This window comes from Polyodon spathula, chromosome 1 (genome assembly GCF_017654505.1).
Source record: "Polyodon spathula isolate WHYD16114869_AA chromosome 1, ASM1765450v1, whole genome shotgun sequence".
NCBI classification, from domain to species: domain Eukaryota; kingdom Metazoa; phylum Chordata; class Actinopteri; order Acipenseriformes; family Polyodontidae; genus Polyodon; species Polyodon spathula.
In genome coordinates this window covers 24652876-24713823 of record NC_054534.1, presented here as the reverse complement: position 1 = coordinate 24713823, position 60948 = coordinate 24652876, and the positions used below count along the sequence as shown (strand labels likewise).

Below are 60948 nucleotides of genomic sequence, written 5' to 3'. Positions count from 1 at the left end.
CTTTCTTTTTCACAGCTGGCTGCATTGGAAGGGGGTCCTGGGGGGAGGTATTTGCTTTGTTGGTCTTCTCAGGAATGAGAGATGAGGATCAGCGGGCGGGAGGTAGACCTGGGACAGCATGCAGGCAACTCCACAGATAACCTGCTGTGATGGTGTTACCAGGTGCTGATGGAGATTTCAAACTCCCATTAGAGAATGGATTTGGACCACTGATGTCAGCCTAGAAGAATTTAAAAAAAAATAAAAATAAAGAAGAAAAAGAAAATAGTGTGACATACCCACACAGCAGCAAGTGACTTGGACCATACATATTCAAGACCGTGCCAATGTCTCTGAAAAGAGTAATAAACACCATCCCAGCTGGATGTAATGTGCGCTATTATTTTAATACTTATATATATATGCACTCTTTTATTATTTATAATAAATCACTTCCCCGTAAGACTGGATGGCCAAAAGTTTGAATTCAATAAATTTGCACCTGCACCACTTTAATGTGGACCAAACCAATTTAACAGAAAAAAGGGAAAAAAGGCCAGCTTTTGCGATTTTTTTTCTTTCTTTTTAGATGTAATAATGTTTTTATGGCCCCCTGACACTCATTATCATTAGGAGCACTTACAGTATCATGCCTATGTTAGTCACACAGATCTAGTAAATCTCTTACATGTATCTAGAGAATCGTTTATCCAGTTGTGCTGGAACTTGCTAAGGGCCTCCTTTTACACAGGTTATTCACCTGTAACAAATTCAACAAGTTATTGTAATCTGGAGGTGTATGGAGGCTGTCAGTCACAGTTACTGTCGATATACTGTAGGTTATGATGATCTCGTTTTTAATTTTACTGATGGACCAGGATTTGTGTTTACAGCCATGACAGGGATAAACATTAGCTTCAGGCTTGTTTTATTTTTCTTGAACAAGGGATTGGAGACAGTGGGTAAATACATCACTAAAGGAAGCACTCAAACACTGTCATATGTATATTTACTAATAAAGTATCTGGGCTCAGGACAAACCTGAACAACTGAGTGGTATTCTCACAGAGTTAGCATTTACTAAGCAATCTGCATGCATAAATCACAAATTTGCTCTCAGACGCAGACATATGTGACTCTTTAATATCCAAGCATCATTTGAAAATGTAAAGTATTTTCAAATTTGCAATCTTTAATTGCAGTCATTACTCACACCTTGCATTGCGGCTGTGCGCTGGTGGAAGAGGCAGAAGATAAATGGCCATATCTTACATTTCATTAAAAAATACTGTCCTACAGTTGAGTTCAGATGAATAGATATAAATTATGACTGTACCGTGAATAGCTGTGCATTAGCCTTTCACTGCAAAGGAGCTCTGTATTCACTGTTATTTTTAAAGGTGATTTCATTTCCTCTGGGAGAATTGTTTTATTGGCTTTTACTTTTTTCTTGACCAATGGAATTGCTGTGGATTGTTCTATATTTTTTCTCCAAAACATTTAAAAAGAAATGTCTTTGCATGCCAGTCCTTGGCAAGCATCTTGCATAACAAATTAAGACAGTATTTTTGAAAATATCATGTAATGGCTTCATCTGTCCTGTTTTTTTTTTATTGGCATAATAGGCTTGCTTCTGTTGCAAATACATTTGAGTGTTGCTTCCTGTCTGCAGAGGATACAAACATGGAGAGAGCCTATGTGTAGAAGATTATAAATCTTTAGGCCAACATCTGCCAACAAGTCGGTATAATCAATTCATTTAATGTAGAGCTCATGATGGCAAATTGCTTTTTGTTATGTTTTTTTTTGAAAGAGCAGCATATACACCAAAAGCAAATGCAATTTTATTAAACAATAAATAATACATAAAATAATTGCACACTTATAAAGATAAAGGGCATTGCTTTATACATCCACCACTGTTTAGATTATTAAATAGATTCCATTGACCCATGTACTTGCTTTCCAGATAATGGTTGTTTGAAAGGTCTTTGGAGCAACTTAGCATAACTGATGTTGGCTGAGGCTTTTCCAAACAACTGTTGAGCCATAAGGACTCATAAGTAAGGACTCATAACATTTCATAACCTCAGCCGTGAGGACTCTCAGCTCCTTCTAAGAAAACTTTTCTTTTCCATGTGCCAAAAGGACTTTGCTGCACTCGCTCTGACATATTGGTTTGTATTTTCGTGCTCCACAAATGTCAAACAGCGACTACTGCTCTCTGTACTCCTAACTGTGCAAGTGCGGATGCTAAATATCATAATTGCAGATCGTTATTTGTGTGTGTTGAGTAATTTGCATTGCTCTTAAGCTTACAAAGGATGCAGTGCAAAATAATTGTCTGGCCGCAATGTAATTTGAATTTTGCATCCACAATTATTAGTTGCGCATGCTATGGTATGTAAATTAGCCAAATAGTGCGCACGTAAATTATGTGTTCTGTTAGTAAATGTGGCAATAAATTTTGATTTATGGTGCATGTTAGGCTCACTACTTAATCTTCACAAGATAACCTGGCTAACTAAGCGAAAATACAGCAAACCGAAACTAAGGCTCAAGTCATGTGACATGAGTCAGCTGCTAAGTTACGTTTGTTGACTATTATTCGGTTCGCTTCAACAGATAGCGTTCTGTTTTCGAAGTAATTTAAAAAAGTGCAGGCTGTGTGCTTTCCATTGATGCCAAGCATGCCCATATGTGTACATTCTACCACCCCCTCATTCAGTGCTCCAGTGCTGTGAGGCGCAGCAAATCGGTAGATGTGTTCAAGTGCCTGTAACTCGAAAATGGAAAGAAGCAGGAACACAGTCAATATACCAAATGAGAGAGGAGGCTTGGGGATTTTGATATGTCATGTGCCTGTGACATATGCCTAGAATAAACTACATCATCCACAATAGTGGTGCTTTCACTAGATAGGAGACAACTGTGCGCATTGGTGTCTTATCCATTTTGCATAGATAAACAACACATTATACAAAACGATGGCTAGAAGTAAGGCAAAATAATGTGCTTTTCATTTCATTCATTCATTTACTCCATTTGTTAGTTATATGTTGTTTTATTGCTGGAGTACAGTTGGACCCCTGGTTACCAGGAAAGTCAGTTTTCTGACGTGTCCTTATGAGGGTTAATGTGCAAGTTACATCTACATTTAGTGCCCTTTCGTAAATGAGGCCCATGGAGGATATTTGTGTTGGTCCTGTATGTCACACTTATACTTTAAACAGTAATATGTATAACTGAGCACACCACCAAAAAGTAACTTAACTGCTTAGATTGTGAAGAAATGCAAGCATTTCTAATTCTGAAATACTGAAGACATTCCAAATATATGTAGCAATCTTGATTTTGACATTCCAAACTAAGGTATTGGCAAGGAATTTATAAAATCATGTGTTTTATTTATTTATTTATTTATTTATTTATTTTCAAGCAGGTATTTGTCAGAAATCTGGTAGAAATTGGTATTACTGGTATAAGCATTTGCCTGATTATCACTGAACTTTAAAAAAAAATGCTGAAGCAACCACTAAAACAGCAGAATAATTCTATATTGAGCAGCGAGATAAGAGCTCAAATAATACTTCTTTATAAAGAAAGCTATAGTCAAAGGAATATTGCAGTGCGATAGGCATTGCTGCATTATGAGGAACATAACTGTATAATTTCGTGCTCTGGTTTTTAGTCTGTGTTGAAACAAGCAAAAATTAATTTTGTTGCAGGGGAAGACAGTAATATTGCAGTATAGAGCACTCACGCGCCAATCTAGCTAAAAGGAGCATGACCAAAAACCATTATCGTCTGGAGCCCTGGTGATATCTTTCACAGTTTGGAACCAGTAAGGTCAAATAGACAGGCGACGTGAGAATTGAAATGGCATGTTAGGGTCCTGTCTATTTTAAAAGGTGTAGTCTGTATGGATTTAGAGTCTAATCCCTGACACTTTATTACCTTTAGTACCATTTTAACTTGCAATATTTAAACTTTTTTTTTTTTCACTTTGAAAAGTCTTTGAAGGTACAAAACCATGAAAACAACCCTCTAATCCAGGATATTCAGCTCCTATTAGATTCTCCTATGCTTTATTTCCTGGTAGTCTACCTGCTGAACTACAAGCTGGAGAGGGCTGCTCTGTATTGTTGTACCTTCCTACATTCTGGACTTATCATGTTTTTATATATGTGTATGTATATATATATATATATATATATATATATATAAAGTGTACCTCTGCGACTCTGACAGCATCTACAGCTCGGCCATCCTTCTCGTCATTCTGTTGTTTCTGAAGGGCCTTCCACGCTGCATTCCTGAGACACTCTCGGCCCGTGTCTCCATGCAAGTGATGGCAAATCTTCACCACAGCGTGGACCAGGCTTTCTCTTCAGCTACAGATAAACAAAAACACCCCTTTAAAAAAAACACATTTCTTTTAAATTTGTTATGCTCTAAAGCCCTGAACTGCTTTATTTGAAACCATTGTTCCTGATATGTTATGGATGATGACTGCAGTTTATAAGCCCTTAAAGAAATGCTAACCAAGGTTTTCACATCTCATCCCAGTACTTTAATGCATAGGCAAACTAGGCATGTGCCCAGGGCGCAAACTCAAAAGGGGGCCCCAGAACAGTTCAGGTTTCTCTACCACATAAAATTCTGTATCCCGACATGATTCCTTGCCTGTGCAGGTGCAGTTTTTCAAAGCTTGATGTACACTTGTGTAACTCAGTTTCACTGTTGTATTTGAAAAAAACAACGTATTGCTAATATTGTTGCTAGGGGTTAAAGCTTGGTTAGAACTACTTTAAGAGAAGATCAACTTCAATTCCCTTTAATTAGCTTTCTGTATTGCCACAGCATGAAGAGAAAAGCAAAAAGTATACTTTACAGATATGGAAATACCATTGTTATTGCTATTGTTTACTTTTGATTTGATAATGGAACACCATTAATCCCAGTTTTTTCTTAAAATGATTTTTTACACACACTAGAACAGTGGTTTAAACATTATGCATAGGTCATCTGAGCATTTATGATTAAATTGTCTGATAATGTATGATTAAATTAATACTGTTTAACACAGACACCAAAGCTCATAAATTATCAGAAAAAAATGAGTCTTACAAATGCCCAAGCAGTTCTAGCACGTAGAAACACTGAATACTTTATAGCTGTACCTTTTTTTTTTTTTTTTTTTAAGGTTCAACAATATAACCATATTAATCAATAAAAGTAAACAATCCGTTTTTTTTTTTTTTTTTTTTTTTTATACTTGCGACTAAGGATTCCTGTCTTTGGAATTAATAGTAATCAAAAACAATTCAACTGTTTTGTCCTGAAAATTGTTTTGGAAAAACCAGAAAGAGTCAAAAACATAAAGTCTTCTAGAGACGAACCATGTGGATAGATGTCTGCTAATACAATGGAATAGATGTGAGCCAACTGACAGGGACAGGAAGATAAAACCACTTACGATACCTTTTCCTGAAATTACAAAACAAAGCATCTGCGTACAGAAACATTAGGCAGTTGTCTGTACGCTGTAAGTCCTGAATTTGGAGTGTGTATGCATTGCTGCAGCTTTCAAATTCTAGGACAATGATGGAATTATTGGACAATTATTGGATGGTAAATGCTAGAAACCCCTGGTAGGCTGTCACACAAATGAAGTCAGCCAGTGGTCTGGCACTGAGGGTGGCTTCCGGATCTGTAATGAGGCCATATAGAAATGACCGCTAGGGTTCACTTGGAGTTTCCACCAGTAATTTCTTCTCCCTGAAACAGTGATTTTTTCAAGGATTTTCTATTGCAAACACTTTTATACTGGACTAGAGCGTCTGGAGAGAGGTGGTTTGAAAACGAGGGTTGTGCCGCAGTAATTTCTGAAGTTTTCCAATTATTAACTCACAGTTGCCAAAGAGAAAGCAGCTGTGACTAACTTGAGAAATTCAGCTCTTAATAACCTTTTGAGGAGCAGACCCATGGTGGAAAAATGTCATTAGCTTGGAAGTGCGTAATGATCTATCAGAAGCAACAGAATGGTATAATTGGATATTTAAGAGGTAAGCATTTAAATATTCAGAACATATAGGAGGTGTATCATTTTAACGGGGCGCAGTAATTTAGCAATTGATCAGTGAAAAAAACTCAAAGCAATAGAACTTGGCCTTAGTGTAATTGCACCAAATGCTTAATCATCTGGAAGAGGGATCACATCATTGAGAACATTAAAGATTAGCAGAATTCAGGATGTTTTATTTAGGGCAGCAGTGCAAAGTGGCGGAGTGACTTTATAACCCAACTCTCGTTGGACGAGATTAGAATGAAAGCATCAGCTGTGGTGCCAACCACTAGTACCTGTTTTTGAAGACAGTCTGGTCTCTGTGCTACAAGTTCCAAGGAAAGGTCCAATAAGGCATGAAGGCACTGAATGTTCGATTTGGCAGCTTCCTCCAACACCAGCAACCCCAACGACCCTAGCAAGCACTGTAAATACTTAATACAGCAATATATAACGTAATGATATTCTGAGAACACCTGCATTTTACCTTCTTAATGCCATTATGCTGCATGCTAAGATACACAGTGGATAGTAGGCAGAAATAGTAAATAGTATATTATAAAATGGATATTGACCAACTTAAGTGTTTTATTTATATCAGATAAAATGTACTGTGTGGAGTTACTGTGAGATAAATGAGCTTTTGCTTGTTGGCAAGAAACCCATAACTTAGCTTTCTGTTTGACTGCAGTAGCCTGCCTAAAAGTGATTAACATTAAAAAGGACTTTGCAGTAGGAAGAACCAGCCGTTACATACCAGTTTTTCTGTCAAAGCTCCTCTCGAAGGTGCAGTAGATGCTGTAGAAATTAGTTAAGCTGGTGAAAGTTGTTTTGCACACAGTACCAAGTGAGAAGACAATGCCAAAGCATTTGATTAATACAGTGGCCAGATTCATCGGTGTCTGAGGGGTGTGAACCTGTAGAGGACTAAAATGGAGCTCCACATTTCAATAGACACGTTACTCGGGTTTAGCTCTGTTACATCACATCACAGTTTTAATTGGCTCAATATTACCCTTGTTGTGTCCAGTGCTAGCTGCTTTGAGATAGATACAGTAGGTTCAACCTTCAAAAAAAATGTCCAGCAGTCATACCAAAGATGGATTTGGTCTTTAAAGGATTTATACCCTCTCATTTTACAAAATACAGTATCAATTATTTATTTAAGGGTGACCTTTTTTAAGAATAATGTTCATATTTGTATGTTCATTCTATTATTGTAGATTTAACCCATTGAGAACCATTGTGCTCATTTGAGGACAGGCTACTTCGTCATTTTTGGAGCATTTTTAACTGACATTTACCTGTTACTTAAATGCTCTCTTTAACTATATTGTTATGATAACTTACTCCAATATTCTTAACCACAAAAGTTAAGTTTAAATGTAATGTATCAAATTACATAAATAACATGTGTTTTGATTTTTTTCAAAGAAAAATTAATTTGGTACTGAATGGGTTAATGATAAATCAATCTAGCATACAAGCAGATTCATTTGAAGGTCTCATTAAAAATAATAAAAAAAAAAAAGTCCATTAATATGTCTGTAAAACATCACACAAAGACATTTTGCAAATCATGTATGGCCCCTTTTTTTAGGTATGCAGTAGACCAGAGAGAACAATGGGATGATATGAGATATGAAACAAGAAGCTCTCAGATTCTCACCCCTAGCAGCCCATTATAATACAAAACTCAGAGATCATTAAGTATTCCCCATTAAGTATTTCTCTTGTGTAGAAGATTTTTTAAAAGTTTAGGGATTAAGTGAAATGTTGGACACTTTCTAACCCGATTAAAAAAATCCATTAAGTATAGTCATTACAAATGGTCTGCACAGGTCAGATCTACCACCAAATGAAACAGTCTTGTATGTGGTTAATTTTAATTTCTCCTTGATCGCTGTGTGTAGTTTACTGGCCATTCATATTATTCTTCTGTGGACGTGACAACAGTCTATTCGATTGATAAGGTCATTTGCACCTACAGTATATTCTGTAAATGGTCCTATTGTAAGTGCAAAAAAACAGCATTATTTTTTAATGACATGGAAAAGCAATTATTCGTGAGACCAAATTACTTTCTTGTAATTAAAGTCTGAATAGAGTTTGAATAGTCTACATGTACTGTGACGTAACATTTAATGAATGCCTTTTTTGGTAAGATAAAATGTTATTCAGTTAATTGGACTGCATTCTTTACCTGACACATACGTTAAAAACTAATAACTTGTCAAAAAGCAGCACTTTGTAAGAGGACATCTTCTTTAAGCATCTAATTTAGTGAGCATTTAGTAACAATCAAAAGGAACACAACAGACTGCCTACCGGTAATGAAGTGCCCCAGTCATTAACAAATGTGCCACAGAACACAAGGCACAATTCAAGTTGAAACACGTTAAAGTTTAATGCTGTAGAGTACAATCTTTTTTTGTGTTTTAAAATAAGTCATTGTGTGCAGGGTATCTCTAATTACATAAGACACCATTTTACAGTTTGAGCAGCCAGAACTACTTCGCTTTGCACAACATCTCGAATATAATTAAAGACACACAACACGTATGCGCTTATCAATCACAGCTGAAAAATCAACCAATAACTTGGGTGTATCTTATTCTAAGAGACACCATTTGTACAGTTTGAGCTGTATTGTGACATATTATCATGTAACACCCTGTCAATAAGCCTTTGTTTTTGTTGCTAAAACAATGGCAGAGTAAAGCCTGAAACCACCAGAATCATGTAAGGATGACATACCATTCTTAATACAGTAGTAGAAATATACTTAATTTCATTTTTGTCTCTTTTCTCCTCCAGGATTAATGGGTTAATATCAGCAAATACTCAGATCAGCAGAAGAGTCTGCCTAAAGTTAAACTAGGGTATGCCTTTATTTTCTAGAGGGTTATATTCAGTTTACATGGATGGAAAACATTTTTGGGAAAATGTAGAAGAGATTACATTTTTGAAGGTTTGTAAGGATCTAGCAAGTTGATAAAACATTGTATGGTAACCCTGCTTTTTTCCCAAACTAGTCCAAACTAGACTATGCACATTATCATAATGAAATACATGGTGATAGCTGTAGAACTTGTAGGAACAGCGTACTGCATGTACAAACATGTCATTATCATATCTTGCAAGTATGTTTTAATGCTTGATTTATTCTTCTTATATTTTTCCAGGTGCCCAGAGAGATGAAATACAAAAAGTCTCAAAAAGACAAGAAATCCAAACTGTTGAAAAATTGGGAAATTATTGATTAAATAATACAGCGATGCAAAAACTACAGTAACAAATTCCGAAATGTACCTGTAATCATTAAAAAAATAGTTTGTGAACAGAAATCTGTCAGGAAAGGATTAATTTTTTCATGTACGACACCCATGATCGAATGTAACCTAGGGAAACACACACTATGGCCATCACATTAGGTCACAGGTCAAAGTGAAAGGTGCTGTTACATTTTGTCTGCAGAGTTTCCATAACACTGAAAATCTGACGTTGTCAGCTTAAATGGTTTGAAATACATGCTTAATAAAACAATCTAATAAAACATTATTATTGTACCTACTGTACATTTTTTTTAAAATAGTTAAAAAGATGTATACACATAATTCTGCCAGTTCAAATACATTATTTAGAAAACATACACACACACACATACATTTTCATTAGATCAAATAAACAATACAACAAATCAGTTTGTAGCAAGAAGTAAGTCTGTAACAAGTAGAAACCATACATCTGATCTCCTTTGTCTATATAACATAACAATGACATCTAGTGGGCACAAAAAATATGTAGCCTTATGTCTTGAAAAAAAACAAACAAAAAAAATAACTTTTTTATAGGCTTTACATCATTTTTGATTTGGTGACCTGCCAATATTCAACACCAAAATGTAACTCTGAATTACCTTTAGCATCTTGACTTCACAGGTGTACAGATAGGGTTTGTGCATGGTATCATTGCATACCCAGTAAAAAATGGACTCTGCAATGTAGAAAAGGACTGGCAGTTGCTCTGGGTCAAATGGAGCATGGTCCACAGAAACTAGAAGAATATCTAATGATTCTTAAACAGAAACAAACAACAAACCATTAACAAGTATTTGTAAAACAACAATTGTAATGATTTTCATGACACAATTGCTAGTTTTACAGTATTTGAATTGTATTTAAAGTTCCAACTTGTGTTAGCATGCTGGAGTTAGCAATCACTGCTTATATTAATAATACCTGCCTATTGAATCTAAAAAATGATATGTTCTTGTTTAAGGAACACTTTATATCATACACTATTTTTTTTCTAATACTTACAGTATTTTCTAACTGCTGCATAGTGCACTGTGCAACATTCAAATGCTTCCCCACAATCAGCTTTGGGGAGTTTTTTCAGGAGCAATGCTTGCTGGAATAATTAATATGCATGGCAAAAAAGCATTAGAAGCAGAAGCAACAATAGAAATGGATTAAAAACACTAATAGGATATTAAACAGATAAGAAATTAAATATTAGGACAATTCAGATTATATAATTCCATTTAAGATCACTTGTTTAACTAGATTTTTAAAACTGGTAAATTTGTCTTTAAGAAAGTTCTGATAATTGATTTGAAATGTAATACATAAAGTAAAACTATTCCCCTTCACAGCTCAAATTTTCAATGGCAAATCTGATCCAAAGGTAAAGTGAGTACCTGGAAGAGTAAATACATACCTTCTTGTATTTTACCTCTGCATAGTGCCAGTAACAATAGCTCTGACCAGGCTAGCGGTAGGTCAACATGATTTCCTGAATCGAGTGAACTCAACCTAGCTCTAAGTTATAAAAGAGCATTTAAAAAAGCATGAATGTACTGTAGTGTTTCATTTATCAAAGTGGACAAAATAATATAAAAAAGAGGTACAATTTTAAGCAATATTAAAATAATTACAAACAGCTAATGATGGCATGTATAATACTGTTGGTCATGCATCTGTGTTTTACATTTTACATCTACATTTTTAATATAGCTTGAAAAAAACCCTTTACAGTTGTGATAAAACTTGGTTCAGACATTCTTTACCACAATTTATTGACAGCATAATGGTCATCCCTTATAAAAATGTGCACAGTAATTTTGCAGTTTTCCTTTGCTTTTCCCAAGGCTACACTATGTATTAATCAGGATTTGCTATGTTTTAAATATGCTTTACCATACTGCTCTAGTCTTCACCGCGCTCATCTGTGCTTTACTGTGCTTTCAGCATGCTTTACTACCCTTTTATTATGGTAAACTTTTATAAGGTATATTCAGAGCCAGCGCTCAAAGGAAACATACGATATCACAAACATGTATTTTCATTTTAAAAAATGACATCTGGTACTACTGTACTGTGAAAAGCAAAATATCAGTTTGCTTGCCTTGCCTGCCAGGAAATTTGTTACACTTGCACTTCCGCAAGTCATTTCACCTCAGCAATTTGTTTTCGGGGTCAAGCATGTTACGGGCTGCAAATGTCAGACATTAGAAAAGCAGCTTGTTGGTTACTGACAGGAAAGAAGGGGCTGAAGGGGTCCGGACAATATTACATGAAATGGCCATGAAATTAACAATCTAAAAGCAAGATATTTACCTTAGTGTAGTACCAGACACAGCATCATGTTTTAAAATTAAAATTCCTATTTGATAAAACACCATTTCTTCCAACCTGCACATTTATGACTTATAAAGTGAATGGCATGGATTGCCTGGAAAATTCCTGGCATGATTTTGTTAGCTTTAACCACTTTAAGTAATCACTAACACAAGTGTTAGTTCTGAATATGGTAGTGTACCTGAAGATAAATGGAGACATCTGTCTGTACATCACACTTATTATTACAAGTACATAGTGTGTCTCTTATTGCCACATAGTTACCTTGGTGCGGTTGAGTATTTTTCTGGTCAGGTCCAGAAAGCATCCCTGCTCAGCAGGCTCAGGTGCATTGTTAAAACACACGATAAACTCTTCAGTAATTTCAAACGGGTTTCTAAATGAGAAGAAATATCTTAACTTAAAAAATTAAAAAAATTAAAAAAAAAAAAAAAAAACACTTGTCATTAAGGCAGTTGCTTTGTTCGAGGCATGTTCTAGGAATGGAAATCTTTTATCATATAGAAAATGGTGTGTTCCAGATATATAGGGTTAGCCTTGCATTTTCTTTCTAACCAAAGAGCACTGTGAATTTATTATTAGGTTATGCACAAAACCCAAGATATTTTAGTCCCAGGCAATCAACCTCAAAAACCAGAACAGAAGGTAACCCTATCGGACAGTGATGTTATTAATGACACTTTAATGGAGTAATGTTTTTAACCTCTGGAGCGCTATCACTGGCACCATAAAATGGCTGCTTTGATGACCAAACCCTCTATCTTTTTAGGTAACTGTTAATGGTAGTTCTGTAGTATTTTAAAAGGACTAGAAGCAAGTAGGATATTCCTTACGTAAAGAGCCATTTAAAGTCACACAGGTGATGCTACGAATACATAAGTTGTTTATGCAGAAAGTAGTTATAAACACTTTATACCTATGCACGGCATAATTTTCTTTGTTGACCTTCCATTTCTTGAGCCTTTTTAAAAATCCAATTTTTAAAAAGATAAAAACTAAGTTACACTCTGCACGTGAACGACAGAGACTGTGAAGTAACTGTGAAGGGCGATATAACAATCCAAGTAAGAAATAGCCTGTTCTTTGCAGTGTACGTTTTGCACAAGCATGGTTAAACCCTTAGGTTGGAAAAAAATAGAGATAAAAGAGAAATATATTATCTATTTATATCTAATATCGTCTATAATGATATATAATGATATTATATATATATATATAGATATAGATATATATATACACACACATATACTGCGACGAGAAACTATAGGATTGTTGTCATAAAATAGATTTATGTGTAGCTCATAACCATTTTTAACTATATATTTACGTAAAACGTATACAGATTTATATAGTAGTGTTATGCTTATTACAGCACTGTTTTAAGAAAACAACAAAGTCTGCCTTTGTCAAAATTCTTACTGTTAACGTCATCACATCATCACAATATATTCAATTTCACGGGGTTTGGGGGCAACTGTACTCACTTTATAAATATAGGAGTATCTGAGAAAAAGATAAAATAACTTATATCTAGAAATTGTTCTACCTTTGTATTTAAATGGGTTTTTTTTTTTGTTTTGTTTTTTTTGTTTTTTTTTTTTTGTTTGTTTTGGGGTTTTTTTTGTTTTTTTTTAATTATTATTAACTACTATTCCCATAATCCTTCTCATCCACAAAGCGGATGGGGCAGATATGTTTCCTGTCTATACAGAGAGTGTGCGAGGTTGACAGTTCTCTTTCATTGTTTTGCAGGAAGAGGTCTGATGTTGTTTTTATTGTCAACACTGTAACCATTTCTGATATAGTGAACACGTTACAAATTTCATCGTAACGTTTTTTTTTTTTTTTTTTTTTTTTTTTTTGCTGTCGTTATTTTGTGCATCTCTTGTCTACTCTATGATTTCTCAGCGACCCGAGAGTTTAACTTATAGGGGCAGAGAGGATCCTCCCTATGGAAGTGGATTCGCAGCAAGGTCATTTAATAATTCATCCAGCACGGATATTCCACATTGGGTGTCAACACCTCCTGACATCCCCGGGAGCAGGAACCTCCACTGGGGAGAAAGAACCCCCCAGTATGGCCCAGCTACACCTATTGCCCAGTGGCCCAGTGATGATTCGGTACAGGGTGGACCATCCGGTGGTAAGCGAGCAGTACTGTCAAGTGTAGCTGTTTGGTGAATCATTCAAAACAAAAGTATATGAACGTATATGAAAAAACGATGTATACACAATGAGTAATATTTTAAAGTCTCAATGCTACGTTTTACTTATTAAAAAAAATAAATAAATAAATAATATTACACAAACCAAGCGTCAGCTGCACAGCTGGATAGCCTGTGTCATACCGGTTCTAGAAATTGTTGTCAATGCGGTTCTCGGTGAGTAATTATTCCCACTTTACTTCAAATATATATTTGTATTTTAAACCCAAAATATTTACGGAGCCACTGACTGGCTTTTTGCATCAAAAAACAAACTGGATACTGAAATATTTGTATTGAACCTGATATGTTACAGTGTTGGCATGGCGCCGAATTTGCACTAGTTTCATACTATATCTTGAATAATTTTGCAGAGTTGATAACCCTTACCCCGGCCCACTGTGTTTAGCTCAGTTTAGTGGTATGCTGTTCAGTGAAAGCCAACCTAGTGTATGGTTCAACATATTTTATAATCTAAAGTCATACATCCCCTAATGATGTTAAACCAGTGCTGTAGACATGACAATTTTTAATTATTATTTTTTTAAACCCATTGAGTAATATCAATCAAGGTGCACCGAATGTCAACTGCTTGTGACAAGACCACTGGCCACTAACTGTACAACTGTTTGCTTCAAAAAACAATGTTTTCCTAGTTTCTGCGCAGGGTGAAAACCAACCAGATAGAGAGGTGGAAAAATGTTGATCTGAACATATTCTTGCCAAACTCTTCTTTCATCACACAGTGCTGAATAAACTAAAACACAACTCCCAAGGTGCAACCAACGTCAGTGATAGCCTTTGCTGTTCATTAAAGGGTTATAGTGGCTCTCAAAAGTATTCGCCCCCCTTGGACTTTTCCACATTTTATTGTGTTACAACATGGAATCAAAATGGATTTAATTAGGAGTTTTTGCCAGTGATTAACACAAAAAAAGTCCACAATGTCAAAGTGAACAATAAAATCTACAAATTGTTCTAAATTAATTACAAATATAAAACGGAACATAATTGATTGCATAAGTATTTACCCCCTTGAGTCAATATTTGGTAGAGGCACCTTTGGCAGCAATTATAGCCATGAGTCTATAAGTCTCTACCAGCTTTGCACATCTGGACACTGCAGTTTTTGCCCATTCTTCTTTGCAAAATTGCTCAAGCTCCGTCAAGTTGGATGGGGACCTTTGGTGAACAGCAATTTTCATCTCTTTCCACATATTCTCAATTGGACTGAGGTCCGAGCTTTGACTGGGCCACTCCAGGACATTGCCTTTTTTGTTTTCAAGACACTCCAGTGTGGCTTTGGCTGTATGTTTGGGGTCATTGTCCTCCTGGAAGATGAATCTTCTCCCAAGTCCCAGGTCTCTTGCAGACTTCAGCAGGTTTTCCTCCGGGATTTCTCTGTACTTTGCTGCATCCATTTTATCTTCCTTCTTTATCTCACAAGCTTTCCAGGCCGATGCAGAGAAGCATCCCCATAGCATGATGCTGCCACCACCATGCTTCACGCTAGGGATGGTGTTCTCAGGATGATGTGCGGTGTTATTCTTGCACTAAACACAGTGCTTAGCGTTGAGGCCAAAAAGCTCTATTTTGGTCCCATCAGACAGTACAATCTTCTTCCACTTGGTCTCCGAGTCTTCCACATGCCTTCTGGCAAACTGTAGCTGAGATTTGATGTGAGTTTTTTCAACAATGGCCAGTTTTGTGAAGCACCCGGGCTATTGTTGCTGTATGCAGTGTCCCAGTTCAGCCGTGGAATACTGTAACTCCTTTAGAGTTGCCATAGGCCTCTTGGTGGCCCCCCTGACTAGTGCCCTTCTCACCCAGATACTCAGTTTTTGAGGACGGCCTGTTCTAGACAGATTCACAGTTGTGCCATATTCTCTCCATTTCTCAATAATGGACTTTACTGTGCTCTGGGGAATAGTCAATGCCTTGGAAATGTTCTTATATCTTACCCCTGATTAGTGCTTTTGAAGAACCTTATTCCGGATTTGCTTTGAATGTTCCTTCATCTTCATGATGTAGTTTTTGTTAGGAAATGTACTAACCAACTGTGGGATCGCCCAGAGACAGGTGTATTTAACCTGAATTCATGTGAAACACCTTCATTGACACAGGTGGACTCCATTCAACTAATTATGTAACTTCTAAAGACAGTTGGTTGCACCAGAGCTTATTTAGGTGTGTTGTAGCAAAGCTGGTGAATACTTATGCAATCAATTATTTTCTGTTTTATATTTGTAATTAATTTAGAACAATTTGTAGATTTTATTTACATTTTTGTAAATTTTTTATATTACTTTTTTGTGTTGATCAGTGGCAAAAACTCCAAATTAAATCAATTTTGATTCCATGTTGTAACACAATAAAATGTGGAAAAGTCCAAGGGGGGGGGGGGGGGGGGGGGGGGGGGGGGGTGAATACTTTTGAGAGCCACTGTAAAAGTAGGACCCCCCACACAATTCATTGTCATTTTTTTTGGTTCCCTCCAAACCAAATTATGCCATTTTGCAGAAGGTTTGTGGTATTAATCACGCTGTGCAATAAGGGGTAGTCCATCTGTTCACATAAATTACTGGTTAAGCTTTGATTAGAACAAAATTTAAAATAAATAATCAATCAGGATCAGACAGCAGCCAAGTAAAATGTACTGTATTGTGCGAAAATAAAAACGACTTTCAGGCATACAGGCACATATTCAGGATCAGAAAACAACTGTCATGGTGTAAAGTTCAGACATTGAAGATCCAGTGGCACTACTTCCCAATTTACTGTATCTGAAAAGAAGAGGATGTTGTCTGATTATGCTTACAGAATAAGGAATCTGTCCTGCGCACTTAAAAAAATGTTTTTCTTTGTTTCAGATCAGTTAAACAGATTTGCAGGATTCGGTATTGGGTTGGCAAGGTAAAGTTTTCTTTTACTATTATACAATAGTGAAGTTTTTTGTTCTTGGGTAGCATTTACTGCTGCCATTTAATCAATAAAATGTGGCCATCCCTAATACTGTATATACTGTTTATAACTAGATAGAAGAGATGCATGTACAGTAGAAGTTGTTTGTGTTTTTAATTAAAAGGGTCATAGTGTTTTTAAATCAGTAAAATAAAATGATACTGTCTTTTTTTATCTGGGTAAATTTTTTGTGGTTAGAGCGGTCATATCAAAAGTTCTGTAAGGTTAAGTTGCAGTGATAATGTTCTTTGCTGTAATTCATGAGTCATAATATAAACAATGAACTAATCTTCTGAATTTATCTGCTGACAGTGTTAGTGTAAACAAATATTTAAGCTAACATTTCATTCACCACATGGTTCTGGGTTCTGAGTCTCCCTACCTGTCTTGGTGCTGGCCTGGAGATCCTAAGTAGATGCATGGGTTTATACTTGGGTACACGTTGTGTTCTGTTAAAATGCAATTCATCTTTTGGTTTTCGTATAACCTCCACGGTTGAAGATGAGTGTACAAGGTGTGGGGGTTGGGGTGGACGTGTTTTTTATATATATATATATATATATATATATATATATATATATATATATATATATATATATATATATATATACAGCTCTGGAAAAAATTAAGAGACCACTGCAAATTTTTCTTAAATCAGCATCTCTACATGTATGGCAGCCATTCCATTCCAGTGTCTGTTGAATTCCAACACAGGCACACCTCATTCTACTGAATGAGGTACTGATTAGGGGATCACCTGAACCAAATCTTATTTAATGAGGAAAAGTATAAAAACCACTCCTGTGGTCATCACTATCCTCTTGCAATAGGACCAGCTGGATGGCAAAACAGTGCTAGTAGTACCTCAAAAGTAATTGGAATCAAAAAATAACTATTGACCATGCCCAAAGAGTTGAAAAGGAAAGTTTTGAGTGAGGAAAAGAAGGGTTCAATTCTGGCTTTACTGGCAGAGGGATACAGTGAGCGTCGGGTTGCTTCCATCCTTAAAATTTCAAAGACGGCGGTTCATAAGAACAAGGTCAAGCAGCACACATTGGGGACAACAAAGCTACAGACCGGCAGCGGGCGAAAACGACTCTCCACTGACCGGGATGACCGCCAACTCATTCGAATGTCACTCAGCAACCGTAGGATGACATCAAGTGACCTACAAAAAGAATGGCAAACGGCAGCTGGGGTGAAGTGCACGGCGAGGACGGTTCGAAACAGGCTCCTAGGGGCAGGGCTGAAGTCATGCAAAGCTAGAAAAAAGCCCTTCATCAATGAGAAGCAAAGAAGAGCCAGGCTGAGGTTTGCAAAAGACCATAAGGATTGGACCGTAGAGGACTGGAGTAAGGTCATCTTCTCTGATGAGTCCAATTTTCAGCTTTGCCCAACACCTGGTCATCTAATGGTTAGACGGAGACCTGGAGAGTCCTACAAGCCACAGTGTCTCGCACCCACTGTGAAATGTGGTGGAGGATCGGTGATGATCTGGGGGTGCTTCAGCAAGGTTGGAATCGGGCAGATTTGTCTTTGTGAAGGACGCATGAATCAAGCCAAGTACAAGGTTTTTTTGGGGGGTTGTCCTGGAAGAAAACTTGCTTCCTTCTGCTCTGACAGTGTCCCCCAACTCTGAGGATTGGTTTTTCCAGCAGGACAATGCTCCATGCCACACAGCCAGGTCAATCAAGGTGTGGATGGAGGACCATCAGATCAAGACCCTGTCATGGCCAGCCCAATCTCCAGACCTGAACCCCATTGAAAACCTCTGGAATGTGATCAAGAGGAAGATGGATGGTCACAAGCCATCAAATAAAGCCGAGCTGCTTGAATTTTTGCGCCAGGAGTGGCATAAAGTCACCCAACATCAATGTGAAAGACTGGTGGAGAGCATGCCAAGACGCATGAAAGCTGTGCTTGAAAATCAGGGTTATTCCACCAAATATTGATTTCTGAACTCTTCCTAAGTTAAAACATTAGTATTGTGTTGTTTAAAAATGAATATGAACTTATTTTCTTTGCATTATTCGAGGTCAGACAACACTGCATCTTTTTTGTTATTTTGACCAGTTGTCATTTTCTGCAAATAAATGTTCTAAATGACAATATTTTTATTTGGAATTTGGGAGAAATGTTGTCAGTAGTTTATAGAATAAAACAAAAATGTTCATTTTACCCAAACACATACCTATAAATAGTAAAACCAGAGAAACTGATAATTTTGCAGTGGTCTCTTAATTTATTTATTTTTTTTCAAGAGAGAGATGGATTTCTAATTTCTTTGACTTTTTGGCTTCAACACTTACCTGTTTTCATTGCTCACTCCCATTTCTCATTACATAATCCCATGCCCCTGTTTGCGGCATGAAGATCTGAAGTATGTACTTTGAATCTCCAGTATAGTTCAAAGCAAAGGTAAAGGGAGATTTAGAGAAAAATATTGGAGCAACAGAATGCAGAACTGATCAGAATGATTGCAAACATCATAACACAGTTAGGAAAATGTTAAAAATGTATTTGAAATTTTTCTTTACTGAACCAATCTCTTATGGCAGACATTTATTTTAAGGCTGAACACCATTTCTGAACACCATTTTCTGGTGCAGCCAATATCGGGGATAGTCTATGCTGTTTTTTTAAGGATAATTTTCCCTGCTTATCTCCTTTTTAAAAAAAAAATGTATATTTGTCTTGTACAGCTCTCTGAAACCACTTGTGGTCTGTTGTGCTCCTGTAATTTAAAAAAAAATTAATACATTTTAAATAATATATTCTGCTGAAAAACAAGTTAGTGTATTCAAAGGTCATTGCCACCGACCTATAAAATTCAAATAAAACTGGTAAGAAAGTGAAACACTGTGTAAAATACACCATTTTCTTTATTTCTTACATATAAAAAGAGAATTCTGGCATTTTAGCCAGCTTCAAATACTCCAATTACAAGAAATCTTTTAATTATTTTATTTATCCATTTAAAAAAACAAAATAACACAGAAATACTTTCCTTGAAGCAGACTATTTATAACTAGGCCAGATGTTTTACATACAGGGGTATCTTAGATGTGCCCTAAAAATGTGAGCAAGGAATGAAAAAAAATTAAACACTGTTGTAGAAGCTGATTTACACAGTTACTTCAAGAAATGGCTCGATGAGGTTCTTGCTTGGATCAATAAACAGCCAAATGAGCAAGATGGGACAAATGAGCCTCTTGTTTGTAAGATTTCTTATGTTCTTAAAAAGTCACATACAGTATAACACCTCCACAAATCTATACTGTTCAAATCTTTTAGAAAGTAAAACAAGTAACAGAGTATAATGCTAAACAAGACTAGCCTGATTGATTTATGTAGATCGTAAATCATTTCTGTTTAAATAAACACAGCAGTGTTACATTAGGAAATACACACAAACGTATTCCTTCATTTTAAACACTATGGGCCCTATTTAGAAAGGTGTGCAAACCCCTAAGGCAATCACAAAATATCGGGCGCACGTGTGGGCAAACAATCTTTGCCCCCATATTTGAGTTAACAACCGTGTTTTAGCCCACTCTGTAAGTCAGCATTAGAGCTGGACATGGGTTGAACTTTAGGGGAGTGTCCACATTTACATACAAATGTATCTATTTAGCAGACCATCAACAGTGTTAGTGTTTGCGTTTCAGTTGGCATGTGAAAAACAGGTCTAAACTGTGCGCAAATGACATGGTCGACTGTAAATACAGGTGAAACAGCCAGGGAAGCAGGCAAAAAAAAGAGAGAGAAAAAAAGAGAGCCACTGGATTATCCTGATATTTTTTACTGTGATTTTGTAACAATTGCAAATTGCCCTGGATAAGGGGGTCTTCTGAGAAATAAATAATAATAATTTCTACATGGCCAATCAAAGAGAGGAGGAGGAGACGTTCCCTCAATATTTAAAAGTCATCTGTCTTTTCTGAGCCTGTCTGACACACAATGTATGCAGCAATTTCACCTCAAATGACATCTGCCATCTGCTTCAGACTGACCTGGAAGGAGACATGTGGAGAGCACACTATTTGCTTGTAGCGCTAAGGTACGCGCACCAACACAGAATAGGCACCTTTACATAAATCGTAAGGGGACCTATTCTGTCAACGTGCAAGAAGTGTGTGATGCTAACTGCATCACAAAAATGTGTATGCAAACTATCTTGGCTCATTTATCCTCACTAATTCGCAGGTGGCAGCTGCGTTTCAGCGGGATGACAGTCTGAGAGGCTGTGTTGATAGTGAACAACAGGTACCCACTGAAGCGGTGGCTAATGACACTGCTGCTCAACCCCACAACCCCAGATGTATAACCGTACCTTTAAATGTGCTTGTACTGTAATTGAGCGAAAATTTGGAATCCTCAAAATGTGATTCATGTGTTTGGATGTCTCTGGGAGAACACTATAGTACACTCCTGAGAAAGTTAGCAATATCATCCTAGCTTGTTGCTTTTTACACAACATAGCTCACCATAATGGATGTTGAACTTACAGAGGAAAGATTGCAGGGTTTGAAGCCTCTGTGTTGGACGTTACAGATGTTGCAAGTGTAAGGCAGGTCAGATAAAGCCTTGTAAACGGGTTCACATAACTGGTACGCAGGTACGCATGCGGACCAATAAAATAAAAAAAGCGGACTTAGGTATTGTTGTTGAAGACGCAAATGCGTACCGTCAGTATATATTTTTTATTAACAGGAAAGCATTTACAATAAAAGCAGTGACGGTGCTCATGGTTTGAAGGTGAGGTAAACATGCCTAACTTAAGGAAAACTGATTCTAAATTTATCAGAAACAAAAAAAATGTATGTAACTTACAATTGTTACAAAATATCACAGTACAAAGTATTGCATTGTAAAATATCACATTACAAGTTATCACATAATAAAATATCACATTACAGAATATAATACAGGTAAGAGCAGTTATGAAAAGTACAGTCAGATCAAATTTAAGAGCAAAATAAAGAATACAGTAAGGTATAAGTAAGAATAAGTTTGACTAAGCAGTTATAACTTATAGTAAATATTTGCTTATAGATCACCTTTACAATTTTGTATTCACTCTCCCTCTCCAGGCTGCTTTAAAAAATAAAATTGTAGCCTTTCTTGAGGGGCTTGGTCATCCTCTTCACTTGGGCTGCTGGACATTTTAAAAAAAGTTGCCCTTTTGTCTTCCTTTTTTTTATTTCAAAATATCCTCTGTTTGCTATCACAGTCGCACAGGTGCTCTTAAAGAGAATGTTGAATCTTTTTTTGGTTGTAACCTTACTCCCCCGCTGTGTTTTGATTGGCTGGGCGCATATTCGCTATTTGATCTGCGTTAGCCCATGCATGAAACCCAACTTCTAAATCAGGTGAGTGCAGTGCAGAGTGGATTAATCACACAGACAGTGATTCACAAGTGCAGGGGTGTTTATTAATTATTATAATGTCCAGAGCCTTATGGCAAAACCTGTAAATAAATGAAGGAAGTGGTACAGCAGCATGTATCACTTCTGTTTTGTAAATCCAACGGTTTTGACCCGCAACCAAAAGTCCAGTCTTTTCTCACCCACACAAAACACAAAAAACACAGACACAGTTCCTACAGTGCGTGAATTAAGTGCTTGTTCCTCAGTGAAAACGGGACAGTTCCTCAGTGAAAACGGGGCTGGTTAAGTTTGATTAGGTGCAGAGAGACACAAAAATACAGTATTGCCAGTTCAATTCCAAATTAAACTTTTTCCAAATGCAGTGCTGTTTAATTTATGTTTTAACATTACTAGCAAATTTCTATGCATGTTTATTGCAGGTGATTGATTTTTTTGGTAATTTCTGATAGTTATTTAGCCATTCATCTTACTAGAGGAGTCTCTTTGGGTAGGTATGGAATGGAACTATTGTATAGATGTAACATTTATTTATTTATTTGTTTGTTTGTTTTTTTCTCGAAGTCTATTTACAGAAAATGTTTTGGCTCATCCTTGCATTGTATTTCGTCGCCAGTGTCAGGTATGTTTCCTTTTTTAAATGTTCTTTTAAAAATGTGAAATATAACAGATAGGTACAATATATGAATTGGCGTGAATTAGGATTCAAAGCCAAGCCTAGTATTTTTGAGAGTTCGTCAGTTTGTATTTATTTTGTCTAAAGTGACCTGGACAATCAAATCACTGAAAAGGATTCCAACTTGTGTCTCATGCAGTACAGTTCAACTGTACAGCTCCAGACCTCATTAGTCTCATCACTGTTTTCTATTTTATAGTCAATTTTAGAAGCACGGCAACATTCTGGAAACTGCCGTACACTGAGACAAACATACAGTATACATAGAAATTCTATTTTATTCTCTTCATACCACAGGGTTCAAATGTCATGCATTTGTATTGTACAATAATATATATTTAAACTGAATGTTGCGTTTGTTATATTGCAGTTCTTATTTTTTGTAATTATTTATTGTTATGATATTTATGTGTAGTGTTCCATGTGACAGTTTGTAATTAAGTAAATAATAGCCAAAATGTGCATTACTGTCTATGAGTATTAGGAGAGTAATAAACAAAAAGTCTTTCAGACTTTACATCTCCTAAATGTCTTGCCTTTGTGTTCTTCTTGATCAACTATAGTTCTTATTTTACTAGTTATAACAGCTAAGTATTAGCTCAATTAAGAAAGAATCAATTAACAACAACATTATTTTAAGCCACTATTTATTTTGTTGCCATACAGAAATACTGGAATATTTACTAGAATATAGTTACTAGAGCCACTTTTACAGCAGGATGCTAGTCAGACACATGTGATTCATTTGTACATAGTAAAATGGAGCATAAACAGAGTTTCTTAAAGCATGTGTAGTGTGGTGCAGCACTTCGTCAAAGATTGGTCTGCACCCTTCAGATATTTGACCCAGACACAAGAGTTGCATGCACAGTAGGTCTCAAATGTGCAGTTAAGCAAATATACACTTTGTTATAGAAATATCTGTTTGCAAGTCATGCTTTTAGATGACTTGCACTTTGAGTCATTTCACCTGGAGAGCTACGTTGGCTGTAAAGGATGAACATGAGCACTCAGAAATTGTTTGAGATATCATCTTGATACTCGCTACACACACATAACTGTTAATGCAATCGAGTCAAATGGAGAAGAAAGAGAAGAACATCAGGACTCGATTCGCTGTTGAAACAATCTTTAAAAATGAAACAAACTTTTGCTGGAGTCATTTAAAATGGTCTTTCTTCGCTGCAAAAAAAAAACAAGCAGACAAAGTAGATTTTTTTTAAAAACAACCTTCAATGACATATATTCAGCCACATGTTAGAGTTTTGTAAACTATTAAAACATATGTTGACACATTAATTACAATGATCGTGTAATTCCCATAGACTATTTTGCTGTCTTTAATCCCAAAATATTAAACAAGGGAGAAACGTTAACTGCAAACCTGAAATGACAAAAACAAAGCTTTTGTGTTTTTCGTTATAAAAACAGAACTTATTTTTTATGAAGTTTTAAAATCACAGATACCGTCAAATTATTACTAAATGATATAACATCATAAATGCCACTGGAGCCTATCAACCTAAAATAAAAATAATAAAACAAAAAAACACTGTATAGACAGAAACAGCTAATGTTTCTCCCTCTGTTACACTGTATTATTACAAAGGCAGACACACAATTGAAATCAGTGCCATTCTCCACAAGCGTCTTCATGATATCCTGACCTACTACTGTTGTGTGGTTAGATGCAAGATGCAGTGTATCTACTATAAGCAGTAAGGTCCTCTGAATTAGCAACTGTAAAGCTCTGTTGCATGAAAATAATGTACAAAACGCAGTTGCCTTGATCATCAGTGTCCTTCCCATACAACGCAAACAGATTCAGAATCGTTCATTTTGCCATTTAAATATTCTTTGTGTGCTGCATACACTTTAGGGAGATACTGTGGTCTGAGTATGTCATTGTTAGGCACGGCTCCACAATTCAGTATTTTTTTCATTAAAAAATGCTGTAATATTTCATTGACGAGCTTTTGTATCGGTATGTTCGCTGCACATTTGAACAAGGCTTTCACTTGTTCAAACTTGTTGACATGTGTTTCTCCACTTTCTGTGCTCTCTTTAAACAATCCTGTGATTGTGACCTGCTTGTTTTGTAATTGTTTAGCGTGAACTTCGTTAGATTTTTTCAAGTTAGATTTCTTGTTTTTGTGTACTGCGCTGTCAAGATGCTTGTCAATAGTACCTTTTCTTGGATCCAAATACACATTACAAGTTGAGCAAAACAGAATCCAACCATCTACATGCAACATCCCCTTTTCATAGCTCTGAATGTGATTTTCTGTTGAAATGAATTGAGCTTTTTTGATTTGTCAGCTGTCTGCATTTTTAATGTAAATCATCCAGGGCAAGCTAATAAATCGGCAGTAGCTGAACAGCTATTTTAAGCCTCCCACCTCTGACTCACATGTTACGTCATTGTACAATATGAGGAATTCACTAATGGAGCTGGTATTTGTTTGACTCCGTTGCTGTAGAAACCAAACTGTGTACAGCTACTGTAGCGCTGCTTCTACTAGATAAAAGTATGAAATGAACCGGGGAGCTAAAGAGTAATGTAAATACTGTAAGGAAAATAAAATGTATATTCTTCACGGTAGGCAGTCAGATACACGATTTCTGTGACATTCGTGATATTGTGAATTTTCTGGGGCCCTGCATATAAGGCTAGTATGATCTGTGCTCAGTCTGTATCTAGTTATTACCTCCTCCTCACACAGGCCTAGTAACATCTGCCTGGTCTAAAATACTCTCCCCCTGACTCTTCTTCTCGCTCTCCTGTGCAGCTCTTCTGCTGGTTTTGTGACATCGCCTGATTTCAATAAACGGTACTTTTAACACACGCTGAGGAGCCTAGAAAAGTTAGCCCCTTTAAGTGAATATGATTTGCATATTAAATACCTCCCTCGTGGTATTTTGTTAAGTAATTTGCATACATTTCCACACGTTAACATTGTTCATTATATTTAAATGACTCAAACATGGTACTTTTTCCATACGTTTTTTTTTGTCTGCCACTGGTTTACAGCAGGTGTATAAAGCACTTAGTAAAGAGGCTTACTGCGTGCAAAACATGTTACCACTGTTTGGGGAATGAGGCCCTATGTATGCATTGTCTTTATTACAAGATACTTAGTAACCAGGTTTTGAGACTCCAGAGTGGATGTCAGTCCAAAAATCCTATCCTAGCAGATATACACCTGTGCAGTTAATGTGTCATACCTATGTTTTTATATAACGTGGATGGACACATTTTAAATTGAGAATACATTTTTTTAAAGTAATAGAATAATCATGTGCCAGCATCAAGCCCATGCTAAATATACTGTTATCTGGTTAAGATAAACTGCTTTCCCTTTACGGCTGCCTGAATCTCTTTCAACAGATAAATCAAGACCTATAATAACCCATAATAAGTCTGATCAGTTGTTGTTAACTTTGAGAAACTACAGAGAAGTCAATAACTACAGTATAGTTCAAGGGTTCTCACCAGTGCAATACAGTATGGCATTTTTATTTGCATCATTGGACTTTTACTCCAAGGACACATTATGAAACTAGAAGAGCACTTATGTGTTTGCAGCGGTATCAAGAAGATGTCTGGAATTCTCTGAAAAATCTGACCTCTCAAACAAGGCCCCTTTTCCTTGGCCGTTTTCATATGCCACAGGCACCCCTCAGTTATTGGCACATAAGTTAAAAAATAATGAGTTGAGAGCTAATACTTTTGGATTCTTCCTAAAACACTTCCAACAACTATATGAAATATTAAAAGAATGAGATGGTGAGGTGTTGAAGTTCCAAAAGTGTCACCCATTTGGTGTGAAATGACTAAAATGTTTGCTAGAGCATGTGCATCTAGTTACAATTACTTTAAGAAATGTCTTTATTGAATAAAGATGTGGTGCAATATAAATGTTGTTTGACTGACATTAGACTAAACAAACACTGTCATACTGATCTATTTGAATAAAAAAAAATAATAATAACTTTCATTTTTGGTCCAATATCAATGACTTCCCAGAGTAACAAACATGCTTTTTATTCAAGGAATGGCACCGGTATGTATGTGTTCCATACAATTAAGGCAGCGGTAAACATGAGCTTGTATTACAGTTTTTCCACTTCTGTTTAACTGAACTGTAATTTGCAGTACAGGATTGCATATTTAAAATGACTCTTTGTTGACAGGTCAATTACCATGCAAGGAACTACCATCTTGTACCTTTTACAGCCGTTAGTGTCATGTACAACTTAACTAAAACACAGGTAAGAAGAAGAGAAAAAAAAAAAAAAAAAACTATTAGCCTTTTGTACATAAACAGAATATGCCTGTTCTAAAAAGTAAAATAGCAAAGAACATACTTAAAAATTAATCTGTATGTTGCATATGAGAACATTTTCCCAAAACATAAACATTCCAGTTAGTTTACCGTAATGGGTATGCTTTATTGAGATTATTTTGTTATCTCTATGTACTTTAAGATTACATGCAGATTATCATGGATTACAAACCATCATTTAGCCAATCCATTTGTAGGTTTGCTGTCCATTGACATACACTTTAAACATCTTCCATTTCAAAGAATAATTACTACAACTGTGACAAGTCATGATTCTTCTATTCTTTCCGGTTTAACTATGGAAACATCCATATTTAATACGTCATGAACCATTTATTCACAACTGGTACGAGCAGCTAAATAAAGTTTCAAGAAACTTTGAAACTTTAGAAAAATCCAATCTAATTTTGCATTTAAAGCAAAGGGATATATATGTTACTGATATATTTGTTATACTAACCTTCTAAAACATGAGTTGCATCTTGCATTCAGTTGGTACTGATTTAAAGCACTTGTTAGAATGGATGAATATTAATCATAGGTCGATGATGTGATGTTTTGTAATTTTTTTAATACCCATGGGGAAATTGTTTGTGTTCAGATAATAATTCTACTCTTTCCTAATGGTATTTATAGGGGCCAAAGGTTCTATGGAAAGGAATGGGAAGTACATTTGTTGTCCAGGGTGTAACATTGGGCACTGAAGGAATCATCAGTGAATGTACTCCACTGCCCAGGTAACTATACAGTACAGTACAAGAAACACAATTTTGAACACAAATCATGCAGTCCCCAAGTGTCTCATCTGTGAGAAGCACAGACTGGGGTGCAGGGGCAGTCATGTCAGGGATGTTTTGGGATTCCAGAGCTTTTGTGTGGAATTGTTGCCGTGAGGGAACCGAATTGGACATTCCAAACTGAGAAGTAAATTATTAATGTATTGTAATCTCTTGGCTCTATTGTAATAACTTATTACCTCTGTAAATTGTCCTGTCTGTCAAGCAAAAATTAAATATCAGGCTAAGCTCCTGCTGCATTCAGACTAAAACTAAACATATTTTTTTAAACAGCCTTGAGTGATAAATTCAGCACCATTTTTCAAGTTTTGTAAACCTTTTAAAATTATGTTGACATGCTAATGAAAAGGAAAGTGCAATTTCCATATTTTGCCGCCTTTAAAATAAATCTTATACACGAGAGAAAAGTTAACGGCAAACCTTAAAGACAACCCAAATATCACTCAAACACCGATCATGAAGTCGGTATTTATTTGACCACGTTGTCATAGTAACCAAATGCACGGTGCTGATAAAATCATGAATTCACAGTGTGAAATACTTTAAGGAAAATAAAAGGCCTATTTTTGACGTTAAATTGCAAGAACCAGAAAGCAACTTTTTATGTCGATTCGCTAATACCCACCTTGTCTATACAGAACACTTCCAACCACTATATCTCCCATGTAAACCATTTAAAATGTTTTAATTAGACCGAACATAAATGTACTTATATATTCGCAGTGAATGCACTTTAAAAAGTCAAACAGGCAGCGCCATCAAACCAGCTGGAACACAGTATGACATTTTAAGCAATTATAAAATACAAAGAAAGTCGGTCAATTACTTACCATTGCCTAGTTAGCATCCTCTCGTCTCCACTCCACCTTACACAGGATAAAGCATTGGAGCTTGCAGTTATATAGTCATGTCACACATCTCTCTTCAAAGCACAGCAATTTTAAGCTATTTGTCAGCATTCGGCCAGCTGTCTTAATCCTGTTCACTCGAGCCCTTCTACTAAACTAAACTCTTAAAAGTGTGTGCATAATTGTTTTGCGATGTCGACCGCCGCACTACTGCGAACTTACTTTAAAAATCCACATTAAAATAAACGTCTTTGACTTTTGAAACAATTCCACGCCAACTGCCTCACAAGCTGTCAATCAAACGTGGCTTGCACATGATTATTTGTGTGAGAGGAAGATCCAACCCAAATATTGCATCACAATTCCTACTTTGATTTGATTGGCTAAAGCCTGTGTTATTTAAAAAAAAAAAAAAAAAAAAAAAAAACAGTCTACTTGACCTAAACTTAAACACCCGCCTTCGGCACAGTTGATGTTTACTTTATTTTTTTTTATAAATGTACTTAAACTTGGCATTCCCACAGGTGCAGATTTGGGTGGACCATTGCCCACCCAGGCACACCCGTGGCTACGCCACTGCATCATGTAGTATTTTTTTTTTTACCCCATCCCAAATTCTATGCATATGTAAAAAATTATGAACAAAGTTTGCCAGAAATTTTAAGTTGCATTTCTATCAGTGATATCTAGCACCCCCCCCACCCTCCAGCACTGAATGATGAAGTCTACTACAAAAACTCCCTACTAAATGAACTTGCAACTGCTTGTAACCACCAGAAGATGTCACTATAGTGCATTTCCTCACTAAATTTATAAAGCTATCCAAACGTTGTGTTATACAATACAACGGTAAAGAACCTGAAAGAGAAAAACAGTGAGTAATATCTAGGTGTGTTCTTTACTGTAATTAATTGTGTTTGACTCACCTATGCAGAATTACCCAATTTGTCTGGCTTATTAAAAGTAGTGTACAAGATTTTAATTTGGTGAATATATTCTTATCACTACGAGTCATACAAATGGTGTCTTTCCAGTTGATTGAAAAATAATTCTGATTTACCATAACATTTTAAAAACCTGTATCTGAGCCTGTTCTGTCAAAAGTACATATGAAACTATTTCAACACTGGTTTTATGAAAATCTTGAAGACATTTTCAAAGACAAGACAGCTAACAGAGCCCTTGCAGTGAGAGTGGTTAGACTCTGAGAGTGGTTAGAGTCCGACTTACAGTACATGGGACTGAAAATTACCACATACATCAACCTTCTCAAGTGCCACTGAAGCAGAGGTGAATTTTTCACCAGGTTTATTTTAGGTGGGACAAAATCAGTGGTGATTTTCTGAACAAGCAGAACTTTTTTGCAAGAAAGTGCATGAACTGTTAAAAATGAATCTGTATAATTGCACTGTATATTAGTAATTAATATACCTGGTTTGTTACATTTAGGTACATGGCAGTCATGGCAGTCCCTTAACTGTGAATTAACAGAATTTGTAAATTACCAAATTGTGAAATAACTAGGGAGAAATGTATTTGAGTAATTGAGCTCATAGATTTCTCAGTGAAGAAGGCTAAGGCTTTTAGTGTGGTGATTTTTAGCCCCCTAGTTTTTGTTTATCATCAGCCTTAGCAAAGTGTCTGAGGAAGATATTTTTTGTGAACTTTACTGTATTTTGATGATGGATTTGAAAGAAACGCTTATTTTAACTTTGGGCTTTTGTTATTTTCACTCGTTTAACAGTGTTGTCCCGACAGATTTTCTTTAAGTTCAAGCCCTAAATTTTATATATATAGGGAGTTTTGATATTCTGATTTGTCTACTGTGCCTTTTTTCATCAGTAGAATATAAAATGCCAAAGTTTAAAGCATTCCGTGAATGGAAGTGTGGTTTTTGTTTGTGTGTGGTGTTTTTTGTTTTGTTTTATTGTTTTTTTGGCTAAGTTAGTCATTTTAATAATTTATATGATGTACTGTATACCGTAATATTAATGTTACCATGATATTTTTTTGACAGTCATTATACGTGGAAATTTTATACCATCCATCCCTATTTCTGTCGTGCCTGGTTGAGGTTATCAGTACTTGGGGAAATTAATGCATGCAACTGTTTTTTTTAGCATCTGTTATTCTTGAGACAGCAAATTAGTTTAACTTTTGGGGGGGGCGTTAGGTAATAAAAACTATCAGTATTAGACAAAAAGGAAAATAACTTTACATCTGTCTGGAAAAGCTGGAAGAAGTTCAGAAATTCCCTTTGAGTTTCTTGGCTTCCTCAATTCGTGACACATGTTTTTGCATTGCTGTTCTTTTTGGTGGTTTAAGATAATGACAACATTCACTATCTGTATTTATAAGAAGGGGTCTTATTCATACACTGCCTGTAAAAGTACAAAAATTCTGACGTATGATGTGTACAGTAAATAATAATAATACTGACTCATTTGAATTCCTAGTGTATTCACAAAGGTGCATAGCCCCTGTTGCTTTTTATCTGAAATTTCTGTTAAAATGTAGGGGGAATACCGTTCACTCCAGTTTTACTGATGTCAGTAAATCTTCCTGTCACTTGGTACACATCTTTTTTTCTTCTCAACATAATTAAAGTAAAAAAACAAGAGGATGCCATTTGGCCCATCACTGCACATCCAATTCGTAATAGTTAACTGATCCTAGAACCACATCCAGAATGTTTTTGAAAGATCTGAATGAATCTGCGCAGACAGCATGATAGTATTCTGAGTATTCTACAACCTCATCAGGACCTGCCTTTATTTATATTCAACACAAAAAATAAATAAATAAAAATGCATTGTTAGTCTTTTTAATTGCCTTCCCAGATTGTCTGGATGTTCATATTAATGAGTCCAATACAAATGGCAAGATTTTTTTTTTGTAAGTGATTTTAAAAAACATGTACACACTGTAAGTGGACTAAAATGCAATTAGTACTAACTTAATCCTGATTGCAGCATACCAAATAGATGATCCTGGTAATTGGTTTAACTGATCGGAACAAGTTAGAATTAACACATTTTGCTTCACCCTGTAGAATTAACACATTTTGCTTCATAAAGTTGAATGAGACCTGCTGAATAATGTTACATTCATATATTAAGTTACATTACCACTTTGCAGTTTTCCACATACTTAACAAAAAACTGACAAATTGAAAAATGTGACATTTGGAAATCTAACATGAAATACTGTAGTACTATTATGGCTTCTGGTAGACTTTTGCAATATCATTTTGTAGTTTCTTTGATTACATGATGTTAAATAAAAGATCTAAATTATGTTCATGTAGCTTTTAATTTTTATTATGTCTCAGTCCTAAAATTCTAGGTGATGCTAAACTTTTGGCCTTAGCTGTATAAACCCTTTTTTTTTACTAATCCAATATGTGAATTTCAGTGTCAGGTAAATAAACATATAAAGGAATCCCTGTACAAAAAGAAAGGCACGTCTTTTTGTGTACATTTCATACTGGCAAATTATACTAGCATTTTAAGCTGTTGACATTACTGCATTGGCGAGGAAAAGTTGAATTGCATGATAATGAATCACTAGTTGTTTATAGTTAAAGCATATTAACTGAAACTGTATTGCGTTAAACTGAAAACTGGGTGATTAACATTGACGTAATTGTATATTTAAAAGACTGTATTTGTCATTGAGCACTAAAACATTATTGATGTAATGGCTTTATAGAATACAGTATGTATGCATGGCGATAAACAGCACTCTAGTTGTATCAGCAAGCCAAAGTCCCTGTTCTTTGTTATTTTATTTATTTAAATACACCCCTTAGCTATTGTTTCTTTCCTGTGACAGTCTTGCATCTCCATGGCTGAATGGAGCAAAGTAAAGTGAAGGAAACTGTTTTTTGTTTTTTCTGTAGAGTAGTGGTGTATGAGAGTTTTGTATTTACAACATACAAAGTATGGAAAAAATCATGAGGCAAGGTAAACAGTTAGTAGCGGGCAACCACTTTGTAAATGAAAGCTGCCTCATGTTATGGTTTAAAGACAGCTACCGGAGGAGAGAGAGAGACAGAGAGAGAGACAGAGAGAGGGGGGGGGGCAGCAGATGCTGACATGAAGAAAATCTTCAGGTCCTGACGAAATCCTTTAGTGCACATTGTGCACATGTGTGCAACTATTCTGCGCCCTGGGCCTGTTCTATGTCAGTACCACCAACTTGGCTTTTGCATTGTATGTTTGTTATTCCTGTTTGTGAAGGCGTTGATGCGCAGTTTAATAATTAAACAGACAGAAAATAAAAGGTTTGTAACAAAAACAGTACACGGCACATGCGGCCAAAAGAAATAGACAAAACGAGTAGACACTAACAAAACAGGGTGGACGAACGCTGCACAAAACAAGTACGGTGCTGGTGCTTCCAGCACTCGTTGCAATTGATATTTATAATTACGCTTCTCCTCTCTCTCTCCCCTGTTCTCCACTCCCGAACACACAACCCTGAGTGAGTGAAAACATGCTGCTTTTATGCAGCTGTACCAAGACTCAATTGCTAATCAATCATTCAGTTGGAGTCGCGGTACAATTGCACTTGAATTAATAAAGTGCAATTCCCGTGCTCACATATTATTACATTTTACTTGCACGTGAAGTGCTGTGAAATCCTCGTGCCTAAATACAAATTTACATTTTAAGCACTTGCGTTACTCAGACCCGTTTATATCCTGTGTACCAATGACTATACACCAACATTAACACACAACACAACACAAAATACACACAGGGGCGGGGCACTTTGCCACATGGTCATGACTTTGATTTCCAGAAGATACAGGTACAGATCTAGCGCTAACAGTACTTTGGTGTGCATATGTATTCTGTGATTCTCTAGATCAAGTTTGATCGTGGATGTCAAAAAAAATCACCATATATAGTTTAAATGTAGTGGTACGCTAACATTTGGCTGCTTCTGTTTGACAAGAGCAAGAGGGGCACATTATTTGCTAGCACAAGTCATAGGAAAATTGGCAAATATTGTTTATTGAAGGGGAAGAGGTAAGTGTATAAGAATTTGAGTTATTGGAAACAATACATCGCAGAAATTCACATTTCAGATTTTTTTATATATAAATGTAAAGCCAGTATTCTTAACGGTCTGAAGTTCTGTGCATTTTTTTTTTTTTCTTTTCTTTTCCAATTCCTTGCTTGTTGGCATGCGGTTTATGAATTTTCACTGTAAATTGTTACAATTATGCAAGATCCGCTTCTCCAGTGTACAGTACTGCTGAACAATAAAAGTAGTAAACTACCTATTCTTCAGCTTGATCCTGAATTGATTAGCATCTAGAGAAGATCAGGACGTCGCTGTCAATTTTCTATTGGTGGCTTATTAGGAGCCCACTAAACCCACATACAGTAGAGTTCGACTGGGGGTGTGATGTTCAGGTGGGGCCTTCACGGTATACCTGCTGCACAGGAACTTCATTTATGCATATAGGTGATGTCTATAGATGAACAGTAAGGAAGAAAATAACATGTTTTAAAGCCGCTGCCTTTTTAAATTATTTTTCATTCATGTAACTTTCATGTAACCACCTCAGTATTATACAGTCCAACATGGCTTTCCAACACTAACTAAACCTTGAATAAAACTACCCTGTCTACAATTTCATATATAGACAAAGAAGTGTGGTTTATTTTATAATTGTGGAGAAAACTAAATTACAAATCCCAGGCAACAAAAGTGGGATTGTTGTTAACCATTTGGTGGTTGTTCTTCTTGTAGAGAACTGTCCCATAAATGGAATCTAAAACGGATAGCTGGGCACCTGATACTGAAAGGGTAAGGTTGAGTAAATTGGTTACCATTGTGTTTTACCACATCAAATGTTTCCACATAGAGCACAATTACAAACTCTACTGGCTCGACTATTCTTACTGTACAATATTTTACTATATTACAAGTCACGTTCCATTGAAAACAGTAGATTCAAAATTATAACAAAAACATGTTACAATTAAGTATTAATATGTCTCTGTGTGGTAGGAACACATGATTCAACATTCAATATCCATGTGTGAAAAAGTATGTGAACCTTTAGATTCAGTAACTGGTGGCACCCCCTTGAGCAGCAATGACTTAGCGTTTCCTGTAACTGTTGGTCAGTCTCTCTCATCGATTTTAAGAAATTTTGGCCCATTCCTCCTTACAGAACTGCTTCAACTTGGTGACATTTGAGGGCTTTCTTGCATGGACAGCTAGCTTCAGGTCGTGCCAAAACATTTTTACGGGGTTTAGGTCTGGACTTTGACTAGGCCATTCTAAAACGCTGAATTTCTTCTTCTGCAGCCATTCTTTTGTAGATCTGCTTGTATGTTTAGGATCATTGTTTTGCTGCATGACCCTCTTTCGGTTTAGCTTTAGCTCACAGAGGGTTGGCCTGACATTTTCCTCTAGAATCTTCTGATACAATGCAGAATTCATGTTTGTGTCAGTGATGGCAAGCTGTCCAGGTCCCAAGGCAGCAAAGCAGCCCCAAACCATGCTTGACGGTTGGGATGAGGTTCTTCTGTTTGAACACAGTGTATGGTTTTCACCAACCATAACATTTCTCATTTGTAACCCGTTCTAGACTGATGAGCATCAATAACTGTTTTTCTGAGGTCCTTAGAAATTTATTTTGATCATGGCATGACGTGTTTCCACACACCTGTATGGTGAAGACCAAACTTACAAAGTTTCTGATCTTTATATAGGGTGAGGCATCCCAAACTCACCCCTGAAGATCTACATAATTATTTAAACACCTGATTCTAATTATACCCTTAATTGAGCTGATAAAAGCAAGGGTACACTTACTTTTTCATATACCTTGAATCTTAATTACTCATTGTATGTCTAATTCATACTTCCTTTTGTTTCAAAAGACATGGAATTGATTAATATAAACCCTATTGGATATTTAAGAAAAGGTTTTGATTCAAGAAGGCTATCATGGTAAATCTATGGAATTTCCATAATTATCATTGGGGTTCACAAACTTTCTCAGCACTGTAATTGTTTTTTTTTCCATCCCCTAATGCTCTTTTTAAGACAGTAAGTAGTACATACTTGAATTATATTGCTGTTATGGGATTATGAGTGACAATTAAACAAAGTAATGAACTTTTATCTTTTTCACAGTTTAACGTGCGTTGTTGCAATGCCTTTTTACTCTGCCAGCTTGATTGAGACTGTTCAAGTAAGTACCAACATTCCATGGTTAGTCAGTTCCTTGTAATGTCCATAATAAATGTGATGGTTCCTTGGGCAATCCAGTGATTTTTTTATTTTTCTTTTTTTTCAATGTTGTAAATCTTTGCTGTGGCATATGCAGGGCATGAAGTTAAGGGCATGAAGGGCTTCATTGAGCATGAAAATTCAGGGGCACCAAGGCAGTTCCAGGGGGCAAAAAGGCAAAACATAACTCCAACTCAAGGGCACCAAGGAGATTTTCATATTCATTCATAAAACAAACAAAAAAAAATACAGATGGCCTTTTATGTTGATGAAATTTGAATTCAAAGAAACACGAAGCAATGTTTTCTGAGTGATTCACACAGTAATTGTTACAAAAATAAAAAAATAGGGAGTAATGTTCCATTGTAAAAACAAAATGGTATAAAAAAAATCAATTTTATTAAAACAACAAACTTTCATAATGAAAAAATACAAAAGATAATTTGGCAAAAAATATATAAAGGGTATTTTTACTAAACTGTCACACACCGCTGACTAATACATGATCAGACTAGGCTTAGCATACAGCCTTAGTGATACATCGTTACAAATAAGTGATGTTGGTGAGGGGGAATTTGAAAAAAAGAAACTGGCTGAAGATTTACCCATGGCTAGAGTTTAATACTGATAGTGGTCTACAAGGTCTACGCAACTGTAATTTGCTAACCGCTGTTACAAAACCTGTACAATTGTTTTTTTGTTTTTTTTTAATTGAATAGAAACTTCGTCAGACAATGGAGAGTGCTCTGCATCACAGTGATGAACAGCTGGATGTACACAATGCTAGATGTTTACATTTGAGAGACTTTGCAAGGGATTTACAGTTTATTATGGTGCATTGCTGGACACCCGATTTCAGGTGTGGGGAAAAAAAACGGCATGCTGTTTTTAAGCATACACATTCTTGTGGAGCACCATTTGTGCCAGTACTATCCAATCGTTTGTCAATTTTTTTGTCAATTCATGAATTGATCAATTTCTCCAGCAATTTGTCCATAAATTTATCAATTCATATAATAATTAATAAACATATTTGTTAATTAATCTAATAATTCATTCATTTGTCAGTTCATTAATACGAAAGGCTGTACTGACATGCAAATTTCCAATCAACCAGACAAACTTCCCAACAAAGATCTTGCACTGTGCCAAAAACACTACAACCTTTCTAGCCAATGGGAACACAAACTAATATTTTAATCTATGAAAATCCAGCCTCACTAAAAACTGCTTCAACCAATAATATTTAGAAGGTTGTTTCAAAAGATATTCTATTTAAGAAGATACTCAACTCCTCTGATTTTCCGTCTCACCGCACACAAAGCATTGTGGTATATATAAATTCTATGGAGAGTCAATGGAGACATACGAAATGTTTCTGGTTTTTGCCATGTTAAAAAAATGCATAAAACTTTTGAAGTAGATTTTACATGTGCCCAAGGCCTTTTGAAGAAAACGGCAACATTAGCAAATTATGACAATATGTAATTATTATGAAAAATGCTATTTTCTGATCACTGTCCTGCTCTGCAGCGCATGTGCAGTAAATACAGTTACTTCTGCTCGCGCATGTCATCGATGATAATATCTATTGACAGCTTTCAGAAGGGATTAACAGGAAATTTAAAAGCAATATCATATCAAATATACTTTATTACTGTTTTTGTGTATGTTAATTATTTGTGAAATCATTTTATAACAAGTATAAGGATGAACATTACCTTTTGTTTTCCTACTTTGTCCAAGTAGCTACTGGTAGTTCCATTGAAAATCAGCAGAGTCAAGTATTTTGTTAAATAAATATCTTTTGAAACACCCTTGTAAATATTATTGGCTGAAGCAGTTTTGAGTGACACTGATTAAAATATTAGTGTGAGCTCCCATTGGTAGAAAGCTTGCAGTGTTTTCAGCAAATTACGAGACTGACCGTTGGAAGTTTGTCTGTTGTGAAGTTTGTCTGGTTGATTAGAAATTTGAATTGAATAATTAATTAATTATTAGATTTATTAATAAATACACTTATGAATTACTGTATGAATTGACAAATTTATGGACGAATTGTTGTTCAAATTGACCAATTCACAAATTGACAAACGAATTGACAAACAAATTGACAAATTAATAGGCTGGATAGTTGTGGCACAAATGGTGCTCCATACATTCTAACCCCTTTCATGACACGTTTCACTAGTCAAAAAGCAGAAATACGTAAGGTAGTGACAATGTATTGCACAAAAATAAATGAAAACAGAAATTGAGATTTCTTCTCAAGATTGCGTTTTATTCACTGTTTCTCCTACTCATTTCATAAACCAGACAGCTGCTACTTGAACCATGTCATAGCAACTTGCTCAGTTGTTTTTTTTTCCCCAGTGGGGGGGGGGGGGGGGGTTGAAATGTCTATATAAATTGGCAATGTATATTAAAGACATGAAAGGAGTTAGAATGCGTACTGCATCATTGCATTTTAAAGTATTGCATTTTTTAGACTGTTCTTTCACAATTCAGTTTAATTCTGTCTAATCTTGTCATTCATGCAGTATTGGAAATTTATGTTAATATTATTATTATTATTGTCAGGGAAGAATTGTTGTACATCCATTTCTTACCTGAACATTAGGTCAATCCTAGAACACTTCACTGCCGATTTAGACAGCTCTTCTTCCTTCTTTGTTTTTGAATGTTTTTGAGTTGGCACGGTACTCGCAGACGGAAAAATCACACAGTGACACAGCCAGTGAACACCTGTAATTGAAAATGTCTGGAAGCGCGGTCATATTGAGCTCAGCCTAACATAACAGCGCACCTCCCTCTGTCTGCCGGACATTAACCAATTATACAGCACGTCTTTCTCGTGGCTTAGTGCTGGGAGGTGCACAGTAAAAAGAATGGCAACAATAATACACTATCATAATTAGTAATTTTCTCACAGGATGAGGTTAAACAGAATTGAACTGAATTGTGACAGAATGGGCCAGCTGACACTGAGCTAGTTTGTGAATGGGTTGTAGATCAGATGTGCAGTTCTGAGGAACACGGTGGCAATGACGGGTGGGTTTACAGACAGCTTCTGCTGTAAGGTTTGTAAATTTGAGAGGCATTGCAGCAAGCAGATTGGGCACTACTGCAATTGTCACTGGTGCCATCAGTTATTTCGTGCCCTGCATATGTCAAATTGACATGCTACAAGTCAAAAAGTGGAAGAGGCTTAAGAACGATGCATTTAATATTCATCTATAGAACAAGATGCTGGTTTCTACCCATTTTAATCAATTAACAAAAAAAGACTTACAGCACAAAAAAAATATATATATATATGACTGTTATTTTGATTCAGTTTGGCTTTACCATTTCATCCTTTTATTGTGTATTTCCTTACTGCTGTTTATTAATTGATATGTAATTTGTAGAGTGAGGTCATCCGCAATGACCCTGGAATCCTGGACTGTGTGAAAGAAGGGGTCGGTCGATTGGTTGGAATGGGCATCCCCCACAGCAAGCGACTCTTCCCTCTGTGGGCACTGGTTTTTCCCACCTTCCTGCATGGAGTGCTCCATTACATTGTCAGCGCTTCTGTCCAGAAGTTGGTGCTGCATGTTTTAAGGAGGTCATCTCCTCAGCAGCAGGTGACAGATGGCACAGAACCTATTCAGAGCATGCTTGACGCGTACTTCCCTGAACTCATGGCGACGTTTGCAGGAAATCTCTGCGCAGATGTTTTGCTGTACCCACTGGAGACGGTGCTGCACCGTCTTTACCTCCAGGGGACCCGCACCATCATAGATAACACAGATCTGGGTTTTGAAGTCCTCCCTATTAATACACAGTATGAAGGACTGAGAGACTGCATTAGTACAATCAAGAAAGAGGAGGGAACCCTGGGATTTTATAAAGGCTTTGGCTCTATTATTGTCCAGTATTCATTGCATGCTGCTGTGCTGCAGATCACTAAAATGATTTACTCTGTAATGTTGCAAAATGCTGCCTGAAAACAAGGCCTTGTATGTAGATCAGTCCCTGTCTAGAGAAGCCTGCTGGTTTGGAACTGCACTGGTACTGACACTGTAACAGAAGCACCAGCTCAAACAAAGGTTTCATTACAGAACAAACAATCCTGTAAAGATTTGTTAGAACCACATTTGGCTAAAATATACTGAGCTTTTTTTTTTTTTTCAGGTGCTTGATTGCACTTACTTTTGTATACTTGCCTACTCTCTGTAGCTGCTCACTCATCTTCCTTTGTTGTAAAAGTTTCATTATATACAGGATTTTTGTATAGCTATCATGTCATAGTCTTTCCTGTTCTAGTGTTTTTTCGTGCCCAGTGTTTCATCCCAGAACACTTAGACATTAATTTCAGCTTTATTTATGATCACAACATGTGATTGATCAGTCCCTATTGGATTTAGGACTGCACCGCTACACTACCTTACAGTTCGGCCCATTTCGTTATAGTTTTTCAGCACATACCACACCATAAATAGTACACTTCCCTTTGGCACACTTTTATCCTTTTTATTTCTGATGGTTAAGAGAGGAGAGCTGCAGTTGGCCATGCATTAATAGAGGATATAACTGTATACAAATCATACATATCCAATTTCTATGAAGTTCATGTTGGTGTAGCAATTCTGATTGCCGTAATGTTGAATAACCAACATCTTTTAAGGCCCATACACAACCAAAATCAAAACCATGAGCAAAACACTATGAGCAAATGAGGCTATTGTACATGCAACAGACTGGCTGTGCACGTTCTGTTTTATACTTTGATTTCAGATTTCACAGTTCATTTTCTGTTTTGTTTTTCATTAAATGGAAAGAGTCTATTTCAATAGTGTAGTGCTTATGCCTGGCTTCTGTCATATTTTTATTATTTTATTTGTTGATAAAGATAAGACAGTGGTGATTCATTTGAGTTGCAAGTAACTGAAAGGTGAGCTGATTTTAAATGTACATACAATGTGAAAAAGATTAGTATATTTAGCACTGGCTCCACACTATGCTTCTGTATTTGAGGGATGTAATTAAGCTGTGGTAGAATGATAGTCTGAAGTTATTCCAGTTGTATTGCTTGGTTTAGATATGTGTTGCCTGTATAGCTTAATGCTTGATTGATATACAGTACCAAGGTTGTTTATATTTTTGAGAACAATTCCCCAAATAAATTTCTGAAATGGGATGTCTAAGAATATATTATTGGCCATGTGTTAAAACATTCCGCTGTCATTCGAACAACATTAACTGGCAGAATATGTTTTCATTAAACCATTTTATAACACGGCTTAGAAAAATAACCAGCATCACATGACCGTGTGTGTGTGTGTGTGTGTGTGTGTGTGTGTGTGTGTGTCTATATATATATATATATATATATATATATATATATAATATACCGTGGTTTGCATACTAATGAGCCCCTTTACACTAAATAAATCACTACGCACCACTACATTCTAAATTCCATGAAAAAATGCCATTTTATTTGTTACTAGTTACAAAACCACTTCCAAAAATGATTGACATTTCATCTATTTCCTTTGATATATTTGGGGATAAAAATCCACATAACTGGTACAACACCTACTTTCTGAGTGAAGCAATCCATCTGAAAAAAAATAATAAGTGCACCAGCAAGAACGGACACAACAGTTGATGAGGAACAGCTAAATGAAATAGAAGAAAACAAAGATGAAAAAAAATACAGCATGGGCTGGTTAATGTACTTAAAGAGAAAAAATATGGACATTCATTTTATGGAAATAAGTTCAAAAAAATCTCAACAACATAGGGGAATTTTATGCCAGTGCAAGAAGTTAAACTAAGGACCAGTATTCAGTCTCCAGTTTTATAACGCTGAGCTGGACTAAACACATATTTTAACAGTAGCAGTTTTAACATCTCTGCTACAGCGAGTTTAAAACCAGCAGTAATGTATTCATGTCAGTCAGGAAAACTCTTAGAAAAGCAGGTAAATACAAGGCCAGACAAGGCCAGACAGCTGCTTACTCCTTATTTCCTTAGTGTAATTTGAAACTCCGCCCATCATCCAGTTTGTACTCAGCCCTCTAGTTTCTAGTGAGATGGCACTTTAGATGCAGAAATTCACAATAAACGAACATGTGCAATTTATTTTTTAATAACCAAACAATTAAATTAAATAAAATTTGTGACTATATTACACAGCGGGTATATACACAATAAAAGTTTCTGTTTTTTGTCTTAATTTAAATGTGTTTTAATTTATTAATTTTTTCCCCACAAATGACAGGTAGCCATGTTATAAGCAGTAGAAACCACTTCAGGCCATGCGGTTCCGATGATATATACCGCTTCTGGGATTGGTTAAAGGCCCTCGGCTGACGCCCTGGGCCTTATTACCACCCCAGGCGTGGTATATATAATGGGAACTGAATGGCCCATTTTGTTTTATACCTTACTTATTGCATGGAAGGAGAGATATATTATATTCAAATGGCATATGGCCTTCACTGCATAATAAAGTTTTTGAAGTAATGACAACTTAATAATTCATGCAAAACAAAGAAAATGTTGCTGCCACTCCTTGCTCAAAATCTAACAGCACAACTTAATTTTGCTTGTGACCCAAGATGGCTGACATGGATGATTTTATTTTATTATTATTATTATTATTATTATTATTATTATTATTATTATTATTATTATTATTATTGTTGTTGTTGTTGTTGTTAAATTAATATTATTTGGCAGACAAACAGGTGTTGCAGGTCAGTACAGGGTTACAATGCATGATTAATAATAAATACAGTAATTTATAGTAAATTGAAATAATACTACAATGGGATATAGGATGCAACAAGGATTACAATAAGTTAATAATCTATGACAAAAAAGGAAAAACAATTTGAAATGTTTTTTTTGTTTTTTTTCAATGACTGTTCTTAGACCCATTCTCATAGTTTGTTACCTCGTATGATGAACTCCACACACTGAGTGAACTCCCAGTCTCCATGTTCTATGTGTCAGGAGATAAAAACAATGTCTTTCCCAGAGATCTTTGATAGAATCCTTTTTGGTGTCAAAGTCAGTGTCTCTCCTCCATAAAAACCCCTGGCATTTAGTATCATTGTCCAGATTTCTCATGCGTATGCTTGGGTATGGAATTAGTATAGTATTGGCTTTTGCATACTTTTTTACTTGTTTACGGCTGTCAAGCGATTTAAAACAAACAAAAAAAAAATAATCTTAGTTAATCTTGGTTTTAATCGCATATTTAATTTAGTAATAACGTCCCTCCTCTTTGGTACTTGCTCCCGATTCATGTCAGAAATGCTAGCACAATTGAATCTTTTAAATCCTGCTTGAAAACGTATTTGTTTGGGTCTGTTTATTTGGAGCTGGATTATTTATTAGACACAGGATTTTTTAGATTTCTTTTGTAAAGTGCCATGGAATGCTTGCATGAAGAGCACTATGCAAGTGAAATTATTATTATTATTATTATTATTATTATTATTATTATTATTATTATTATTATTATCCATCCAAAAAACAAAAACAATCCAGCATAAAAAAACATATTGTCCTATTTCTGGATTAATATTGTTGCCCCTTCGTTATAGTTATATATTTATTTACAAGGAATCGTAGAGAGAAATGTCAGCATTTGCTGTTTAAATTGTTTGAACCAACTGCTAAATCACAATGGAGTCAGTTTATTACTCACCTTAATGCATTTCAAATTCTACTGTATATTTTCTTAGATTTATATTTATTTACAAGTATATAGTTGAAAATAAAGTAAAAAATATATATATAGAATATATATATATAATATATATATATATTATATATATATATATATATATATATATGTGTGTGTATATATATATATAAATGTGTACTGTAGGTATATGTATGTGTGTGTATATATATATATATATATATATATATATATATATATATATATATATATATATATATATATATATATATATATATATATACACAACACTGTGTTATATACACACATGTGTGTGTGTGTGTGTGTGTGTGTGTGTGTGTGTATATATATATATATATATATATATATATATATATATATATATATATATATATATATATAATACACACTCAAAGACAGAGGGGGGGAAAAAAAAACATTTCTTGCACTGCAATGCTTCAGTTTCCACCAAAGTGTACGCTGCTTAATATTGCATATGAAACACAATGTACCGTAATATTTCCACATGCACATTATTAATATTATACAAATCATGTCAATAAGTATTATTATTTTTAAACATATTTAATTTATCAGTGAGGGGATTCGAAACTGGTACAAAAGAAATTTGTTGCGGTATGAGGTGCTTTTAGGACATAATTCACCCACTGATATTCACATACGCCATATACTGAAGTGCATCAACTGTATGCCTCTCAGTATACAGTGTATGTGTCTCAGTATAGAGTGTATGCTTCTTAATTTACAGTGTATACATTTTAGTATAAAGTGTATGTGACTATCAGTGGTGAATTATGTCCTAAACAGCACCTCATATTGCTGCGATGGCACTGCTCTGATATTTGCGCAGCGTGTTTCACTTTCCAGATTACGAGTAACCAGTGGTGTAACACAAAATGCCAGGGCCACCCAGCCAAATATGGTGGGGGGGCCTAAGCGCATCAGCACAGCTGAGCAGCCTCCTGTCATGCAGTACACACATATATATAAACGCTTTTAACTTTTAACCAACATGAATAACAGTTACATAAACAAAATAATTTAATTCCTTTAAATCTTAATTATTTTAAAACTTCCACTCCCTATGAAATTAAATGCTTTCCCTTCAAAATATAAAAAGCCATTGTCTGACCTTTTGCTTGGAAGTGTTCTCAGTGAAGCAGCCCTCGCCTGTCCTGCCTGACCCCTGCAGAGCTGGAGAGTCAGTGCCTGCTTGCTGCTCTAAGACTGGGGAACGGTCCTTTTTCTTTGTTTTTTTTGTTTTTTTTAATGGGCATCATCACTTATTTTACTAAAAGCGAAATTGCCGTCTAGCTTTTTTTTTTTTTTTTGCGCAAACTCCTTTATTAAGGCTTTCACATCTAATCACCTTGCTCGTTCACTCTTTATGCTCAAGGCTGACAATCCTGACAGTCTCTCCTGAATCATTGAGTAGTTTTTGATCAATTTCAGTTTTGAAAAGGACCTTTCTGCACTCGTCCCAATAACTGGTATAGTCAATAAGAGTCTCAGTGCTGTTGCAACATCCAAAACACTAGGCAATATAGCATCATGTTTAAAAAACTAAAAGCTCAGTTAGATCTTTAATCATCCACAAGCAATCTGTTGTATTTCGTCTTTCAATGCGGTTCGGAATGACAGTAGCTGTGAGGGAAAGTCTGGAGATAATCCCCTTCGTACGATACTTTCTTGCGGCACTAGAACGCATCATGCCTCATAATTAAGTCACTCACAACCTAAACTGAAAAATGTGAACTGAACAAAATGCCTGTTAACCAAGGTTATTTCAGTTGTAACTTTTATTTAAGTTTCTATTTCAATTCTATGTTTTTACTTTCCCTCAATTTCAGTTTCAGTTTTGATATGGATGTTCTTAACCATTTCTATTTCAATTTTCGTTTTGATGATCATTTCTATTCCAGTTTCAGTTTTCACTCTAAACCAATTGTGGGACCCTGTACAGGTATTAAGTGAAGTGCTCCAAAATACTGTCCCTAGTTAGTGCTGTTGGAAAGCAACAGTTTCTGATTTATCTTCAGAAACACTCTTTGCTCCAGAGATGTATCCATCCGATTCCTTTTCCAGAAGATAGCTGTCAAATGATTGGGATGCAGGGGCTGCAACAAGATCTTCAGCAACTGGTGCAAGTCTTGGATACACAATCTCCCTATTTTGCCAAAATTTCAAAGAAGTCTCAGTCTCACAGAATACTTTGCCTTGCTTCAGTTCAGAGATATATGTGGAAAGTTCAGTATGTGCACTTCCTGCATTGCCAGTGGTATTGCCAGATGTTGGAGTGAGTATTCAGCCCCAACCGTGGAAGCCAAAAACCTGAACCTCTTTAACACTGTTCCTTCAGCAGTAGCACTGGTAGCGCATTGGGGGTTGACACTGGACTTTTGTTGTGACACTGAAGGACTGCTGTAGTGTGCAGCATGCTGAAGGACAAAAGACCTGGCTGCTTTTATGAGGTTTTGCATTTCTGTAGTGAAAAGTGCAAAGGCAACAGTTGAGTCCATCAGGCAAGCTGCTGCAGGTGTGGCATCAAAATCAGCTACTTGATATTTCAGTAAACAATCAAAGAGTTCAAAAGTGACTTCAGCATACTCTGATCAATGTGTTTTGAGATGACTGATGACTGCAAGTGTGCTTCTAGATTCAGTAGGCAGGGCACAACTTCAGAGTACACATGTGTACATTATTATACATGACTGTATATATTTTGTTAACATAGTATTTGTCAGGTTGAAGTGAATTGATATGTTTTCAGGTCCTGGCAATGTAAAGACTTAGCAATAAAAACCAAAAACATTTTTATTCACTGATATGCAACTATATAGGTATGTAGTTTAAAAAAAAGTACCTGCAAGAGGAGTCAAATTTCACTGATGAGAAGAATATTGTGTATAAAACTGGCGATACTATGTTCGGTATGATTCTTTTGTTACATCACGTATCAATGCCTCACATCAGCTGTTACAGAAAGAGACACTTGGTACAAAGCGAGAGGTTGTTTTTGTTTTTGTTCCCCGTCCCTCTGTTACCAGTCAGGAAGTAATCAGTATAGCATACAAACAAACTAGATGCTGCTAAAAGGCTGGTGTATTAATATAAAAATAAGATTTAAAAAAAAATAATCTCCAAAGAAATTAATGTGTTAATCTTTCCTCCTTAGCTAGTTATTTCCCTGGTTTTGTCAGTGTTTTCGTACACATGCCTTCTGTTTGGTTTTATTACGGTTCCGCTCTTCCACCATCTTGTCTCCCCATCAGGGACTGTCAGTACTCATTCAGGGTGCTTCCTTTCTGGATCTCCACAGCCCCCAGGATGTTCACCAAGATGATGGCCTAAGTGGCAGCACATCTGTGGAGCAGGGGCATCCATGTTTACCCATACATAGACGATTGGTTAGTATGGGCTCATCCAGGGAAAAGGCTTTGGAACACAGAGACAGGACTCTTCAACTTTTATCAGGATCTGGGCCTATTGATAAACAGGGAAAAATCATTGCTCTTCCCGGCAAAGTCATTGTCCTACTGGGGGCCCAATTCAATAAAATCTCAGGAAGAGTGTATTTCACGGAGGAGAGGATGAACACCATTTGTCAGATTGCAGGTCACTTCAGCATAGGAGCCAGGCCAACAGTACATCTTTTTAACAGTTTTCCAGGGTACATGGCAGCAGAAGTCTCCTTGGTAAAGGACAAAAAACTACACATCAGACAGACAGAGGTGTCTCCTTTCTTCCTGGAACCAGACCCTTCCAGATTCAAGGTTTCACTGGGAGCTGCAACAGAAGCAAGATGGTGGCGACTCTCGCCTCTGGTGAAAATTGGGCTACAGCTGTCTCAATGACCTCTGACACCTACATACAGATGCCTCCCTACTAGGGTGGGGAGCACACTTATCGGAAGCTCAGGTCCAGGGTACTTGGTCGCCAAGACAAAGACACCTTCATATAAATCATCTGGAGCTCTTGGTAATCTTCCTGGCACTGAAACACTGAGACGGTGCCTCACGAATGGCAAATTCGCCCAGACGTTTTACGTTGGGTGTTCAACAAACTAGGTCACTCAGAAGTAGACCTATTTCCCGCAACAGAAAACACCCAGCTGCCACATATTTACTCCCATTTTCAGAAAAAAGCAGCCATGGCAACGGACAGGCTGTACATTGCATGGTCAACCAGCTTAATGTATGCATATCCTCCCGTGCCACTAATTCCATCTGTGCTCAGGAAGGTAAAGAGAGACAAAGCTAGTCTCATTCTAGCAGCCCCTTACTGGGCCAAGAGGTTCTGGTTCTTGGAAGTCCTGGAAATAGCAGATGAGGGGCCTTTGCACTTAACGGTGAGGCACCTGTCCCACATAGGTCTCTCACTATCTTCCATCAAGGTGCATATCTCTGCAATCTCCAGTATTTTACCTGGGTGGGAAGATCACCCGGTAGGTTCCCACCCTGTGGTGTAGAGATTTCTTAGAAGGGTTAACCACATAAGGCCTCCAAGAAAACATATCTTTCCTCAATGGACCAAGTCTGGTACTGAGTAAACTCCTGGAAACACAGTTTGAGAAATTCCTTACATGTAAAACAGCATTTATAGTTGCAGTTACATCAGCAAGAAGTCTTTCAGGGACAAGATGGTCTGCCTGCCTAAACCCCAATTCCTACCAAAGGTGGTAATACAGTTCCATATGAATTGGATCATAACTTTTCTGGATTTTTACCCAAAACCCCATAAATCAGAAGAGGAAGCCAGACACCATCTAATTGATGTCTGGAGAGCTCTGGATTTCTACATTCATAAGACTGTCAACAGGGGTGGAAAGCTGTCTCTAAACAGACAGTTTCTACTTGGATTACATCTTGTATCGAGTTCTGTTATAACCTTGACAAGACAACTGTTCCAGGAGCTATCAAAGCCCACTAAGTGGGGGAGTAGCTACTACATGGGCAAAATTAAAATCCATCCCAATTCAGGACATCTGCAATGCTGCTACCTGAGCAACTTTCGAGACTTTTTATAAAACATTTTAACTTAAATGTGTCATGCTCTCAGCCTACTTATGCTCACTCTGTGTTATTTGTGGCTTCTTGCACTAACATCTGACTTGCCACCATTTGGCTACTTCTTATAGTATAGTTCACTCAGCGTCGAAGATTACCTGTAATATGGTTTCTTCGTAGAATGATGAACTCCACACCTATATCCCACCTTCATTCAACCTTTTTCCTTTTACTGTATTTTGTTTTGGAAATTTGGACAGCAATACTAAATGATGGGGACTTTTATGGAGGAGAGATACTGACTTTGGCCCCAAAAAGGATTACATCAAAGATCTCTGGCAAAGTGATTGTATTCTTCTCCTGGAGACTGGAAGTTCACACAGTGTGTGGAGTTCATCAATCTACAAAGAAAAAATATTACAGGTAATCTTCATCTTAACCTTCATAATGTTGTACGTGCATTCTTTTTCAATAATAAACAATTTTATCTTACCTGATTAAGTTTTCATGCTGTGTTTTGTGCTTCTCTTGTTTTCCCATTTTAGAGAGATCAGTTGAAATGTTGTGTGTATTTTTTAATATAATACTAAACTAATTAATAAAATTGTGATTACAATATACAGAAAAATAGTTAGCGCTTTATAATAAGGTCCAATAATAAGCACTTTATTAATACTTTACAGATGATGAATACATAGTACATAAACTATGAACAAACAGGTTTTAAATATTTATAAAGTACACACTTAACCATGTATTAATGATTAATAGATGCTACATACACTTAACCCAACAGCAAGCTATAAATATCCATAATATAATATCTGTAACATATTGTTATTAAACAATTGTCTTTTTTGAATCCTTGTTTATTATTGCACTTAATCCAGGTATGTGATACCTTAAGAGAATAGCATGTTTGTGCTTTAACGCTATAACTCATTTGATGTCTGTAGATGTCTATTAAGGATGTATAACTCATGTATTAATGTACTATAGATATGAGTAGTTGTACACTTTAGTTTGGGTACCGCAAAACACTATAGCTGCCTTATAGAGACTGTCTAAGGATATATAACTCATGTAGTATAGATATGAATAGTTGTACACTTTAGTTGCGGTACTGCAAAACATTGTAGTTGCGTTATTGAGACACCTGCAACAGCGTTCAATCAACCAAGCCTTAGTCATCCAGTCCGTACAGCTGCAGGGCATACCACATACTTTTGACTCAGGGAACTCAACACACTGTAGGGAGAGACAGGGCCTCTCCTTACAGTAAGTGTCACACCAAATGACTCACACTTACCCAGACAGGACAAGACAGTGGTACACACAAAGGGAAACAATAGCACAAGGGTTAACATCCAAAAAGGGGAACAACTGGAGCGTTAGAAAGTCCAATTGCTCAGTCCCATCCCCGCTCCAGCCATATGTTAATCATATCCCAGCGTGCACCTTTCCTGCTGCCAGTATTATAAATTACATTATATCATAGATACAAATTTTAATAGTGTTAGCCCGGGGGTTTCTACACTTTATACCTGTATTTCACACAATTTATAGTTATATTTATAGTTTTATAGTGTAGATAAAAATGGAACATATACACACAAGGGATTTGTTGACCTATGTCCAAGTTTGAATATATAAGTTCTCAAAGTATTCCATGAAGGGCAACCACACCTTGTGAAACTTGTCTTTGGAACCTCTTCATGTAAACTTAATTTTCTCTAATTTAAGACATTGCATTACCTCCCTGATCCACTGTGTGAGAGAGGGTGGGGAAGCTTGCTTCCAATTCAAAAGTATCAGGCGCCTCGTCAGTAAGGACGAAAAAGCAATGGTATCAGACTGGGTTTTTTTGTAGGGCTGTGTCTGCTAGTAGAAGTCCAGAGATTTCAATAAGTGGGACGAGATCAATACTTAAATGGAAAATTAGGGAGTACGCTTCAAAAATAGAGGTCTAAAATGTAGCCAATCCAGGACAGAACTAGAACTTGTGGATTAAAGAGGCAGGAGTCTGTTTACATCTATTACAGGCTGGGTCAGTACCGGGATATATTTTAGCTAGCTTTTCTTTAGTCAGATGAGTACGATGTAGAATTTTAAATTGGATAAGCCCATGTCTAACACAAGGGGAAGAAGAATGCACACGAGCTAGAACAGACTCCCACTGGTCATGTGAAAAAGTGATGCTCAGATCCTGCTCCCAGAGTGTCTTCACTGTTGCTAATGACTGAGGACTCAAGTCAGAACTAATATTGTAGATTTTAGATATCAGACCTCCATCACTGGAGTTCAGCTCCAGCAAACTGTCAATAGGGGTTGAGGAGGAAAGGATGGAAATTGACTAAATATTTTTTGGTAAAATGCCTCATTTGTAAATAACGAAAAAAGTGTGAATGAGGTCAATTAAATTTCAGGGAGAGCTGTTCAAATGATGCAAACACATTATCGAAATATAAGTTTCTAACTGCTTTGGCCCCGTTTGAACACCAAATTTGCAAAGCTGAATCCATTTGAGAGGGTATGAATAAATTATTTACAGTGGTTGGACTAAGTATGGAATTTCTCTGTAGACCAAAGTGTCATCTAAATGGAGACCAGATTTTAAGAGTGTGCTGGAATATGGGACTGGAGCTAGATTGACTTGCACATACAGGGATGGAAAAGCAAGCCAAGCCAGATGAGGATGATGATCGACAGGAGGAGGCTTCCAGATCCCCCCAGACTGGCTTCTGTTATCAGAGTTGTGTTCTGTCCAATACATGATTTTATGAATATTGGCAGACCAATTATAAAATAAAAAATTTGGTGAAGCCATACCACCCAAATGTTTCGGTCCTTGAAGAAACACTTTTCAAATACGAGGAACTTTATTTCTCAATAAAAATGAAGAGATCATTTTGTCAAGTGAGTTAAACTTTTGGTAATGAAAATTGGGATATTCTGGAAGAGATACAGAAATCTGGTAAGCACACTCATTTTAATCAGGTTGATATGACCAGCAAGTGACAGGGCAGAGCAGACCAGCGGGCAAAATCATGTCGACTGCGTTCAAGCAGTGGTGTGAAATTAGCCTTAAAGAGGGAGGAAAACGCAGATGTGACTGATATGCCTAAGTATTTGAAACTACCAGACACCTTCTTAAAGGGGCAGAGTGTAGAGGGTAGGTGCGAGGCGGATGTATTAATAGGGAATAGTTCACTTTTATGTAAGCTTAGTTTGTAACCAGTGTGTGTCCCAAATTGGTCCAAAATTGACAAAACATGTGGAAGGGAAGAGATTGGGTTTGTAATATGTAGGAGGTCATCAGCATATAAAGATACTTTGTGCTCTTGATCTCCCCATATGATTCTTTCAAATTTTTGAGAGTGACGCAGAGAGAAAGACAGAGGTTCAATAGCAACAGCAAACAGTAGCGGGGAAAGAGGGCAGCCTTGTCTTGTCCCCTGATGGAGTGGGAAGTACTCTGACTGTGTATTATTAGTACAAACAGACGCGGATGGGGATGCATATAGCAGTTTAATCCATGTGTGGCAGGCTGGCGAGTGGAAAGAGGCCCAGAGACAGACTGCAGTTCAAAAAGTCCTAATTTTATTATAAAAAAACCCCCACAAAAATAAAGTGCACAAGGGCAAAACAAAGATCTTTAGACACAAATAAAGCAAAAACAAAACTTACAAAAAAATAAGGTCTCCAGGCTGGCAATGCCTTCACTGGATTCAAAACTTTCAAACTAACAAACAACCACAAACACCAACCTGCTTCCTCAACTCCCTCCCCCCAGATGAGAAGCAGAGGCCTCCTTTTATGTCAGGTGGCTGGGCGCTGATTGATCATTAATTAAACTAATCATCTAATCAACCCCAGCCACCTGAACACAATGAACCCAGGCAGGTAGGGGAATTTAACCCCATCCCTGCCAATTTCTAAAGGACAGAGCTGTGCTCTGCCACACACCTCCCCCCATGTACAATGTACACCGGCTGCAATCAGCCACCTCCCCCATTCCCCCCCAAGAGTCCAATTATGTCCCTTGGGTGGGCTGTTTTGGTGGGTGGTGGTGGGCGGGGTTGATGTCGGAGCCCCCAAGCCTTCTTTGGTTGAGGGGGCCCCGAATCTCCAAGGTAGTATGGCGACGGCAGCAGCGGACTCTCGGGAGGCCTAAAAAACAAAAAGGAGACACCAGCAGCCCCAGGCGATGAGGAGCAACAGGCAACCCCAGGCGATCCAAATACGTCACCCCTGAGCGGAGCGGGCGTGACATCCCTAAACGGTGCAAGGCAGGCATCCTTGGGCCATAGCTCCTCCCCTCTGGGCTCTGAGAGCAGCGGCTCCTCCCCTCTGGGCTCTGGGAGCGGCGGCTCCTCCCTCTCTGGCTCTGGTAGCGGCGGCTCCTCCCTTTCTGGCTCTGGGGACGATGGCAGCTCCTCCTCCCTCTCTGGCTCTGGGAGCGACGGCAGCTACTCCTCCCTCTCTGGCTCTGGAGCGACGGCAGCTCCTCCTCCCTCTCTGGCTCTCGAGAAGGCGGCTCACCCCTCTCTGGCTCTCGGGAAGGCGGCTCACCCCTCTCTGGCTCTCGGGAAGGCGGCTCACCCCTCTCTGGCTCTTGGGAAGGCGGCTCACCCCTCTTTATTGGAGTGACCGGGGCATCTCCCATGTCTACCGCCAGGTAATTAACCACCATGAGGGCAACCTCTGGGAAGGACGCCGGGTGGTGTTGTTCCTCCCACTGTTCCCACCTCTCCCCATCTCGACGCCACAGCGTGTTGATAACTATGGGGAGATCGTGGACGAGGTCTGCCTCAGGGTGCATCAACCAGTCCCAGATCTCCTGGGACGGTGGTGAAGGTGGTGGTGCTGGAGGTAATGGGGTGGCCCCTGATGCCTGGGGTGAACACTGCACCTCTTCCTGGGCCTGGCTGTAGGGGCATCCTCCTCACACCGGCCACACCAGTTTGCCGGTGGCACATCTGGGCAGGACCGCCAACGATGGTCCTCCTTCCCGCACCAGGAACACCAGGGGAAGAGGCTGGCCGGGTCCTCCAGCGGTGGCTGCAGCAGCTTACATTTCTTCAGCTGCTACTTGTCCTGCCTTTGCCGCTGTCTGCTGTTCTTTCCCATGTTTTTAAAAAAAAAAATGATGCCAAAACTTCCACAAAACAACAAACAAAATACTGCTCTGAGCCTCTAGGTGGCGCTATCCTGCTTCTGACACCAAATGTGGCAGGCTGGCGAGTGGAAAGAGGCCCAGAAAGAGACTGCAGTTCAAAAAATCCTAATTTTATTATAAAAAAACCCACAAAAATAAAGTGCACAAGGGCAAAACAAAGATCTTTAGACACAAATAAAGCAAAAACAAAACTTACAAAAAAATAAGGTCTCCAGGCTGGCAATGCCTTCACTGGATTCAAAACTTTCAAACTAACAAACAACCACAAACACCAACCTGCTTCCTCAACTCCCTCCCCCCAAATGAGAAGCAGAGGCCTCCTTTTATGTTAGGTGGCTGGGCGTTGATTGATCATTAATTAAACTAATCATCTAATCAACCCCAGCCAAATAAATAAATAAATAAACTAAAATACTGGGTGATCAAACTGCAATTAATAAATTATACGAATTATAAGTTGCACAACTGAGAGTGATCCTAGGTCCAATCAAAATAGTTAATAATACCTAAAGTTAATATACAGCTGCTGACAGACATTCACACACCCCAGTGCAAGGCAATTTCCATCAGAAATGAATGTACCACGTAGGTACACGTGACCACAGTGACAAAAAATAATACCTTCTCTTTTTTTTTTCTCTTTCCCCTTGATGGATAATAATTATTTAAAAAAAATAATAATAATTTTTAAAATATTAAAAAAGGGAAACAATATTATCATTAAAAGTCCAGAAGTCAGCAAAGGTTCAGGACACACTTCGGTAGAATGTCCACACAAAGCTTGGGTAACAAAAATACCATTAACGGTTGTGAATCTAATAAACAATAAAAGTCATAAAGCACAATGATGTTGAGTACTCATCTGGTAACCTGTGGAGTAGCAGCACCTGTGGACTCTAGGCTTGGAGCAATGCAGTCATTGTAAAAAGAAACAGCCTCCTCAGGAGTGTTGAATGTGAATTGGGATCTGTACAAGGTGATCTGGGGACTGCAGGATGTAGCAGACCATATCGTATCCCCACTTCATGAAGCTGAGACTTAACCCCTCCAAAACAAAAGCTGCCCGCCGTTTCGAAACCCCAGAGCTGAAATCAGGGAAGATGTGTACTATCTTGCCATGTTAGTGAAGGGGGCCATGCTCTCGGGCAAGACGCAAGATTCGCTCTTTCGCTTGATAGTGATGGATTCTGGCAATAATGGCTCGAGGTCTCTCTCCAGGTTGTGACTTAGGAGCAGGTTGTGACTAGTGTTGAGGGGGGTACCAAGCTTCTCTTTCCCAAATAGTTCTATTAAAAAGTTAGTCATAAAAGCTGTCGGTTGTTGCCCACACGTAGATTCTGTCTGCGGATCCTGCATTCCAAATCGTCCAGTTTACATTTTATGGCTGTGTTTTCGGTAGTGATGGTGGAGCATATTTTTTCCAAGGCAGCAACCCTGCTGTCAACATCACCAAGAGATTTCTTGACTTCTTGCAGCCGGCTGCCATAGCCTTCAGTGGTGGTTTGTAGGGTGGAGATGGAGGATCGGGTCTCAATTCGGAAAGATTTAATCAGGCCGTGGATACTAGACATCGAGGCTGTCAGCGAGGCCATTGACGAATCACGCCATCTTCAGCTGCGTGGTCTGGCCTGTGTTCAGCCGTGCCGACTCGTTCGGTTTCCGAGGTCTCTGCAGCCTGAGCTTGCTTGGTCTTGATTTTTGACTTTGTAAAACGTGCTAATAACGTTAGTAATGTAGTAAATCTGATAAAACTAACTAATACAGTAAGTTTGCATTAATTAAGAAATTATTTTGTAGGAGCTAGCTTGAGACGTGTCTACTCATTGAGCATACTAAACTGCGCTCCCCATAGTTGTGTTTTTAAACATATTTATCTATGTATCTGTCTATCTATCTATTGTTTATTGATCTACATATACATTTGAGTAATATAGGGAACCTGAGAATTCAAAATTACACGTTATAATTCATGAGAGTTATATGTTACAGAGGTTAGCAACACTTCTGGGTTTTCAAGTAGATACATTATCTCAGACCACCTTTAAGTCTATGTATTCCTCTGCATGTACCTTCACCCTAGCACATCTTAAGACACCCCAGAGGACTGAACATCAATGGGTGGCCTCTTAATCCAATAGTATGTTACAGCTGGATTTACAGACAGAGAAGAGGACATTTGGCAGCTTTCCTCATTCTGCTTAACCATTTTCACTGATCTGCATGCCTTAAGGTCTCCACACACCAGACGCAATGCAATTGTTGAATTGGCGAGGAGACACTTTTGCAGCAACATGTCCACACACACCAGAAGCTACACAGAGGTGATGCAACACGTTTCAAAACTGCCAGGTCTATACAAATGTTCAAAATTGCTATTGACAAAACTATGCTCAAGACTGGTACATATTCGTCAACATGCTATGGAAATTCAGAGTGTCTTCTCTGACTGTATTTCAACATATATGGCAATAGATCATACACACCAGGCTTATCCAGTTCATTCAAAATGGACTCCTATATATTATCATTCAAATCTGTATCTTTGTAATTCTGATGCCCTTTGTCATAAAGCTCTGGGTATTTTTTCAACGACAAGTATTATTTTTCCCTCTGTCATTTTGGATACTGCTTCACCCTGCTGGATCACATACATTGAAGTTGTTCTCTGACTGCTCAACGTCCTAGTTGACGTGCGTCAAATCGCAAACAATAGGATTCAATCCTATTTATTTTGCGTCGCTCCAGTGCCGCCCTGGTGCTGCTCCTAAGTCACCTGTCGCGTCATCTGTGGTCTGAAAGATACTTATTAAAAGTACTGATTCTGTTAATTTTGAGGGATCGCTGCACAGTTCCACTTGCCGCATCTCATCTGGCTGGTAGCAGCCTTTACTGTATTGTATTTTTAGCAGTAGTGGAGAAATGTTTCACTGTAGCTGTGTGTACCTCAAAATAATAAAATAATGTAACTTAAATGCATTTTGTAACTTCTGTAATGTAACATCCATTCTTTCTTTGTAATACATATATCCAGTTTTAAAAAGGTACTCATTCTACACTCTGTAGACTTTAGTTATCACATTAGTTGTGCTATTTCAGGAGCTCAATGTTGTTTTTTCTTTTATACAGTGTCCTCAAGTTTTCCCTTTCTTGATTAATATGCACATGAACAATAAGGAAGGCGTTTTGATAAGAGTTGGTTCATCAAGGCACTGAAAGCTGAACAAAACGACCGTACCATTTTTAAATGTGGCATGAAATGGTAGAATGCAACATCTTTGTCCTGCTATAGCTACATGAAAAAAATGTCCATCACTCAAAGGGTTCATTCAAAGTAATATACTATTGTTATTTAACGTTCTTTATCTATTAATCATAAATAAAAGGTTAATAAAGTGTATGTTAGTATACCTTATAATGCATCAATAATTATTTTATAATATCCTTAAATAATCTCAGCTCCCTATACTGAGATTATTTATCCTTAATAACCTAATTTATATATATATATATATATATATATATATATATATATATATATATATATATATATATATTATATGCTCATTCACATTTATGTAGCATCTATTAATCATTAATAAATGGCTATCAAAGTGTTTATTAGTGGACCTTATAAAGCATTAATAATGGCACTAATAAGGTGCTTTATAAATATGTTAATAGTTTATGCACTATGTATTCATCATCTATAAAGTGTTCATAAAGTGTTTGTTATTGACCTTAATAGTGCTACCGAATAAATACTTTGTTGGCTGATATTTTACTAAATCAAAAATATTTTTTTCTATTATTACAGTAATGTTACTGTAACAAAAAATGAATGAATAACTAGACCATACACAAAATGCCCATTCTGCTGCATTGTCAGTACTACAGTTTGGAATGACCAGCCTTCTGGTCAGTAAAAAGGCACGAGATGACAGCTCACAAACAGAGCGTTCCTGAAAACACATCTCTGGTCTTGGTGTTTCATTTACACAATTACTGTTACATGAGGCATTTTATAAAAATGTTTAAATGGAATTAAAAATACAAAAATGAAAGACTCTAAAACGTTCACAGGTAGTGCATTATTTTAGCATTGTTGGGTTTCCTCACTTAAACTGTACAACTCACTTCTGCAGCAGGACACAGGATTCATAAATCAACAGTACATCGCCTTCAACCGTTTTGATCAGGAATTTGATCACCTGACAGCCTTCCTTGGGTTATGAGAACAATAGATGCAGCGTATGTTCTCATAACAGCTTCGGATAGTTAATAAAAACAAGATTTGAAAAATGATTAGTGTACACTTGTTAAAACCTACTGTTTTTGTTGTGCTTTGGTTGGCTTCTTTAGAAATGAATCAAATTGATCTCTCCTTGGCATCATACATTCCTCTACAGAATGTAATTCAGTCTGAAGAAAAATGTAGGATGCCAAGCAAGGGTCAGTTTGAATCATTTCAACAGGAACAGTGTGTATATCCACCTCCACGTAACCAATTAAAACCTGATACTTCAAAAACTAGTTTTGCAATCAGACATGTGTGAACATGAAAAGCATGTCAAGTGAATTAAAATGTTAAGATCATCACCAAGCCCCTTATAGAAGCTTCCCATAGTAAAAGCAAAGCAAAATGTAAAAAAACACAATGAAAGCATATTAGTTATTCTATTACCTTGCAGGAACTGACAGAGCTAGTTCAACACATGAGAGCTACTACATGCTCTCTTGATCCCATTCCAACAAAACTACTAAAATATGTGTCACAAAGACGGCTGGAGTGGGTGGCGTCAGACCAGAAGCAGGAAAACAAACAAAGAGAGAGGTGGAGTTTGGTGGAGCTGAGCATCAGCATTTAATAAATTAGCAGAACAGACAGAAAATAAACGTTGGTAACAATACAAAAACAGGACACGGCACATTCGCCAAAACAAATAGACAAACAAAACGGACTAAACAACACACGGTGAGCAGATATTTTACGATTATTATTATTCTTATTATTCTCTTTATCTCCGTCTCCAATCCCGTTCTCCACTCACCGAACACCCAACCCCGAGTGGGTGAAAACATGCAGCTTTTATGCAGCTGTACCAAGACTCGATTGCTAATCAATCATTCAATTGGAGTCTCGGTACAACTGCACGTGAATTAATAAAGTGAAATTCCCTGTGCTCACATATTATTACTTTTTTGAAGTGCTGTGCAATCCTCGTGCCTAAATACAAATATACATTTTAAACACTCGTGTTACACAGACCCGTTTATATCCCGTGTACCAATGACTATACACCAACATTTAACACTCCACACGCAACATATAACAGATAATATACACAGGGGTGGGCACTTTGTCACAATGTTATTGATGTTATTAATACTGACATTTTAAAAATTATAAACGGTTCACTTTTCTCTGGTGTAGTTCCCTCAGCAATTAAGGTAGCTGTGGTAAAGCCTATGTTTAAGAAACACAATTTGGATCATAAAGTCCTCAATAACATGTAGAAAATCATTTAGAAAACAGAAAGTACTGATTAGAGGAGACATCAAAATGGAGCAAGGTAACCAGTGGAGTACCGCAGGGATATGTATTAGGTCCTCTGCTATTCCTAATCTACATTAATGACTTAGATTCTGATATAGTAAGCAACCTTGTTAAATTTGTAGATGACACAAAAATAGGAGTGGCAAACAGCAATGCAGCAGCAAAGGTCATTCAAAATAATCTAGACAGCATTCAGAACTGGGCAGACACATGACAAATGACATTTAATAGAGAAAAGTGTAAGATACTGCATGCAGGCAATACAAATGTACACACAGCACAGAGACGGCCCTTGTCAGAGTTGTGAATGATCTGCAGATAAGCTCTGACTCAGGCTTTCCATCAGTTTTAATTCTTCTACATCGAAGTGCTGCCTTTAATACAGTAGACCATTCCATTCTACTGAATTGTCTTGAAAGCACAGTAGGACTGTCTGGCCTGGTCCTATCCTGGTTCAAATCTTATCTTTCTGATAGGTTTCAGTTTGTCTCTACTCTGGAGGTAAAATCGGCATTATCGGAAGTTGTCTGTGATGTTCCACAGGGTTCTAGATCCCTTGTTTTCTATATGCTGCCATTAGGTGAAATTATCCACGGCGGCCTTGTAAGGGTTGGGAATCCGCTTCTCAGCGTGCCACAGCCAGAGACCTGTAGAAGGGTCCGACCCTTGTAGCAGACAGACCTGGGGAACCTACCAACCACCTCGTCAATGCCATGCTGGAGCTCTAACTAAACTAAACAATCCTTGGCTACTAATCATACTGCTAGGCCATTTACTGATTAAACAAAATAATGTTATACCGAAAAGCCTAACCTATGTAAACTGACTGTAGTCCAACATCAAGTCATGTGATTTTCTTTCTAAATTTATAATCAAGTGTGTTGCGTAAATACTCACATGGTCCATGGGAGAAAGTTAAATTAAAATTAAGACATTCCTTGAATTGTAGGGTATAGCTGGACAGTATTCCTACTGTATGTAGAAATGATACCATTGTGATTTTTGAGTACAGTATTATTTTTATTGTACCTCCATAATCCAGTGCACTTTATAATTTGGCACAATTTTCTGATCCCAGTTATTGCTAGAATAGATATTACATTTTTTTACTTGGAAGTAAGAAGCCATTTTAGAATTAGAAGCAATAAATATGTTTGAAAATCAACAGACCTTATATAAGAAACAAAGCTGTTCTGCTTTAAGCTCTCAAAGAAATTGAAAATGTTGAGCAAATCAAAGCTTTGGGGAATTGTGGCAAAGTGCCCGCCCCTGTGTGTATTTTCTGTTGTATGTTGTGTGTTAATGTTGGTGTATAG

General features: G+C 37.0%; 1 protein-coding gene across 2 annotated transcripts; it reads left to right on the top strand.

Moving 5' to 3' along the window:
• The first annotated feature begins 13405 nt into the window (after positions 1–13405).
• LOC121315938 (solute carrier family 25 member 46-like) lies at positions 13406–41479 on the top strand. 2 transcript variants are annotated; one of them, XM_041250558.1, is made up of 8 exons: positions 13406–13831; positions 16763–16805; positions 22805–22862; positions 27111–27188; positions 27899–27999; positions 34674–34730; positions 36072–36129; positions 39578–41479. In XM_041250558.1, exons 1-8 carry the CDS (start codon positions 13585–13587, stop codon positions 40154–40156), a joined length of 1221 nt encoding a protein of 406 aa, XP_041106492.1. In that variant the 5' UTR covers positions 13406–13584; the 3' UTR covers positions 40157–41479. The 2 variants fall into 2 exon arrangements, with proteins under 2 accessions (XP_041106492.1, XP_041106501.1); XM_041250567.1 differs by lacking the exon at positions 34674–34730.
• The last annotated feature ends 19469 nt before the right edge of the window (positions 41480–60948 follow it).

Coding starts and splice junctions, on each gene's coding strand:
- LOC121315938 (XM_041250558.1), top strand. CDS start 13,585: ATGATTTCTCAGCGACCCGAGAGTTTAACTTATAGGGGCAGAGAGGAT. Junction 13,832..16,762: donor ACAGGGTGGACCATCCGGTG/GTAAGCGAGCAG, acceptor TCTTTGTTTCAG/ATCAGTTAAACAGATTTGCA. Junction 28,000..34,673: donor GAATGTACTCCACTGCCCAG/GTAACTATACAG, acceptor TTCTTCTTGTAG/AGAACTGTCCCATAAATGGA.